This window comes from Cheilinus undulatus, linkage group 17 (assembly GCF_018320785.1).
Source record: "Cheilinus undulatus linkage group 17, ASM1832078v1, whole genome shotgun sequence".
In the NCBI taxonomy this organism is placed as follows: domain Eukaryota; kingdom Metazoa; phylum Chordata; class Actinopteri; order Labriformes; family Labridae; genus Cheilinus; species Cheilinus undulatus.
In genome coordinates, this window is record NC_054881.1 from 244,218 (window position 1) to 316,306 (window position 72,089).

Genomic DNA, 72,089 nt, shown 5'->3' on the forward strand with positions numbered 1-72,089 from the left:
TGTCTTTCTCCTCCTGGTGTCTTTCTCCTCCTGGTGTTTTTCTCCTCCTCGTGTCTTTCTCCTCCTGGTGTCTTTCTCCTCCTGGTGTTTTTCTCCTCCTCGTGTCTTTCTCCTCCTGGTGTTTTTCTCCTCCTCTCCTCCTGGTGTCTTTCTCCTCCTGGTGTTTTTCTCCTCCTCGTGTCTTTCTCCTCCTGGTGTTTTTCTCCTCCTCTCCTCCTGGTGTCTTTCTCCTCCTGGTGTTTTTCTCCTCCTCGTGTCTTTCTCCTCCTGGTGTTTTTCTCCTCCTCGTGTCTTTCTCCTCGTGTCTTTCTCCTCCTCGTGTCTTTCTCCTCCTGGTGTCTTTCTCCTCGTGTCTTTCTCCTCCTCGTGTCTTTCTCCTCCTGGTGTCTTTCTCCTCCTGGTGTCTTTCTCCTCCTCGTGTCTTTCTCCTCCTGGTGTCTTTCTCCTCCTGGTGTCTTTCTCCTCCTGGTGTCTTTTTCCTCCTCGTGTCTTTCTCGTCCTGGTGTCTTTCTCCTCCTGGTGTCTTTCTCCTCCTGGTGTCTTTCTCCTCCTGGTGTCTTTCTCCTCCTCGTGTTTTTCTCCTCCTGGTGTCTCTCTCCTCCTCGTGTCTTTCTCCTCCTCGTGTCTTTCTCCTCCTCGTGTCTTTCTCCTCCTGGTGTCTTTCTCCTCCTCGTGTCTTTCTCCTCCTGGTGTTTTTCTCCTCCTCGTGTCTTTCTCCTCCTGGTGTTTTTCTCCTCCTGGTGTCTTTCTCCTCCTCGTGTTTTTCTCCTCCTCGTGTCTTTCTCCTCCTGGTGTTTTTCTCCTCCTCTCCTCCTGGTGTCTTTCTCCTCCTGGTGTCTTTCTCCTCCTGGTGTCTTTCTCCTCCTCGTGTCTTTCTCCTCCTCGTGTCTTGCTCCTCCTGGTGTCTTTTTCCTCCTCGTGTCTTTCTCCTCCTGGTGTCTTTCTCCTCCTCGTGTCTTTCTCCTCCTGGTGTTTTTCTCCTCCTCTCCTCCTGGTGTCTTTCTCCTCCTCGTGTCTTTCTCCTCCTCGTGTTTTTCTCCTCCTCTCCTCCTGGTGTTTTTCTCTTCCTCTCCTCTCTTGCTGCTCTGTTGTTATGTTGCCATGGAGACACCTCTCCCTCTCTTGAATAGGTCAGCTGTTGTGCACATGCTCAGTGAGTTTCCTGGTCGGTTTATTTTGTTGTTTTTTACAGTGTAGTTTCAAACAACTGTCACTAGTTTTAAGTTTAATTATGTTACGTTTTTTTAGACTTAGAATATGTTTATTTTGTTATGTATTAAGTATTATGTTACATTATTAAGTTATGTAAAGGGTTCCGTATCTTTCTATCTTTCTTACTTTCTTTCTTTGTTCGTTTGTTTGTTTGTATGTGTACAAGATGACTCCAGAACGGAAAGTCGGATCTTCACCAAACTTTCAGGGAATGTTGGGATAGTGACAGGGAAGAATCAATTAGATTTTAGTGATGATCTGCGCACCCGTTCCATTTTTTTTGGACTTCAAAATTTTGAACACCATAGTGATCAATGGGAGCGTGAGTTCCTCGGTGGCGCTGCTTAGGCGTGGGTCTGCCGCCTCAGATGGCCATTCTAGTTTAACAATTATATCTATATCTTTAACATTAAAACTACGTCTATGTTTATATTTTGGACTTATAATATTCTTTTTTGATAAAATATTTATATCTTTGACATTACAATTACATCTATGTTTATATTTTAGACTTAAAATATTCATTTTTAATAATCATATTTATATCTTTATCATTAAAATTACAAATATGCTTGTAATTTTGTGGGTATAAATAATCATAGCCGAGGTTAAACAGTATTATTATGCTCAAATTAGTGCCGTCACTTGATTTAAAAAATTAATCAAGTTAATCACATCACTATGCCATGATTAATCATAATTAATCAGCATTTCTTTAGTTTTAGTAATTTTTAGATTTTTAATCATTCTCATTGTTAAGTGTTTATTATAATTGTTTTAACTTTATGTACAGCACTTTAAAAGTGCTTTTTACTTAAAAATGTGTCATCAGTATTATTATTGTTATTACTACTATAATCTATAAATTAACATTTAAAATACTACCATTTACTTGTACTCTTGTTTGAGATAAATTAGTACAAGCATGGTGTTTAAATGAAGAAATATTAAACAAACTAGAGTTTTTTTTTTTTACTTATTTGTGTTTTGTAAATCAGCGTGTCTTCATTCACCCGCAATAATATTTATAAACTGCAGTAGAGCCCAGCAGACGAGCTCATCAGGTAGAAAGTTAGTAGTGCTGTAGAGTGATCAGGTGTGCTGTTACCCTGAGGTAGCTGAAGTCTCTGACTGAGGTCCAGCGGTCTCTCCTCAGTCTAATAAAGGTAGCTCAGGCCAGCTGCTCCACTTTAGTTGTCTTTTTAGCTGTCATACAGTTCACGGATTCTTGTGACAGTAGTTCTCCTAGGTGTTCTGTGGTACGGGTCATCAGAGGAGACCAGGATGGTGTCTTGAAGCCCCTTGTCGTCAACGATGTGGATGGTCTGCAGTCTCTAGAGATCCATTAGTGATCACATTAGTTAGCTTAGATGTTGTCGTTTTGGGGACAAATCCAGGTCTGCTGGACTGCGCCGGTGTAGCTAGTCCCATGTTGTCGTTGGCGCCTTTGCAAACATGAGCAAAGACGCGTTTTGCCCGGAGGTGGTACTTCAGACTCGTTGTGCTTCGGTGTGAGACAGTTCATCACTGCGGTATGTTCACACAGCTTTTGTTTCAGACAGACTTCCATCAGGCAGCTCTTTAAATCTAAATTATCCATGAAGCAGACCTGGGTCTGTCTCCTCACTCATCACTGCTGGTTGGGTTTGACCCGCCTTTAACCTTTTCACCCCAGGGACGTCAACATCTGCGAAGGAAGACTACGGGAGGAAGCTGTGGTCAAACTCAGACATATGATTAAATGGCGTTATTTCTTTTTTACATGTTAAGATTTCCAGATTAATTACGAGCGTTAACACTTTTATATTAACAGGCCTAGTTCAAATTTTAATTTTTATGAACTTACATTTTTATAATAAAATTGAGAGGTTTATGGTAGAATAAATGTTTATCAGTTTTTCATTGGTTGAACCTTCTGACAGTGAAGGTGGATCATTAAACCATTTCACTTCCATGAGTGTCAGCTGGAGTCTTCCCATGATTACTGCTGATCCATCCTGACATTTAAGAACTTACAAATCCTGGCAAGAAAGATTCTTGATGATTTTACTAACTTCAAATTGATATATTTTACTAATGTTGGTTTCTTTCAAAAACTTAAACGATAAAATCATGCAAAAGAATTGAGATTAGAATTTCTCAAAATTAAAATGTCATTCTGTTCATTGTCTGTTCATTTACCTCAATCATCATTCCGCTTGACATTTTTAGGGTTTGAGTTTCTAATATATGAAATAAATACAAATATAAGCAAATATACATAGTATGTATTTTTGTTTATTTTTATATAGATACAGTTGCCAGAAAATGTATGTGAAACCCCTGGAATTGCCTGGATTTCTGCATAAATTGGTCATAAAATGTGATCTGGATCTAAGTCTCAACAAACAAACAATTACACAAACAGCTCTATATTTTCATGATTTTATTGAATACAACATGTAAATATTTACAGAGCAGTGTGGGAAATGTATGTGAACAACCCTAACCCTGGATTTAATACCTGGTAGCCATAACCTCAACCAAACATTTCCTGTAGTTTCAGATCAGACCTGCACAGCAGTCAGGACCGTTCCTCTTGACCAAACTGTTTCAGTTCAGCAGTATTCTTGGGATGTCTGGTGTGAATCGCTCTGTTGAGGTCATGCCACAGCCTCTCAGTTGGCTTGAGGTCAGGACTCTGGGCCGCTCCAGAAGGCGTGACTTCTTCTGTTGAAGCCGTTTGTTGTTGATTTACTTCTATGCTTTGGCTCGTTGTCCTGTTGTATCACCCATCCTCTGTTGAGCTTCAGTTGGCGGACAGATGGTCCTAAGTTTTCCTGTAAAATGTCTTGATAAACTTTAGAATTCATTTTTCTGTCGATGATAGCAATCCGTCCAGGCCCTGAGGCAGCAAAGCAGCCCCAAACCCTGATGCTCCCCCCCCATTCTTCAAAGCTTGGATGAGGTTGTGATGTTGGGGTGCTGTGCCTTTTTTCTCCACACATAGCGTTGTGTGTTTCTGCCAAACAAATCAATTTTGGTTTGTCTGTGCTGTGGAACATCCAGGCGCTCTTCTGCATCTTTACAGGACAGCCACTCCTAGGGAGAGCAGCAGCGCTGACCTTTCTCCCACTAGAAACCGTTTGTCTGACCGTGGACTGATGAACATGGAGGCTTTTAGAGGTAGCTCTGCAACTGTTTCTAGCTTTATGTGTCAACAAATCTTAAGATAAGCTCTTCCTTTATTAGTCCCACAAGGGGAAATTCCATTTTACAGCAGCAAAAGTATCATAGACAAAGCAGGCCTGGCGACAATAACACAATGAAAATAGAGGACAAATAAAAGTGTAACAAGAGCATTAATAAATACATAAAATGGAATATAAAACATCAATTTACAAATTATAAATACTATTTACTAGCTGTTATTTACAGGTTGGACTGGTTACAGACTGGGTGTGGTGGAGATATTTCTATGTACACCTATAAACACACATATACATACAAAAATATTTATGTGTGTGTATATATATATATATATATATATATACACACACACACACACAAACACGTGTACAGATTAAACATAAATATAGTTTATTGCACGATTACTTGGAGCAGTTTCTGTTGTGGAGCCTAACAGCTGCAGGAAGGAAAGACCTGCGATACCTCTCCTTCACACACTTCTGGTGGATCATCCTGTCACTAATGGAGCTCCTTAGTGCAGTGAGTGTGTGTTGGAGGGGGTGGGAGTCTTTGTCCATCATGGAGGACAGCTTGGCTGTCATCCTCCTCTCCCCCACCTCCTCCACAGGTTCCAGAGGGTATCCCAGGACAGAGCTGGCCTTCATTAGAAGTTTTTCCAGCCTCTTCCTGTCAGCTGCTGTGATGCTGCTCCCCCAGCAGACCACGCCGTCTTCATCGTAGGTCCTGTGAGAGCTCTTTAGTGCCAGGCATGGTTCACATCAGGCAAAGCTTCTTGAGAATAGCGAACTCAACACTGGTGTGTGTTTTATAGGGCAGAGCAGCTTTAACCAGCAGCTCTAGTATCGTTGACTGGACTCAGGTTGGCTGACTCCTGACTCCAGTTAGCTCTTGGGGAAGTCATTGGCCAAGGGGTTCACATACTTTTCCCACCCTGCACTGTGAATGTTCACATGTAATATTTAATAAAAACATGAAGACAGAATTCTTTGTTTGGTATTAGTTTAGGAAGACTGTCTATTGTTGCTGACATACAGTTCATGGATTCTCATGGCAATAATTATTCTCATAGTCGTTCTGTCGGATGGTCATCTGAGGCGATCTGGATGATGTCTCGTCAACGATGTCGATGGTCTGCAGTGTGACCCATTATTAGTTAGCTTAGATACTGTCATTTTGTGGACGAGTAGTCTGCTGGACTCCGCCAGTGTAGCTTGAGGACCATGGCTTGGTCCTGTGTTGTTGTTGGCGTCTTTGCTAACATTAGCAAAGACGTGCTTTGCCTGAAGGCGGAGCTTCAGACTTGTGCTTCAGTGTAAAGACAGTTCATCACTGCAGCATGTACCCACAGTTTAGGTCTTATCTTAACATTCTCCAGCTTTTTAAAAACAAAATCACCACTAAGCAGACCTGGTTCTGTCTCCTCACTCATAACTGCTGGCTGCGTCTGACCCTATCACTTCTTCACCCCCAGGCATGTAAACATCCCACCGGAGGCCTACGGGAGCAAGCTGTGGTCAAACTTAGTCATATGATTAAATACTTTTATTATCTTTTTAACGCGTGTTATATATATATATATACACTCCAGATCAAAATCTTATGGCCAGTTGAAATACCGCAATAATTCGCATTGTGCACTGTTGGATCTTAAGAAGGTTCTAAGTAGAGCGTCAACATGCAAAAAAAACAGAAATGGGAGTGGGACAAAAAATTGAGTAAGAAATTTATTGAAAACGAGTAAACTGAAATAGGCTGTTCATCAGCTGATCAAAAGTTTAAAACCACAGCTCAAAAAAAAAAAAAAAAAAAAAAAAAAAAAACCTCCCGCAAACAGATATAAAAGTTTCAAAAAAGGACTCAGTGATGAGAAGCTCCACTGTTCTTGTTGATCACTTCAAAAGTTGGTTTGGGCGTGCTTGACAGGAGCGTTTCCAGGAGGCTAGTGGGAACGTTGCTCCAAGTGGTGAAGATGGCTTCACAAAGGGCAGCCACTGTCTGGAACTGATGTCCATTTTTGTAAACTTCCCTTGCCATCCATTCCCAAATGTTCTCAGTTGGATCTAGATCAGGGGAACACCAGGATGGTCCAAGAGCAGGAGCCGACGAGGGCCCTCAGTCACTGCCACACGGACGAGGGCCCTCAGTCACTGCCACACGGACGAGGGCCCTCAGTCACTGCCACACAGACGAGGGCCCTCAGTCACTGCCACACGGACGAGGGCCCTCAGTCATTAAGGATGCCAGCTGCAACATCTCCACATAGCCAGCCGCTGTTTGACGCCCCTCCTAACCTGAAGCTCCTTTGTTCCACTGAGAGGCCTTTCTTATGCAGCTCAACAATCTGACCACGTTCAAAGACTGAAAGTTTTTTGCCTTTGCCATCAGGAGGTCATGACAGTGAGAATACCTGACAGAAAATCACATTGCATCCACATTTTTGTGCAGATTTTGGCTTTTAAAGGCTGCAGTCTTAAGCTTTTGATCAGCTGATGAACAGCCTATTTCACTTTAATTGTTGTTTCAATAAATTGCTTACTCAAAAGAAAAAAAATTCTCACTTCCATTTCTTCTTTTTGCATTTTGAAACCCTACTTAGAACCTTTTGAAGATCCAACAGTGCACAATGTGAATTCTTGCAATTTTTTAACTGGTCTTAAGATTTTGGTCAGGAGAGTATGTACCACTGTGCATTCTGTTTGAAATATTCAAAATAAATGTGTATCTATTTATATAAATTGATGGGACATGAAAGTTCTGAATATGGACTGTATTTGACAGATTCTTCTAAATATTCTGCAGAGTTAAAAAAAAATTCAAATGAGCTTTATAACAATAATTAATATAGTTAAATTCCAGTTACTATGAATTACAAAAGGCAGATTTCCTTTGGAATAAAACTAAACAAAGATTTTTTTGAGTGTTTTATTTTCTTTGTTTATCAACATATTGATTTGATATAAAACATTGAATTTAAGTTAAATACAGTCAAATAACATTTATTCATAAAAACAATAATAATTTAATTAAATTGCACCTCATATTTCACTTAAATATTTTCAAAATAAATTGATTTTACTTCACATGATGTTTGATAAAAAATTTTTTTTACAATTTTTAAACTTTCTGTCCTTTATCAAAGAGACAGAAAAATTTTGTCAACATAGCACGACAGTGATAATGTCATATTATCAGAATAAAGTTATCTTTAAAAATAACAAAAGTCTTCAAAATAAAATCAGAGAAATTAGGCAATAATACATTGATCGTCAAAATAAAAGTCTGTCATTTCAAATAAAATAAATTCCCATATGACAAAACAATGCTTGTCAAATTAAAAGCCCTCAAATTTAAGTCAAGAACTTGAAATTATGAACAGGCAATTATCATCACAGTAACCTCTTAAAATATCATTATATATATTATTGTTAGTTATTGATCAATTTTGTTAATGTTTAAAAACAAGATTGATTATATTTATATAATTTGGCTAAATTTGATCATTTCGATATCATTGTTTATAAAATAGATAATATTGATCATACTTATTACATTTTGTCAGTTTTATCAATTCTATATTATTGATATTTATCACAGAAACAATATTGATCATTTATACCATTACCTTTTATTTGATCATTTCTATTCTGTTATTATATATATTATATATCATTTAGTCAAATTTGATCATTTCTATATTTCTCAGTAATTTATCAGATAGACATATATTGATCTTCATTTTTCTCAATTATTTAATAAATAGAACTTTAAATAACCTCAGTGGCTTTTAAATTGAACTTTTTACAAAGGCTTAATTAGTAAAAAAAAAAAAAAAAAAAAGACATTGATAAGTCAACCAAATAAATTAGATAAATTACTAAATAATCAAATCAACAGATGGTATTACTGGGACAAGTTACTAAGGCTCCGATTGGCAGAGAGGAAATTACCCATGAAGCTTGGCACCTGCAGGCCAGTTGTTAAAGTGATACCACCACACCAGATCTGCAATACAGAAAAGACTACAGTTACTACTTCAAATACTGCTGTAAGGTCAACAAATGTTTCATTTATTTTATTGATTTATTTATTTGATTGGGACAGTGCACATCAACCAACATTTTCACATTAATACACATCAATGAAAATAAACCAGAATTAGCACAATAGTTAAATTTAATCCGCTGTCCTAAGGCGGGTAATTACAAAAAGGCTTAAAACAGAATAAAGAAAATGCACAAGTCACAAGACAGTGTCCACACTGTACTACAAATACTACTGTTAGCACTTCAAGTACTACTGTTAGTACTTCAAATACCACAGGAAGCACTACAAATACTGCTGTTAGTATTACAAATATTACTGTTGGCACTACACAAATACTACTGTTGTTACTACAAGAATACTTCTGTAAGTACTGTTGGAACCAGTCATAGGTGAAACAAAGACTTTCTGCTGTGTCCATTTATGTCCATCACAGTGCATTCACCGACAGACACTAGTGTGACTACTGTTTAATTAAAGCTCAAGGACTGGGTTTCTGTATGGTGAAGTCAACATACTGACTACCTTTGCTAAGCAGGGAGCTTTCTGGGTTCTCAGTCCACATCTTTAAAGTCAAGGCTCAGCCCCTTTGAGACGTCAGCCATTATTGTTCTGTCTCCTCCTCTGCTCTCACACACAGACTTGTTAGCAAAACTTTGCTTTGTAAATAGTTTGCTGTAGTTTACTTTTATAATCAGGGCTTGACATTAACTTTTTTGCTCACCAGCCATGGTGGTTAGTGGTTCTGCAAACTTACTAGCCACTCAGTATTTCCACTAGCCACAATTTTGGTGTTTTGAAACTATGATCTATATGCCAAATGTACAAAGGGTATGATCTGACACACCTGCTCATGTGATCAATATGATCAATATCAGCTCTCCTCTTAAAGGGATACTTCAACATTTTGGCAGACTTGCCCATTGCCATAATTCCTATAGTCTTAGTAATAGGTTCGTTACCTTCAGTTGTCGGTGCAAGCTATTTTTAGATCGCCGCTGCCAAGTTCGGACCTGCTGTGCCAACTCAGTGTAAGCAGACGGTATTCCGGCTTTCCCTCATCAAACTCATCAAATACACAATCCAACAACTCCAAAACGCTCTGGCGGACAAGTTGTGACCTGCACATTCACCACGCTATGAAATAATAACGTATAATTATTAGGGCTGTCAAAGATAACGTGTTAATATCGCGTTAACTCAAATTACCTTAAACGCCGCTAATTTTTTGTCGCACGATTAACGTATGCGCATTCTCGACCCATCCCGTAGTTTGCCAGACCAGGAAGTGGTGCCGTCGTGATGCGGTACAAGCGAGCAGAAATGGATGAAGGACAGAGACTACTGAATGACAGGTTCAGCTTTCAGATCATGTCAGATAAGACTAGAGTTATTTTCTCCTATTGTCGACATGAACGGAGTTACAGGAAGTTCGTAGAGTCTTATATAGCCCGCACCACTCACTAGCCATGCACACCGCTAATGCAGAGAGCCGCCCCCCTCGCCATGCTGGATTTGTTTACAATGGAGACACTCAGACAACTCTGCAGGGATGGACTCGCTGTCTCGCTGTTAGAATAATCAGTACTGCTGTTAGGACAATGGGTGCTAAAGTTAGTACTTCAAATACTTAAGAAAGTACTAAAACAGTACTGTAAGTACTATCAACACTACTGTTAGTACAATGTGTGCTTCAGTCAGAACCACAAATTCTGAAGAAAGTGTCACTGTAGTGTAGTGTCACTGGTGTATCACTATAGTGTCACTGTAGTGTACTGTCACTGGTGTATCACTATAGTGTCACTGTAGTGTACTGTCACTGGTGTATCACTATAGTGTCACTGTAGTGTAGTGTCACTGGTGTATCACTATAGTGTCACTGTAGTGTAGTGTCACTGGTGTATCACTATAGTGTCACTGTAGTGTACTGTCACTGGTGTATCACTATAGTGTCACTGTAGTGTAGTGTCACTGGTGTATCACTATAGTGTCACTGTAGTGTACTGTCACTGGTGTATCACTATAGTGTCACTGTAGTGTAGTGTCACTGGTGTATCACTATAGTGTCACTGTAGTGTACTGTCACTGGTGTATCACTATAGTGTCACTGTAGTGTAGTGTCACTGGTGTATCACTATAGTGTCACTGTAGTCTAGTGTCACTGGTGTATCACTATAGTGTCACTGTAGTGTAGTGTCACTGGTGTATCACTATAGTGTCACAGTAGTATCATTGTAGTGTCACTGTAGTGTACTGTCACTGGTGTATCACTATAGTGTCACTGTAGTGTAGTGTCACTGGTGTATCACTATAGTGTCACTGTAGTGTAGTGTCACTGGTGTATCACTATAGTGTCACTGTAGTATCATTGTAGTGTCACTGTAGTGTAACTGTAGGATCACTGTAGTATCACTGAAGGGTCACTGTTAAATCACTGTAGTGTCACTTTAGTGTCACTGTAGTATCACTATAGTGTCACTGTAGTATCACTGTAGTGTCACTGCAGTATCACTGTAGTGTCACTTTAGTGTCACTGTAGTATCACTATAGTGTCACTGAAGTGTCACTGTAGTGTCACTGCAGTATCAATATAGTGTCACTGTAGTATCACTATAGTGTCACTGTAGTGTCACTGTACTATCACTTTATCTTGCTGTAGTTTCACTGTAGTGTCACTGTAGTATCCCTATAGTGTCACTGAAGTATCACTGTAGTGTCACTGCAGTATCAATATAGTGTCACTGTAGTATCACTATAGTGTCACTGTAGTGTCACTTTATCTTGCTGTAGTTTCACTGTAGTGTCACTGTAGTATCACTTTATCTAGCTGTAGTTTCACTGTAGTGTCACTGTAGTATCACTATAGTGTCACTGAAGTGTCACTTTAGTGTCACTGTAGTATCACAGTAGTATCACTGTAGTGTCACTTTAGTGTCACTGTAGTATCACTAAAGTGTCACTGTAGTATCACAGTAGTATCACTGTAGTGTCACTTTAGTATCACTGTAGTGTCACTAAAGTGTCACTGTAGTATCACTGTAGTGTCACTGCAATATCCCTATAGTGTCACTGTAGTGTCACTGTAGTATCACTTTATCTTGCTGTAGTTTCACTGTAGTGTCACTGTAGTATCACTTTATCTTGCTGTAGTTTCACTGTAGTGTCACTGTAGTATCACTGTATCTTGCTGTAGTATCACTGAAGGGTCACTGTTAAATCACTGTAGTGTCACTTTAGTGTCACTGTAGTATCACTGTAGTATCACTAAAGTGTCACTGTAGTATCACTGTAGTGTCACTGAAGTGTCACTGTAGTATCACTATAGTGTCACTGTAGTATCACTGTAGTATCACTAAAGTGTCACTGTAGTATCACTGTAGTATCACTATAGTGTCACTTTAGTGTCACTGTAGTATCACTGTAGTGTCACTTTAGTGTCACTGTAGTATCACTAAAGTGTCACTGTAGTGTCACTGTAGTGTCACTATAGTGTCACTTAAGTGTCACTTTAGTGTCACTGTAGTATCACTGTAGTGTCACTTTAGTGTCACTGTAGTATCACTATAGTGTCACTGTAGTATCACTGTAGTATCACTATAGTGTCACTGTAGTGTCACTGTAGTGTCACTGTAGTAACACTTTATCTTGCTGTAGTTTCACTGTAGTGTCACTGTAGTATCACTTTATCTTGCTGTAGTGTCACTTTAGTATCACTATAGTGTCACTGTAGTGTCACTGTAGTATCACTGTAGTATCACTGAAGGGTCACTGTAGTGTCATTGTGGTATCACTGTAATATCACTATAGTGTCACTATAGTGGCACTGAAGTGTCAATGTAGTGTCACTGTAGTGTCACTGTAGTGTCACTGTAGTATCACTGTAGTATCACTATAGTGTCACTGTAGTGTCCCTGTACTATCACTGTAGTGTCACTGGTGTATCACTGTATCTTGCTGTAGTGTCACTGTAGTGTCACCGTAGTATCACTGTATCTTGCTGTAGTGTCATTGTAGGGTCACTGTAGTATCACTGTATCTTGCTGTAGGGTCATTGTAGTCACACTGTAGTATCATGGTATCTTGCTGTAGTGTCATTGTAGTGTCACTGAAGTATCACTATAGTTGTGTCACTGTAGTGTTACAAAAGTATCGCTGAAGTGTCACTGAAGTGTCACTATAGTGTCACTGTGGTGTCACTGAAGTGTCACTGTAGTGTCAGTGTAGTATCACTGTAGTATCACTATAGTGTCACTGTAGTGTCACTGTAGTATCACTGTAGTATCACTATAGTGTCACTGTAGTATCACTATAGTATCACTGAAGTGTCACTGTAGTATCACTGTAGTATCGCTGTAGCGTCATTGTATAATCACTGTAGTGTCACTGTAGTATCACTGTAGTATCGCTGTAGTGTCACTGTAGTACCACTGTAGTATCACTGTAGTATCACTATAGTGTCACTGTAGTATCACTGTAGTATTACTGAAGTGTCACTGTAGTATCACTGTAGTATCGCTGTAGCATCATTGTATAATCACTGTAGTGTCACTGTAGTATCACTGTAGTATTACTGAAGTGTCACTGTAGTATCACTGTAGTATCGCTGTAGCGTCATTGTATAATCACTGTAGTGTCACTGTACTATCACTGTAGTGTCACTGGTGTATCACTGTAGTATCACTAAAGTGTCACTGTAGTATCACTGTAGTATCACTGAAGTGTCACTGTAGTATCACTGTAGTATCGCTGTAGCGTCATTGTATAATCACTGTAGTGTCACTGTAGTATCACAGTAGTATCACTGTAGTGTCACTTTAGTATCACTGTAGTGTCACTAAAGTGTCACTGTAGTATCACTGTAGTGTCACTGCAATATCCCTATAGTGTCACTGTAGTGTCACTGTAGTGTCACTGTAGTATCACTTTATCTTGCTGTAGTTTCACTGTAGTGTCACTGTAGTATCACTTTATCTTGCTGTAGTTTCACTGTAGTGTCACTGTAGTATCACTGTATCTTGCTGTAGTATCACTGAAGGGTCACTGTTAAATCACTGTAGTGTCACTTTAGTGTCACTGTAGTATCACTGTAGTATCACTAAAGTGTCACTGTAGTATCACTGTAGTGTCACTGAAGTGTCACTGTAGTATCACTATAGTGTCACTGTAGTATCACTGTAGTATCACTAAAGTGTCACTGTAGTATCACTGTAGTATCACTATAGTGTCACTTTAGTGTCACTGTAGTATCACTGTAGTGTCACTTTAGTGTCACTGTAGTATCACCAAAGTGTCACTGTAGTGTCACTGTAGTGTCACTATAGTGTCACTTAAGTGTCACTTTAGTGTCACTGTAGTATCACTGTAGTGTCACTTTAGTGTCACTGTAGTATCACTATAGTGTCACTGTAGTATCACTGTAGTATCACTATAGTGTCACTGTAGTGTCACTGTAGTGTCACTGTAGTAACACTTTATCTTGCTGTAGTTTCACTGTAGTGTCACTGTAGTATCACTTTATCTTGCTGTAGTGTCACTGTAGTATCACTATAGTGTCACTGAAGTGTCACTGTAGTGTCACTGTAGTATCACTGTAGTATCACTGAAGGGTCACTGTAGTGTCATTGTGGTATCACTGTAATATCACTATAGTGTCACTATAGTGGCACTGAAGTGTCAATGTAGTGTCACTGTAGTGTCACTGTAGTGTCACTGTAGTATCACTGTAGTATCACTATAGTGTCACTGTAGTGTCCCTGTACTATCACTGTAGTGTCACTGGTGTATCACTGTATCTTGCTGTAGTGTCACTGTAGTGTCACCGTAGTATCACTGTATCTTGCTGTAGTGTCATTGTAGGGTCACTGTAGTATCACTGTATCTTGCTGTAGGGTCATTGTAGTCACACTGTAGTATCATGGTATCTTGCTGTAGTGTCATTGTAGTGTCACTGAAGTATCACTATAGTGTCACTGTAGTGTTACAAAAGTATCGCTGAAGTGTCACTGAAGTGTCACTATAGTGTCACTGTGGTGTCACTGAAGTGTCACTGTAGTGTCAGTGTAGTATCACTGTAGTATCACTATAGTGTCACTGTAGTGTCACTGTAGTATCACTGTAGTATCACTATAGTGTCACTGTATCACTATAGTATCACTGAAGTGTCACTGTAGTATCACTGTAGTATCGCTGTAGCGTCATTGTATAATCACTGTAGTGTCACTGTAGTATCACTGTAGTATCGCTGTAGTGTCACTGTAGTACCACTGTAGTATCACTGTAGTATCACTATAGTGTCACTGTAGTATCACTGTAGTATTACTGAAGTGTCACTGTAGTATCACTGTAGTATCGCTGTAGCATCATTGTATAATCACTGTAGTGTCACTGTAGTATCACTGTAGTATTACTGAAGTGTCACTGTAGTATCACTGTAGTATCGCTGTAGCGTCATTGTATAATCACTGTAGTGTCACTATACTATCACTGTAGTGTCACTGGTGTATCACTGTAGTATCACTAAAGTGTCACTGTAGTATCACTGTAGTATCACTGAAGTGTCACTGTAGTATCACTGTAGTATCGCTGTAGCGTCATTGTATAATCACTGTAGTGTCACTGTAGTATCACTGTAGTATCGCTGTAGTGTCACTGTAGTGTCACTGTAGTGTCACTGTAGTTACGCTGTAGTATCACTGTAGTGTCACTGTAGTATCACTGTAATATCACTATAGCATTATAATATTATCACTGAGGTATTAACATAGTATCACTCCTGTATTACTGTAGTATATCTGTAGTATTGCTGTAGCGTTACTGTAGCGTCATTGTAGTTTCACTGCAGTATCACTGTAATATCACTTTAGTATTATTGTAGTATCACTGAGGTCTTAACATAGTACCACTCTTGTATTACTTTAGTATATCTGTAGTATTACTGTAGTACCACAGAGGTACTAATGTAGTATCACTCTAGTATAAGCTAAGTATTACTGTAGTATTTATGTAGAATCACAGAAGTATTGATTTCTTATCACTCTAGTATAACTGTAGAATTACTGTATCACTACTGTAGTATCACAAAGGTTTTATTACAGTATCACAAAGGTTTTATTGTAGTATCACAGAGGTATTAATGTAGTATCACTGATACATCAATGAGGTATCACTTTTGTATTAATGTACTGTTACTGCAGTACTCACAGTGAAGGCAGGGACAAGCGGCTGGCTGAACTTTGTTTTGAAGGAGTGAAGAAGATGAAGTCTGTCAACGTCAACAAACACCAGCTCACCTGGGACAGGTACAAAGAGACAAAGTCACATGACCAACTATGAAAAACAAAGACATGAGAGAAAGAAAAATAAAGTAAAAATTAAAATTTTTGTTTTTACAGAACACAACAGAATTTTTTTTAGTACAGAAGTTTTTTTTAGTAAGTACAGAACAGTTGATTTAAATATTTAAATGTTGTTTTTTTTACAGTACAGAACAGTCGATTTAAATGTTAACGTTTTTACAGTACCATTGTCATAGTCACAGTAGAGTCCGATTCGCTGAGGCAGCGGCCAATCAAGCGTCTTAGCTCGGTTGTTGTGTTTTGCTGCGAGAGAGGTCTGCAGCCATTGGCTGGCGTGGAGACACCATGAACCAGAGCTTTTTCCCAACTGGTCGAAACGGCCCAGGCTCTGCCTATAGGTAACACCCACACTGAATGACTTCCAGTCAGCCAGGGGGCGGAGCTCCCAGTAGTGACAGCCGCCCATCATTTCGTGATCACCTAAGCATTAGAAATAGTCACATTGATGTCAAACTTTTTTATTTAAACCGAAAAATTAAGACAATAAAAGATGTATAAAAACAGTTTCCTGTTGTACCTTTCAAAATAAATTCTTGCTATTCAGATGGAACAATTTAACATTTCAAAATAAAAGCTCGCTACTTACAGTGTTCAGAATGAAAAAGATTTTTAAAAATAAATCAATAAATTTAAAAAAATTGTTGGAATGTTTCTTTGAATTAAAAAAATTAATCAATTAATTAATCTCAGTGATCATTAAATCAGGTAACATCGGCATAAAAAGTTCATTATAATTATCGATGAATAGACTAAATATACGATATCAGAGCCCATACAATTATCAATAATATTGAACCATCAGAATCAATGCCATCAGTAGTACTGTCAAAAAAAGTAATACTATCAGTTTCAGGACCATCAGTAGTTCTATACATATTATTAGCACCATCAGTAACAGTACCAGCAGTACTACGATCAATATCAGTATCATCAGTAGTACTATCAAAATAAGCTGGACTTTCAGTATCAGTAGTATCAGTGGTATCAGTGGTATCAGTAGTATCAGTTGTATTAGTAGTATCAGTAGTATTAGTAGTATCAGTAGTATTAGTAGTATCAATAGTATTAGTAGTATCAGTAGTATCAGTGGTATCAGTGGTATCAGTAGTATCAGTGGTATCAGTATGTAGTATCAGTAGTATCAGTAGTATTAGTAGTATCAGTAGTATAAGTAGTATCAGTAGTATTAGTAGTATCAATAGTATTAGTAGTATCAGTAGTATCAGTGGTATCAGTGGTATCAGTTGTATCAGTGGTATCAGTATGTAGTATTAGTAGTATCAGTAGTATTAGTAGTATCAGTTGTATTAGTAGTATCAGTAGTATCAGTGGTATCAGTGGTATCAGTAGTATCAGTGGTATCAGTATGTAGTATTAGTAGTATCAGTAGTATTAGTAGTATCAGTAGTATTAGTAGTATCAGTAGTATTAGAAGTATCAGTAGTATCAGTGGTATCAGTGGTATTAGAAGTATCAGTAGTATCAGTAGTATTAGTAGTATCAGTAGTATCAGTAGTATCAGTAGTATTAGTAGTATCAGTAGTATTAGTAGTATCAGTAGTATCAGTGGTATCAGTATGTAGTATTAGTAGTATCAGTAGTATTAGTAGTATCAAGAGTATCAGTCAAATCAGTAGTATCAGTAGTAGTATCAGTAGTAGTATCAGTAGTATCAGTAGTAGTATCAGTAGTATCAGTAGTAGTATCAGTAGTAGTATCAGTAGTATCAGTAGTAGTATCAGTAGTAGTATCAGTAGTAGTATCAGTAGTAGTATCAGTAGTATCAGTGGTATCAATAGTATCTGTGGTATCAGTGGTATCAGTAGTATCAATCGTATCAGTGGTATCAGTGGTATCAGTGGTTTCAGTAGTATCAGTATGTAGTATTAGTAGTATCAATAGTATCAGTAGTATCAGTATGTAGTATTAGTAGTATCAGTAGTATCAGTAGTATCAGTAGTATTAGTAGTATCAGTAGTATTAGTAGTATCAGTAGTATCAATCGTATCAGTTTTATCAGTAGTATCAGTATGTAGTATTAGTAGTATCAGTAGTATTAGTAGTATCAGTAGTATCAGTAGTATTAGTAGTATCAGTAGTATCAGTGGTATCAATAGTATCAGTGGTATCAGTGGTATCAGTAGTATCAATCGTATCAGTCATATCAGTGGTATCAGTGGTATCAGTATTATCAGTATGTAGTATTAGTAGTATCAATAGTATCAGTAGTATCAGTAGTATTAGTAGTATCAGTAGTATCAGTATGTAGTATTAGTAGTATCAATAGTATCAGTAGTATCAATAGTATCAGTAGTATCAGTAGTATTAGTAGTATCAGTAGTATCAGTAGTATCAGTATGTAGTATTAGTAGTATCAATAGTATCAGTAGTATCAATAGTATCAGTAGTACCAGTAGTATCAGTAGTATTAGTAGTATCAATAGTATCAGTAGTATCAATAGTATCAGTAGTATCAGTAGTATTAGTAGTATCAGTAGTATCAGTAGTATTAGTAGTATTAGTAGTATCAGTAGTATCAATAGTATCAATAGTATCGATAGTATCAGTGGTATCAGTAGTATCAGTGGTATGAATAGTATCAGTAGTATCAGTAGTATTAGTAGTATCAGTAGTATCAGTGGTATCAATAGTATCAGTAGTATTGGTAGTATCAATCGTGTCAGTCCTATCAGTAGTATCAGTGGTATCAGTAGTATTAGTAGTATCAGTAGTATCAATAGTATCAATAGTATCGATAGTATCAGTGGTATCAGTAGTATCAGTGGTATGAATAGTATCAGTAGTATCAGTATGTAGTATTAGTAGTAGCAGTAGTATAAGTAGTATCAGTAGTATCAGTGTTATCAATAGTATCAGTGGTAACAGTAGTATCAGTAGTATCAATAGTATCAGTAGTATCAATAGTATCAGTAGTATCAATAGTATCAGTGGTATTAGTGGTATCAGTAATATCAATAGTATCAGTCGTATCAATCGTACCCAGGACGGTATAGGACTCTCCAGCGAATCGGTCCCGCCCTCCTCTGCCTACTGCAGTCTTATTGGGTGAAGGTGTTGCACTCCTTCCAAAGAGAAGAAAGATTAGGTAATTAATTAATGGTAGAGGTGGAACAGTGAACAAGCCTTTCAAAATTAAAGGTGAAGCAGCCAATGAGCTCGTGAGAAAGCGATGATGCAACAGAGAAAAGAAATATGAATACAGGAGAAAACATAAATAATGCAGTACATTTAAGAGTGAACTGTTCTGTTGTGTCTGTGGTTTGTTTGGGTTAAGTTTAGCTTTGTTCTTGCTGTTACACATGTCAAAGCACTTTAGAAACCCTTGTTTTTAAAAATAATTTATAAATAAAGTTATTTTCATTATTATTATTATTGTCATTATTATTGTTATTATTATTATTATTATTATTATTATTATTACGCATCAGACGGTTGAGGCCTCCACGTTGTCCTTTAATCCCTGATACTTGGACACCTCTCGGGCATTAACCCTTACATATATGAATATATATATGTATATATATATATATATAAATATATATATACATACATATATACACAATGTGCCTGCGTTATGTGTGCAACAATAAATACAGTGGCCTTGAATTAAATTTAAGCTAAGGCGTCATTAACTTTGTCAGCCCTAATACACATATACTGTATGTCTATCTATTCAATATTACATGTTAGTTAGGTATGTTAATATACACATAAATATAAATCTGTATACATAAACATTAAGGTGGATGGCTTATTCCCTTAAATAAATGAAATATTTTAAAAACTGACTTTTGTATTTATTCAGGTTATCTTTGTCTGACATTAACACAGCAGAGGAATAATCTCCTAATTATCCTGTTTATTTTTTTAAACTGACGGTTAGCATATTACAATGGAAACCACAAGGCACTGAAAGTCACATCCAGAGTCCAGGCAAAGCATCATGGGAGCTGGGACGAAGGAGCTTAAAGATAACAAACCAAACTTTAACAATAACAAAGTGACTGAAATGGTTAACAACAACAAAAATTCTTAAAATCACTTTTATTTAAAAAAAAAAAAAAGGGGTGTTGGTGATGTCAGCAGTGATGTCAGCAGTCATGTGATTGGCTGAGAGAAATGGCTGGTGGACAAAGTGATTAGCGGCAAAGTTGTTGCTAGGCAACCAGTAATCAAAGACTACCTGAGGCTGTTGGAGAGGAGGCAGTACGGAGACTGCAGAGGGACAAAAAGATCAGAGGACAAAAATCAAAGATACAAAACTCAATTCATGTGAATTGATTGATTCAATCTAATTAATCAATACAAAAATCAATGATTTTATTATGTTTCTGTGGGTCCACCATAAATCTCCTAATAAGGACAGGAAGTGACCTCACAGTGAAACAGGAAGTTAATCACAGAAAATTATGGTTAAAAATATTCGAAAGTTTGTATGTGATTAAATTTTTTTTTGATTATAAAGAAGACAGAGGGCACGCCCAGATCTAAAATCACGATCAATCATTCAATCAATCAATCAATCAATCAGTCTGTCATCTATCTATCTATCTATCTATCTATCTATCTATCTATCTATCTATCTATCTATCTACCCCAGTCACCAGCAGCTCACCTGCTTTTATTGTCTTTTCCTCTCAGACGGGCATCATGACCTTTGACCCCCTGTGGCTCCCAAATCACTGAGTCACCAGTGACCTTCAGTTCGGCGTGAGCCGTCGCTGCATCAAAGCCAAAATTATATGCTGCAAAAAATAAATAAATAAATAAATAAATTATTGTGTAAATGTGCACAGACAGCACATTTAAAAATAATCCTTTGGAAACAGTCCTCAAATAATGCGTCATTTTTTTTTACTTCCAATGCAGAGGCAATCTTTAAATGTGGCAAACTCATATTAAAGCGAGGCCTTCAAATTAGGCAAACTTCTTTTATCAGAGACAGGCCTTTAAATCAGTCAAGCTTTTAAATGTGGCAAGCTTGTATTTAAGAGGGGCCTTTAAATGAGGCAAGCTTTTATTAAAGAGGGGTCTTTAAATGTGACAAGCTTTTAAATGTGGCAAGCTCATATTAAAAAAAGGCCTTCAAATTAGGAAAACTTCTTTTATCAGAGACAGGGCTTTAAATCAGACAAGCTTTTATATGTGTCAAGCTTATATTAAAGAGAGGCCTTCAAATCAGACAAGCTTTTAAATGTGGCAAGCTGGTATTAAAGAGAGGCCTTCAAATTAGGCAACCTTTTTTTTTCTATCAGAGACAGGCCTTTAAATCAGACAAGGTTTTAAACATGGCCAGCTTGTGTTAAAGAGGGGGCTTTAAATTAGGCAAGCTTTGTTTTAAGAGGCAGGCCTTTAAATGTGGCAAGCTTGTATTAAAGAGGAGCCTTTAAATGAGACAAGCTTTTAAATGAGGCAAGCTTGTATTAAAGAGGGGGCTTAAAATAAGGCAACCTTTTTTATCAGGGACAGGCCTTTAAATGAGACAAGCTTATAAATGTGGCAAGTGTGTATGAAAAAGAGGCCTTCAAATTAGGCAACCTGTTTTCAGCAAGCTTGTATTAAAGAGGGACCTTTAAATGAGGCAAGCTTTTTTATCACAGGCAGGCCTTCAAATTAGGCAAGTTTTTTTTTATCAACGGCAGGCCTTTCAACGTGGAAAGCTTGTGTTAAAGAGAGATCTTCAAATTAGGCAGGCTTTTGTTTTTATCAGAGACAAGCCTTTAAACGAGACAAGCTATTAAATGTGGCAAGCTTGTATTACATCGTGTTCCACATTATTATGCAAACGACATTTTTCTCTGATTTTCTAAATATCAATGCAGATGACAGTTATAATACTTTTGAAGTCATCAGCAGTTAGAGTATAATTCAAATGTTTTTGAACAAACTTCATAATGATAACTATTATTTTTTCTAAAAAAGAAAACCTCAAAATGCTCTTTTCCACATGTTCCACATTATTAAGCAGGCCACAGGTTTCAGCAGTCTGGGAAAGAAAAAGGATCTCTGCTGCCGAAAAGTGTCAAATAGCGTAATGCCTTGGACAAGGAATGAAAACATTCAATATTTCAGGAAAAATTAAGCATGATCATCATACTGTGAAGAAATTTGTGGCTGATTCAGAGCACAGACGGGTTCCTGCAGATAAAGGCATAATGAGGAAGGTTTCTGACAGATTCATCAGATTCAGAGAGCAGATGCTAAAATGCCATTACAAAGCAGCAAACAGGTATTTGAAGCTGCTGGTGCCTCTGGAGTCCCACCAACCTCAAGGTGTAGGATCCTCCAGAGGCTTGCAGTTGTGTATAAACCTACTATTCAGCCCCCCCTAACCAATGCTCACAAGCAGAAACGGTTGCAGTGGGCCCAGAAATACATGAAGACTCATTTTCAAACAGTCTTGTTGACTGATGAGTGCCGTGCAACCCTGGATGGTCCAGATGGAGGAGTAGTGGATGGTTGGTGGATGGCCACCATGTCCCAATGAGGCCGGGACGTCAGCAAGGAGGGGGCGGAGTCATGTTTGGGCTGGAATCATGAGGAGAGAGCTGATAGGCCCCTTTAAGGTCCCTGATGGTGTGAAAATGACCTCGGCAAAGTATGTAGAGTTTCTGACTGACCACTTTCTTCCATGGTACAAAAAGAAGAACCGTGCCTTCCGTAGCAAAATTTTCTTCAAGCATGACAATGCTCCATCTCATGCTGCAGAGAATCCCTCTGTGTCATTGGCTGCTATGGGCATAAAAGGACAGAAACTCATGGTGTGGCCCCCATCCTCCCCTGACCTTTAACCCTACTGAGAACCTTTGGAGCATCCTCAAGCTAAAGATCTATGAGGGTGGGAGGCAGTTCACATCAGAACAGCAGCTCTGGGAGGATATTCTGACATCCTGCAAAGAAATTCAAGCAGAAACTCTCCAAAAACTCACAAGTTCAATGGATGAAGAATAGTGAAGGTGATATCAGAGAAGGGCTCCTATGTTAACATGAACGTGGCCTGTTCAGATGTTTTTGATTGAAATAGCTTTGATTTCAGTAAATATGACCTCCTAATGCTGCAAATTCAATGAATAACCATTTTCAGTTCTTTACAACCTAGAAAATGTTTTAAAAAGCTGTTGTGCTTAATAATGTGGAACAGTGCATTTTTTTATATATATATTTTTTATATATAATTTTTGTTATTATGAAGTTTGTTCGAAAACATCTGAATTATGCTCTAATGGCTAATGACTTGAAAAATATTCCGACTGTCATTTACATTAATATTTAGGAAAATCAGAGAAAAATATCATTTGCATAATAATGTGGAACACGGTGTAAAGAGAGGCCTTTAAATGAGGCAAGCTTTTTTAATCACTGGCAGGCCTTTAAATGAAACAAGCTTTTAAATGTGGTGAGCTTGTATTAAAGAGGGGGCTTTAAATGAGGCAAGCTTTTTTTCATCACAGGCAGGCCTTTAAATTAGGCAAGCTTGTATTAAAGAGAGGCCTTCAAATTAGGCTGGCTTTTTTCTATCAGAGACAGGCCTTTCAACGTGGAAAGCTTGTATTAAAGAGACGTCTTCAAATTAGGCAGGGTTTTTTTTTAACTGAGACAAGCCTTTAAATGAGACAAGTTTTTAAATGTGGCAAGCTTGTATTAAAGAGAGGCCTTCAAATTAGGCAGGCTTTTTTTTTTATCAGAGACAAGCCTTAAATGAGACAAGCTATTAAATGTGGCAAGCTTGTATAAAAGAGAGGCCTTTAAATGAGGCAAGCTTTTATTAAAGAGAGACCTTCAAAATTAGGCAGGCCTTTTTATCAGGCAGGCCCTTAAATGAGGCAAGCTTGTATTAAAGAGGGGCCTTTAAATGAGACAAGCTTTTAAATGTGGCAAGCTTTTACTTAGGAGGGGCCTTTAAATGAGGCAAGCTTTTAAATGAGGCAAGCTTGTATTAAAGAGGGGGCTTAAAATAAGGCAACCTTTTTTATCAGGGACAGGCCTTTAAATGAGACAAGCTTATAAATGTGGCAAGTGTGTATGAAAAAGAGGCCTTCAAATTAGGCAACCTGTTTTCAGCAAGCTTGTATTAAAGAGGGACCTTTAAATGAGACAAGCTTTTAAATGTGGCAAGCTTTTACTTAGGAGGGGCCTTTAAATGAGGCAAGCTTTTCTATCAGAGGCAGGCCTTTAAATGTGGCAAGCTTTTATTTAGGAGGGGCCTTTAAATGAGGCAAGCTTTTCTATCAGAGGCAGGCATTTAAATGTGGCAAGCTTGTATTAAAGAGGAGCCTTTAAATGAGACAAGCTTTTAAATGAGGCAAGCTTGTGTTAAAGGGGGGCTTAAAATAAGGCAACCTTTTTATTATCAGGGACAGGCCTTTAAATTTAAATTTAAAAAGACACGCTTATAAAAGTGGCAAGCATGTATGAAAAAGAGGCCTTCAAATTAGGCAACCTGTTTTCAGCAAGCTTGTATTAAAGAGGGACCTTTAAATGAGGCAAGCTTTTTTTAATCACAGGCAGGCCTTTAAATGAGGCAAGCTTTTTTATCACAGGCAGGCCTTCAAATTAGGCAAGTTTTTTTTATCAAAGGCAGGCCTTTCAACGTGGAAAGCTTGTATTAAAGAGACGCCTTCAAATTAGGCAGGGTTTTTTTTTTAACTGAGACAAGCCTTTAAATGAGACAAATTTTTAAATGTGGCAAGCTTGTATTAAAGAGAGGCCTTCAAATTAGGCAGGCTTTTTTTTTATCAGAGACAAGCCTTAAATGAGACAAGCTATTAAATGTGGCAAGCTTGTATAAAAGAGAGGCCTTTAAATGAGGCAAGCTTTTATTAAAGAGAGACCTTCAAAATTAGGCAGGCCTTTTTATCAGGCAGGCCCTTAAATGAGGCAAGCATGTATTAAAGAGAGGCCTTTAAAAGAGGCAAGCTCATATTAAAGAGAGGCCTTCAAATTAGGCAGGCTTTTTTTTAATCAAAGACAGAGGCAGGCCTTTTTTTATCAGACAGGCCTTTAAATGAGGCAAGCTCCTATCAAAGAGTAGCCTTTAGATTAAGTAAGCTTAATAATCAGATGCATTTAAGTGATGCAGGTTTTTAATTCAAGCACATTTTTGATGATTGGTTGTTCATGCCTTTGTACATAACTGGTTTCCCCCCTTTACTGTGTTAAAGTTACAGCAGATATATCAAAGCTACTTCTACTAGGGTTAGCCTAGGGACCACCTGTCCTTGGGTTAGGGTTAGCCTAGGGGCTCGTGTTCTTTGGATAGGGGTTAGCCAGGGGCCAGTGGACTTAATATAAATCTCAACAAGTTCTGGTCTGTGAAAATGTCCTCAATCAAAGGTCTGGATCTTAATGCAAAGTTTTTATAACATTTATCACCAAATTTTTTTATGGAGCCTCAAAGCTGGTTTTTAGACCTGAGCTAAAACTAAGTATCATTCATGTTTACCTCTAGTTTCTATGGCAACTGGCTCAGAGAATTCCCCAGCAGCTGTCTTGTTTTTGGCTCGAACCCGAACAATGACAAATTGAGAATCAAATTTCAGACCTGAAACAGAAAAATCATCAAAAACTAAACAATAAATGGAGTCAATAATCTACAGAGCCTGTGGCTACTCTAGCAGATAACAGCTATCTGGTGAAAGCTAGATATGGAATAAAACCACATGCTAAAATGAAACTCCATGCTAACATGTAGCTACATGCTAATGAGTAGCCACATGATAATATGAGGCTACTTGCTAATAGTTAGCTACATGATAGCATGGAGCTATGGGCTAGCATGGAGCTCCACGCTAACATGTAGCACATGCTAAAATGTTAAATTGTATTGTGACTTCTGACCTGAGATGGTGACCCTTGTTTCTGTGATGTTACTGATTTTTTCCCAGCATGCCTCTGTTGCGGCTCTCACAGATGAGTCACGGTTCGTTTTGCGGTACTCAACCTCATAGCATTCGCTTCGTTTAGCATCACCATCACTATCATCAGCTGGTTGCCAGACAACAGAGATGTTGTTGTCACAGACGACACAGTTGGCCCCGTCGATCTCTGGCGCTCTGGGGACTGAAAATAAAAAAATAGAACAAATTCAGTCTGAGACTGATTTGTCATGTAATCTGTTGTCATGGAAACATACAAACCTATCATTATTACCTATGCTGTTATCATCAGCTGTTAGAGGTTAAACAGGTGTGAATCAGCTCTTACAGTTAGATAGGTGTGAATCAGCTGTTACAGTTAGACAGGTGTGAATCAGCTGTTACAGTTAGACAGGTGTGAATCAGCTGTTAGAGTTAAACAGGTGTGACTCACCTGTTACAGTTAGACAGGTGTGAATCAGCTGTTAGAGTTAAACAGGTGTGACTCACCTGTTACAGTTAGATAGGTGTGAATCAGCTGTTACAGTTAGACAGGTGTGACTAACCTGTTACAGTTAGACAGGTGTGAATCAGCTGTTACAGTTAGACAGGTGTGACTAACCTGTTACAGTTAGACAGGTGTGACTAACCTGTTACAGTTAGACAGGTGTGAATCAGCTGTTAAAGTTAGACAGGTGTGAATCAGCTGTTACAGTTAGACAGTAGTGAATCAGCTGTTACAGTTAGACAGGTGTGAATCAGCTGTTACAGTTAGACAGTAGTGAATCAGCTGTTACAGTTAGACAGGTGTGAATCAGCTGTTACAGTTAGACAGTAGTGAATCAGCTGTTACAGTTAGATAGGTGTGAATCAGCTGTTACAGTTAGACAGGTGTGACTAACCTGTTACAGTTAGACAGGTGTGAATCAGCTGTTACAGTTAGACAGGTGTGACTAACCTGTTACAGTTAGACAGGTGTGACTAACCTGTTACAGTTAGACAGGTGTGAATCAGCTGTTACAGTTAGACAGGTGTGACTAACCTGTTACAGTTAGACAGGTGTGACTAACCTGTTACAGTTAGACAGGTGTGAATCAGCTGTTACAGTTAGACAGGTGTGAATCAGCTGTTACAGTTAGACAGGTGTGAATCAGCTGTTACAGTTAGACAGGTGTGAATCAGCTGTTAGAGTTAAACAGGTGTGAATCAGCTGTTACAGTTAGACAGGTGTGAATCAGCTGTTACAGTTAGACAGGTGTGAATCAGCTGTTAGAGTTAAACAGGTGTAACTCACCTGTTACAGTTAGACAGGTGTGAATCAGCTGTTAGAGTTAAACAGGTGTGAATCAGCTGTTACAGTTAGACAGTAGTGAATCAGCTGTTACAGTTAGACAGGTGTGAATCAGCTGTTAGAGTTAAACAGGTGTAACTCACCTGTTACAGTTAGATAGGTGTGAATCAGCTGTTACAGTTAGACAGGTGTGACTAACCTGTTACAGTTAGACAGGTGTGAATCAGCTGTTACAGTTAGACAGGTGTGAATCAGCTGTTACAGTTACAGTTAGACAGGTGTGACTAAGCTGTTACAGTTAGACAGGTGTGAATCAGCTGTTACAGTTAGACAGGTGTGAATCAGCTGTTACAGTTAGACAGGTGTGAATCAGCTGTTACAGTTAGACAGTAGCGAATCAGCTGTTACAGTTAGACAGGTGTGAATCAGCTGTTACAGTTAGACAGGTGTGAATCAGCTGTTACAGTTAGACAGGTGTGAATCAGCTGTTACAGTTAGACAGGTGTGAATCAGCTGTTACAGTTAGACAGTAGCGAATCAGCTGTTACAGTTAGACAGGTGTGAATCAGCTGTTACAGTTAGACAGTAGCGAATCAGCTGTTACAGTTAGACAGGTGTGAATCAGCTGTTACAGTTAGACAGGTGTGACTAACCTGTTACAGTTAGACAGGTGTGACTAACCTGTTACAGTTAGACAGGTGTGAATCAGCTGTTACAGTTAGACAGGTGTGACTAACCTGTTACAGTTAGACAGGTGTGACTAACCTGTTACAGTTAGACAGGTGTGAATCAGCTGTTACAGTTAGACAGGTGTGAATCAGCTGTTACAGTTAGACAGGTGTGAATCAGCTGTTACAGTTAGACAGGTGTGAATCAGCTGTTAGAGTTAAACAGGTGTGAATCAGCTGTTACAGTTAGACAGGTGTGAATCAGCTGTTACAGTTAGACAGGTGTGAATCAGCTGTTAGAGTTAAACAGGTGTAACTCACCTGTTACAGTTAGACAGGTGTGAATCAGCTGTTAGAGTTAAACAGGTGTGAATCAGCTGTTACAGTTAGACAGTAGTGAATCAGCTGTTACAGTTAGACAGGTGTGAATCAGCTGTTAGAGTTAAACAGGTGTAACTCACCTGTTACAGTTAGATAGGTGTGAATCAGCTGTTACAGTTAGACAGGTGTGACTAACCTGTTACAGTTAGACAGGTGTGAATCAGCTGTTACAGTTAGACAGGTGTGAATCAGCTGTTACAGTTACAGTTAGACAGGTGTGACTAAGCTGTTACAGTTAGACAGGTGTGAATCAGCTGTTACAGTTAGACAGGTGTGAATCAGCTGTTACAGTTAGACAGGTGTGAATCAGCTGTTACAGTTAGACAGTAGCGAATCAGCTGTTACAGTTAGACAGGTGTGAATCAGCTGTTACAGTTAGACAGGTGTGAATCAGCTGTTACAGTTAGACAGGTGTGAATCAGCTGTTACAGTTAGACAGGTGTGAATCAGCTGTTACAGTTAGACAGTAGCGAATCAGCTGTTACAGTTAGACAGGTGTGAATCAGCTGTTACAGTTAGACAGTAGCGAATCAGCTGTTACAGTTAGACAGGTGTGAATCAGCTGTTAAAGTTAGACAGGTGTGAATCAGCTGTTACAGTTAGACAGGTGTGAATCAGCTGTTACAGTTAGACAGGTGTGAATCAGCTGTTACAGTTAGACAGTAGCGAATCAGCTGTTACAGTTAGACAGGTGTGAATCAGCTGTTACAGTTAGACAGTAGCGAATCAGCTGTTACAGTTAGACAGGTGTGAATCAGCTGTTACAGTTAGACAGGTGTGAATCAGCTGTTACAGTTAGACAGGTGTGAATCAGCTGTTACAGTTAGACAGGTGTGAATCAGCTGTTACAGTTAGACAGTAGCGAATCAGCTGTTACAGTTAGACAGGTGTGAATCAGCTGTTAAAGTTAGACAGGTGTGAATCAGCTGTTACAGTTAGACAGGTGTGAATCAGCTGTTACAGTTAGACAGGTGTGAATCAGCTGTTACAGTTAGACAGTAGCGAATCAGCTGTTACAGTTAGACATGTGTGAATCAGCTGTTACAGTTAGACAGGTGTGAATCAGCTGTTAAAGTTAGACAGGTGTGAATCAGCTGTTACAGTTAGACAGTAGCGAATCAGCTGTTACAGTTAGACAGGTGTGAATCAGCTGTTAAAGTTAGACAGGTGTGAATCAGCTGTTACAGTTAGACAGGTGTGAATCAGCTGTTACAGTTAGACAGGTGTGAATCAGCTGTTACAGTTAGACAGTAGCGAATCAGCTGTTACAGTTAGACAGGTGTGAATCAGCTGTTAAAGTTAGACAGGTGTGAATCAGCTGTTACAGTTAGACAGGTGTGAATCAGCTGTTACAGTTAGACAGTAGCGAATCAGCTGTTACAGTTAGACAGGTGTGAATCAGCTGTTAAAGTTAGACAGGTGTGAATCAGCTGTTACAGTTAGACAGGTGTGAATCAGCTGTTACAGTTAGACAGGTGTGAATCAGCTGTTACAGTTAGACAGTAGCGAATCAGCTGTTACAGTTAGACAGGTGTGAATCAGCTGTTAAAGTTAGACAGGTGTGAATCAGCTGTTACAGTTAGACAGGTGTGAATCAGCTGTTACAGTTAGACAGGTGTGAATCAGCTGTTAAAGTTAGACAGGTGTGAATCAGCTGTTAAAGTTAGACAGGTGTGAATCAGCTGTTACAGTTAGACAGGTGTGAATCAGCTGTTACAGTTAGACAGGTGTGAATCAGCTGTTAAAGTTAGACAGGTGTGAATCAGCTGTTAAAGTTAGACAGGTGTGAATCAGCTGTTACAGTTAGACAGGTGTGACTAACCTGTTACAGTTAGACAGGTGTGAATCAGCTGCTACAGTTAGACAGGTGTGAATCAGCTGCTACAGTTAGACAGGTGTGAATCAGCTGTTACAGTTAGACAGGTGTGAATCAGCTGTTACAGTTAGACAGGTGTGACTAACCTGTTACAGTTAGACAGGTGTGAATCAGCTGTTACAGTTAGACAGGTGTGAATCAGCTGTTACAGTTAGACAGGTGTGACTCACCTGGCAGGAAGTAGAGCTGTTGAAGACCAGCCCTCTCCACACTAAAATCGACAGTAAACTGAGACATGTTCTGGGACACGACTGGACGAGTTGTTAACCTGAAGGCTGGAGCCATGGTTACCCTGGCAACAGGAGGGGCCGGTCATGCAGGGCAGGGTTAGAGTGGGTGGTGTTAATAAGGTGTGGGTGTGGTTAGGGGGGATTAAGGCAGAGATAATTGGTTAGGGTGGAGTTAATGTTCAGATAACAGGCAGGTGATGAAATCAGAGCTGATGTTATTTTTGCTAAAAACTACTGTTAAATTTTGAGAAGAATTCAGAGACAAAGACAACAATAAAGACACAAAGACATTTTTTAAACAACCCAGAAGACTGAACTGATCAGTAATCAATAAAATGAATTAGTGTTTTTACAGTGTCCTCACCTGTCTTTGATCTCTTTGGCAGCCTGAAAAAAGAATAAATATTTTAGCTGATTTTGTTGTCTTTTTGTTTATTTTAACATTAAAATGTAAATAAAATCTGATTTTTTCGATCAGAGACATTCAAGGATTTTACACCTTCAGGAATTCCTCTTCATTGCTGATCGTCAGGCTCTGATTCGCAAACTCAAGAAGTTCTTCACATGAGAGCAGAGCTGACTTTCCTTCCATCAACTGATTCTACAAAAAAGCAAAAAAACACAATTTTGAAACAGAATATTTAGAGTTAATGAGGATTAAGACCATTAAACGAGATTTTTGTTTTAAGTTTATCACAATAAGAAATGTTTTACAGTGATCTAACCCTAACACAGAGAAGAAGTCATCTCTGAGCACAGCTTAATGTTTATCACCATTCATCATTTTTGAAAAATACCCCAAACTTTTCTCAAAAACTATATTCTCTTTGTTATTCTAGAATAAAATAAGAGAATAAAAAACAAGACAATACAACTATGTTTAAAATCAACTAAAAATCAGCTCTAGTATCAAAGAACATTTCTAATAAAAAATAAGGAAAACTTAAACTTTTACCTGAAGCTCCACCTCCTTCCTCTGTTTCTCCTCCTTAATGATGCCACGAAGCTCCGCCCCCTTTGTTTCAAGGGCAGAGCTAAGCTGCTCAAGCTCCGCCTCCAGCTCCATCATCACCTTACATGACTCATCCTGATGGATAAAAAATGTAACAGTAACATGCTGTATCCCTGATTTAAGACCCACCCTCTGCTCTCTCTCAACCAATCAGCTACTGACCTTCAGTCCTATTAGTGTGGCATCAAGTGTTTCCAAGAAGCTTTGAAGCTCTTCATTCTTATTGGCTAATGTATTTATGATCCTGATAAGAGCTTCCTGTTCAACAAAGAAATTAATGACATTAATCTAAACGAGTAAACCTAACTTTTCACAGTTTCACAGTCAGAAGATTTAAAAGTCAGTAGTTAAACAGTGTAGTAATGTCAGTCTAGAAGTTCTAACAGTCAGTAGTTTTACAGTGCAATGATGTCAGTCTAGTAGTTCTAACAGTCAGTAGTTTGACAGTGCAGTGATGTGAGTCTAGTAGTTCTAACAGTCAGTAGTTAAACAGTGTAGTAATGTCAGTCTAGTAGTTCTAACAGTCAGTAGTTTTACAGTGCAGTGATGTCACTCTAGTAGTTCTACCAGTCAGTAGTTTTACAGTGCAATGATGTCAGTCTAATAGTTTTAACAGTCAGTAGTTTGACAGTGCAGTAATGTCAGTCTAGTAGTTCTTACAGTCAGTAGTTAAACAGTGTAGTAATGCCAGTCTAGTAGTTCTAACAGTCAGTAGTTTTACAGTGCAGTGATGTCAGTCTAGTAGTTCTTACAGTCAGTAGTTAAACAGTGTAGTAATGTCAGTCTAGTACTTCTAACAGTCAGTAGTTTTACAGTGCAGTGATGTCAGTCTAGTAGTTCTTACAGTCAGTAGTTAAACAGTGTAGTAATGTCAGTCTAGTAGTTCTAACAGTCAGTAGTTTTACAGTGCAGTGATGTCAGTCTAATAGTTTTAACAGTCAGTAGTTTTACAGTGCAGTAATGCCAGTCTAGTAGTTCTAACAGTCAGTAGTTTTACAGTGCAGTGATGTCAGTCTAGTGGTTCTTACAGTCAGTAGTTAAACAGTGTAGTAATGTCAGTCTAGTACTTCTAACAGTCAGTAGTTTTACAGTGCAATGATGTCAGTTTAGTAGTTCTAACAGTCAGTAGTTAAACAGTGTAGTAATGTCAGTCTAGTAGTTCTACCAGTCAGTAGTTTTACAGTGCAGTGATGTCAGTCTAGTAGTTCTACCAGTCAGTAGTTTGACAGTGCAGTGATGTGAGTCTAGTAGTTCTAACAGTCAGTAGTTAAACAGTGTAGTAATGTCAGTCTAGTAGTTCTAACAGTCAGTAGTTTTACAGTGCAGTGATGTCACTCTAGTAGTTCTAACAGTCAGTAGTTTTACAGTGCAATGATGTCAGTCTAATAGTTTTAACAGTCAGTAGTTTGACAGTGCAGTAATGCCAGTCTAGTAGTTCTAACAGTCAGTAGTTTTACAGTGCAGTGATGTCAGTCTAGTAGTTCTAACAGTCAGTAGTTAAACAGTGTAGTAATGTCAGTCTAGTAGTTCTACCAGTCAGTAGTTTTACAGTGCAGTGATGTCAGTCTAGTAGTTCTAACAGTCAGTAGTTTTACAGTGCAGTAATGTCAGTCTAGTAGTTCTAACAGTTTGTAGTTTTGTAGTACAATAAAGTCAGTCTAGTAGTTCTAACATTCAGTAGTTTTACAGTGCAGTAATGTCAGTCTAGTAGTTCTAACAGTTTGTAGTTTTGTAGTACAATAATGCCAGTCTAGTAGTTCCAACAGTAAGTAGTTTTACAGTGCAGTAATGTCATAGTGGATCTAACAGTCAGTAGTTTTACAGTGCAATAATGCCAGTCTAGTAGTTTTAACAGTAAGTAGTTTGACAGTGCAGTAATGTCATAGTGGATCTAACAGTCAGTAGTTTTACAGTGCAATAATGCCAGTCTAGTAGTTCTAACAGTAAGTAGTTTGACAGTGCAGTAATGTCATAGTGGATCTAACAGTCAGTAGTTTTACAGTGCAGTGATGTCAGTCTAGTAGTTTTAACAGTCAGTAGTTTTACAGTGCAGTGATGTGAGTCTAGTAGTTCTAACAGTCAGTAGTTTTACAGTGCAGTGATGTCAGTCTAGTAGTTCTAACAGTCAGTAGTTTTACAGTGCAGTGACCTATCTCTCTACTGGAGCAGAATTAAGAGGATGGTCGAGTGACAGAAACACACATAGAGAGAGGCTAACAACTAACAGCTAGCTAATCCTCCCTCTCTCTCTCTCTCTCTCCTTTTCTCTGGTCATTTGAATGTCGCTCGCCCTCGGCAGGCTGATCAGTTTATTGATCATCATTGATCAGAGTCTTACCTTCTGAGAGTCCATGATCAGAGGGAGAGAGAGAAAGTGAGCTAGATAGAGAGAAAGAGAGAGAGAGGAGGGGGTCGGAGACTGACAGGAAGTGATTCCCTGAACTACTTCACAACCTCACTTCCGTTTTGGAGTTTCAAAATAAGAGTCTGTGTTTTTCTGTTTAATGACAATGAAAACAGATTTCTACGCAGTAATGTCAGTTAAATAAAAATATGTAGATTATAAATAAATAAATAAATGTATTCCTGGCTACCCTTTCACCAAAAGAACACTGAGCCACACAGATAAGAGGTTATTGAAGTTCTAAGTCAGGGGATGAAGACAGAAACATTCCCAAGTCTCTGAAGAAGGAGACTAGTGAGAGAGGACACCATGACACCTATGACTACTCTGAAGGAGCTCCAAGCTTCAGCAGCTGAGATGGAGAGACTCTGCAGACAACAACTGTTGGCCGGGTTCTTCAGCAGTCAGAGCTTTATTTATTTTATTTATTTGTTTGTTTATTTGTAAAGGGACCATGTACAATAAAAAACATAAATGTTTCCATTTGATGCATTGTACCAGAGTTAGCGTAAAGCTAATTTACATCTGCAGTCCCTTGGCAGGTCACAATTAAAACATCAGTAATAAAACATCACAGAGAAATGACAATAAAACATTAGCTCAAGCTGCAGAGTTAGATCACCCCCACAGGCATACACTCACATACACACAAACACATTCACACAGCCATATTTAAAATTATGTTATAGAATCAGTGTTTACAGAGTTGAGAGTCTTTCAGTAGATTTCTGAGTTTGTTCTTGAAGCTTCCGACAGAATCACAGTTCTTAATGCTGTCAGGGAGAGCGTTCCACTGAGTCGTGGCTTTTACAGAGAAAGCTGACTGACCAAAAGCAGTGCGACGGAAAGGCACAGAACAATCTCTAATAGAAGATATTCTGGTGGATTTTATGGACTGCTCAGAATGACGATTAACAAATTGACGCAATGGGGGAGGAGCCAAGCCATTTAAAATCTTAAAAACAAGACACAAATTAGAAAACAGTTTAAAATTCTCAAAGCTAAGCAGATGATGCTTTTCTAAAATCCTGCAGTGGTGATATTGCACAGATTTTTTATCTAGAGTTTTTAAGGTTTGTTTATACAGTGATTCCAGTGGTTTAATGGCTGTTTCTCCAGCTTGTCCCCAACATGTGATACAATATGACAAGTGAGAAAGGATCATAGCGTGCATAAAAGTCTTAGCATCCATCGAAAGACAACCTCTAATATGTCTAAAGTGTATCAGATTGTACCTGATGGTTTTGGTCATTTTTTTCACATGTGACTTAAAATTGAGATTTGAATCCACTATTACACCAAGATATTTAAACTCCCTCACAATTTCAATCCTCTCAGCTTTAATAAAAATGTCAGCACTGGCAGATTGGTTGGATTTAGAGACAAACATACCTTTAGTTTTGCTTACGTTAAGGCTGAGACATGACTGGTCAAGCCACTCTGTGATCCTCTCCATAGCAGCTGTCAGCTTCCTAGCTGCTAGTTCAGCTGTTTTTGCATGTGTATATAAATCAGTATCATCGGCATACATTTGCAGATCCATGCCCTGACACACCTGTGGCAGATTATTGATGTAGAGACTAAACAGAAGGGGTCCTAAAACAGAACTTTGTGGCACACCCATTGTACACTTAATATTATCAGAAAATACATCATTAACTTTGACACATTGCATCCTATCAGATAGATAAGAAGACATCCGTTGCAGTGTTTCAGATGAAAATTTGAATTTTGAAAGTTTTGAGATCAGAACTTTATGATTTACTGTGTCAAATGCTTTTCTCAAATCTAGAAATACGGCACCAACTACCCCTCCTTTGTCTAGTTTAGATTTTATCTGCTCGATCAGGTGTAAAGCAGCTGTTTCAGTGGAGTGATTGGGCCTAAAGCCAAACTGCAATGGATGTAAACCAAAGTTGCTATCTGCTAGATAATTAGTCAGTTGTTTGATTACAACCTTCTCAGCAACTTTTGAAAGCACAGGAAGAATACTTATTGGTCTGAAATTACTGGCTTCATGACGGTCTCCAGACTTAAAGATAGGGGTAACAATGGCTTGCTTCCAGGCACTTGGAAAAACATTGTGTTTAATTGATAAATTGATTAAATGAGTAATTGCGGCACTAACTTGTTTTGGTGTTTTTTAATAAACATGGTATCGAGCTGAAAAACATCCCTGCATTTTAAGTTCTTTAAGGATCCAATGATTTAATTCACTTCTGTGACATCTGTTTGAGCTAAGACAAAAGCTTCATCTGGAGAAGCAATGGGTGCACAGTCCAATTTCCTTTCAGTGAAGTTTCTCCCAAGCTCATTAACTGAATCAGTAAAATAACAGTTAAGAGTAGCAGCAATAGCAGCCTTGTCATCAGTCAAAATTCCATCAGTTTTCAGTTGAATATCTTCTGAGACAAGTGGCTCATTCCTTGTCAGATTATTAATGCCTTGCCATGTAAGTCTACTGTTACCTTTAGCATTATGTAGAATATTAAGAAAAATTGAGATTTAGCCTGCCTCAGTTCATGAATAACCTTATTCCTTAGGCCCTTAAAAATCAGCATGTCTGTGTTCCCTTTGGATTTAATGGTCTTTTTTAGCGCAGCGTCCCTTTCCTTCATGAGTTTCCACACATTTTCATTCAACCATGGTAGATTTTGTTTTCTTTTACATTTTTTCTGGACCTTAACAGTAAAACGTTCCCTTACAGTGTAATTTTATTAATAAATTTATTGCAACTGCTCTCCAGATCATCAGAGGCTATTACATCATCCCAACTTAGATCAGTGATTTCATTGTCAAACACAGCTTGCTTACTTTTGGGTATACAGAAAAAATTTGTTTGAGCTTTAGGGAGAAATTTAAACCTGTTTTTAGTTAGCTTCCTAGCCACCAGGGTCAGGTTATGATCAGATAAGCCAGTAATCAGGTTGTAACTTTTTGTTATTCTTTCTGGTTTATTGGAAAAGATCAGGTCCAGTTGTGTGCTAGATTTTTTGGAAATTCTAGTTGCACCTTTTATCAGCTGATCTAAATGATATTTATCTGCTAAGCCTTTCAGCTTTTTTCTCCTTATCCTGTCTCCCCAGTCTAAGTTGAAATCGCCCATAAGAATTAACTCTTTGTTGTGATTACATTCTCTGAGGATTTCTGTGAGCTGATCATAAAATGTGTCGTTTGCAGAGGGAGGTCTGTACACTCCAATAATAGTAAAACACATTTGCTGGGACAGAATAATTTTCAATCCTACATATTCCAGCGTATTAAGAACTTTAAAAACAACCCGTTCACATTTAATACCGTTTCTCACATATATCAACACCCCTCCTCCCCTACCCACAGGTCTGTCCTGTCTGAAACACTGATAACCAGGCACCATGAATACATGAGAGGGAGTGGAGGGTTGTAGCCACGTTTCAGAAATACAAAGAAAGTCCAGATTAGAGTCTGACAATAAATGAATTAACTGATCACTCTTTGCAACGATGCTGCTGATGTTTAAATGTCCACCCAAAAGTCCCCTTGGTTTTAACTTAGGATCCCAAAGGACCTTTGCGTGGTTGACGGTTTGGAAAGTTTTACACAGCCTCTGTTTCCTCACGGCGGGGTGCCGACACACTAAAGCGCTAGATGAGTTATTTCTATTGTCCACGGGTCTCCTTAGATTCCCAACGAATAGCTGCGGTATGTTATTAAGATGATCACTCCCAGCGTTAATCAGGTTCGGACGGATAACGGTGGAGCCAGACCAAACAGGAGTCCGATCACTCACCTCCTCAGGGGAATTGTTCAGGTGGAGCCGTGCGCTGTTTTCCTGTGCCTGCAGTTCGCCAACTCCGGGACCAGGATTTAAATGTACATCTCCAGAGAGCAGGAGCAACATAAGCAGGAAGCCAGGTAACCTGCGTGATGAAGTGGCTCGACGCTGACCCACGGTAATTCTGCCCACCGCAGCCCGTCCGTGTTGCAGGACAGAAGAATAAATCGTGTAATATCCAAGAAGGTTGTGATGAAAACTTTCAGAATGTCTACTTGGCGAGCATGGACCAATGTTAACCCCAGGTGTTCCAGCATTCGGAAACGATCTCTTTGTGTAGTGGTCGAGTTGGCGTTCATGACACAGGTGATTGACATTAACTGCTCCGTAAAGACAGATACGCACAGGTAAAGCAACAATGAGCAGCAATGTAACTGCAAAAAGCACACGTTGAAACTCAGCCCAGATCTTGTGATAAGCTTTGAGATTAAAAAAGTGGTTGTGGTTTAAAACCTGAGATGTTTTAACAACAGATGAACGGCCTCTCAGGTGTAATAAGAAACGTAGATTTGCAGGACCTGCCAAACTGTGTCTCCACGCTGCCGCCATGTTTTCCTATTGGGAGATAGGGCTAATGGCGGATGTCTGCCATTTTTGGCCGTCTTATGGGAGAGTGGCAAAGAGAAAGACACTGTTGAAGAAAACTCAGATTCAATCTGGACTAGAGTTCACCAGAAGGACTGTGGGAGACTCCATGGTCAAGAGGAAGAAAGTTCTTTGGTCTTATGAGACCAGAATGGAGCTTTGAGACCATCAGACAAGACGCCAAACACTGACATGTGGAGCACGCTGGTGGCAGCATCATGCTGTGGGGATGCTTCTCAAACCCTAACCCTGGAAGGCTTGTAAAGGTAGAGGGGAAAATGAATCCTGGAGGACGATCTTCGTCAGTCTGACAGAGAACTAGGGCTTACAGAAGATTTATTTTCCAGTCAGACGATGAGCCGAAGCATCCAGAGAAAGCTACACAGAAATGGTTTAAAGACAACAAGGAGAATGTTCTGGAGCGGCTGAGACAAAGCCCAGATCTCAGTCCAGTAGAGGATTAGTGTCTGGATTTGAAAAGGGCTGTTCAGTCCTGATCCCTGATCAACCTGACAGAGCTTGATCAGTTTATCAAAGAAGAATGGAGTAAAATTCCAGAGTCCAGATGTTTGATCCTGACTGAGACCTATCCACACAGACTCAGAGAGACTGAGACCTATCCACACAGACTCAGAGAGACTGAGACCTATCCACACAGACCCAGAGAGACTGAGACCTATCCACACAGACTCAGAGAGACTGAGACCTATCCACACAGACTCAGAGAGACTGAGACCTATCCACACAGACTCAGAGAGACTGAGACCTATCCACACAGACCCAGAGAGACTGAGACCTATCCACACAGACCCAGAGAGACTGAGACCTATCCACACAGACCCAGACTCAGAGAGACTGAGACCTATCCACACAGACTCAGAGAGACTGAGACCTATCCACACAGACTCAGAGAGACTGAGACCTATCCACACAGACTCAGGGCTGAGACCTATCCACACAGACTCAGAGAGACTGAGACCTATCCACACAGACTCAGAGAGACTGAGACCTATCCACACAGACTCAGGGCTGAGACCTATCCACACAGACTCAGAGACTGAGACCTATCCACACAGACTCAGAGAGACTGAGACCTATCCACACAGACTCAGAGAGACTGAGACCTATCCACACAGACTCAGAGAGACTGAGACCTATCCACACAGACTCAGAGAGACTGAGACCTATCCACACAGACTCAGAGAGACTGAGACCTATCCACACAGACTCAGAGACTGAGACCTATCCACACAGACTCAGAGAGACTGAGACCTATCCACACAGACTCAGAGAGACTGAGACCTATCCACACAGACTCAGAGAGACTGAGACCTATCCACACAGACTCAGAGACTGAGACCTATCCACACAGACTCAGAGAGACTGAGACCTATCCACACAGACTCAGAGAGACTGAGACCTATCCACACAGACTCAGAGAGACTGAGACCTATCCACACAGACCCAGAGAGACTGAGACCTATCCACAGACACAGAGAGACTGAGACCTATCCACACATACTCAGAGACTGAGACCTATCCACACAGACTCAGAGACTGAGACCTATCCACACAGACTCAGAGAGACTGAGACCTATCCACACAGACTCAGAGACTGAGACCTATCCACACAGACTCAGAGACTGAGACCTATCCACACAGACTCAGAGACTGAGACCTATCCACACAGACTCAGAGAGACTGAGACCTATCCACACAGACTCAGAGAGACTGAGACCTATCCACACAGACTCAGAGAGACTGAGACCTATCCACACAGACTCAGAGACTGAGACCTATCCACACAGACTCAGAGAGACTGAGACCTATCCACACAGACTCAGAGACTGAGACCTATCCACACAGACTCAGAGACTGAGACCTATCCACACAGACTCAGAGACTGAGACCTATCCACACAGACTCAGAGAGACTGAGACCTATCCACACAGACTCAGAGAGACTGAGACCTATCCACACAGACTCAGAGACTGAGACCTATCCACACAGACTCAGAGACTGAGACCTATCCACACAGACTCAGAGACTGAGACCTATCCACACAGACTCAGAGAGACTGAGACCTATCCACACAGACTCAGAGAGACTGAGACCTATCCACACAGACTCAGAGACTGAGACCTATCCACACAGACTCAGAGACTGAGACCTATCCACACAGACTCAGAGACTGAGACCTATCCACACAGACTCAGAGCTGAGACCTATCCACACAGACTCAGAGACTGAGACCTATCCACACATACTCAGAGAGACTGAGACCTATCCACACAGACTCAGAGACTGAGACCTATCCACACAGACTCAGAGAGACTGAGACCTATCCACACAGACTCAGAGACTGAGACCTATCCACACAGACTCAGAGAGACTGAGACCTATCCACACAGACTCAGAGAGACTGAGACCTATCCACACAGACTCAGAAACTGAGACCTATCCACACAGACTCAGAGAGACTGAGACCTATCCACACAGACTCAGAGAGACTGAGACCTATCCACACAGACTCAGAGACTGAGACCTATCCACACAGACTCAGAGCTGAGACCTATCCACACAGACTCAGAGAGACTGAGACCTATCCACACAGACTCAGAGAGACTGAGACCTATCCACACAGACTCAGAAACTGAGACCTATCCACACAGACTCAGAGACTGAGACCTATCCACACAGACTCAGGGCTGAGACCTATCCACACAGACTCAGAGACTGAGACCTATCCACACAGACTCAGAGAGACTGAGACCTATCCACACAGACTCAGGGCTGAGACCTATCCACACAGACTCAGGGCTGAGACCTATCCACACAGACTCAGAGAGACTGAGACCTATCCACACGGACTCAGGGCTGAGACCTATCCACACAGACTCAGAGAGACTGAGACCTATCCACACATACTCAGAGAGACTGAGACCTATCCACACATACTCAGGGCTGAGACCTATCCACACAGACTCAGAGAGACTGAGACCTATCCACACAGACTCAGAGAGACTGAGACCTATCCACACAGACTCAGAGAGACTGAGACCTATCCACACAGACTCAGAGAGACTGAGACCTATCCACACAGACTCAGAGAGACTGAGACCTATCCACACAGACTCAGAGAGACTGAGACCTATCCACACAGACTCAGAGAGACTGAGACCTATCCACACAGACTCAGAGAGACTGAGACCTATCCACACAGACTCAGAGACTGAGACCTATCCACACAGACTCAGAGAGACTGAGACCTATCCACACAGACTCAGAGAGACTGAGACCTATCCACACAGACTCAGAGAGACTGAGACCTATCCACACAGACTCAGAGAGACTGAGACCTATCCACACAGACTCAGAGACTGAGACCTATCCACACAGACTCAGAGAGACTGAGACCTATCCACACAGACTCAGAGAGACTGAGACCTATCCACACAGACTCAGAGAGACTGAGACCTATCCACACAGACTCAGAGACTGAGACCTATCCACACAGACTCAGAGAGACTGAGACCTATCCACACAGACTCAGAGACTGAGACCTATCCACACAGACTCAGAGAGACTGAGACCTATCCACACAGACTCAGAGACTGAGACCTATCCACACAGACTCAGAGCTGAGACCTATCCACACAGACTCAGAGAGACTGAGACCTATCCACACAGACTCAGAGAGACTGAGACCTATCCACACAGACTCAGAGACTGAGACCTATCCACACAGACTCAGGGCTGAGACCTATCCACACAGCCTCAGAGAGACTGAGACCTATCCACACAGACTCAGAGAGACTGAGACCTATCCACACAGACTCAGGGCTGAGACCTATCCACACAGACTCAGGGCTGAGACCTATCCACACAGACTCAGAGAGACTGAGACCTATCCACACAGACTCAGAGAGACTGAGACCTATCCACACAGCCTCAGAGAGACTGAGACCTATCCACACATACTCAGAGAGACTGAGACCTATCCACACATACTCAGAAAGACTGAGACCTATCCACACAGACTCAGGGCTGAGACCTATCCACACAGACTCAGAGAGACTGAGACCTATCCACACATACTCAGAGAGACTGAGACCTATCCACACAGACTCAGGGCCGAGACCTATCCACACAGACTCAGAGAGACTGAGACCTATCCACACAGACTCAGGGCTGAGACCTATCCACACAGACTCAGAGAGACTGAGACCTATCCACACATACTCAGAGAGACTGAGACCTATCCACACGGACTCAGGGCCGAGACCTATCCACACAGACTCAGAGAGACTGAGACCTATCCACACAGACTCAGAGACTGAGACCTATCCACACAGACTCAGAGAGACTGAGACCTATCCACACAGACTCAGAGACTGAGACCTATCCACACAGACTCAGAGAGACTGAGACCTATCCACACAGACTCAGAGAGACTGAGACCTATCCACACAGACTCAGAGACTGAGACCTATCCACACAGACTCAGAGACTGAGACCTATCCACACAGACTCAGAGAGACTGAGACCTATCCACACAGACTCAGAGACTGAGACCTATCCACACATACTCAGAGAGACTGAGACCTATCCACACATACTCAGAGAGACTGAGACCTATCCACACAGACTCAGAGACTGAGACCTATCCACACAGACTCAGAGAGACTGAGACCTATCCACACAGACTCAGAGAGACTGAGACCTATCCACACAGACTCAGAGACTGAGACCTATCCACACAGACTCAGAGAGACTGAGACCTATCCACACAGACTCAGAGAGACTGAGACCTATCCACACAGACTCAGAGACTGAGACCTATCCACACAGACTCAGAGAGACTGAGACCTATCCACACAGACTCAGAGAGACTGAGACCTATCCACACAGACTCAGAGAGACTGAGACCTATCCACACAGACTCAGAGAGACTGAGACCTATCCACACAGACTCAGAGACTGAGACCTATCCACACAGACTCAGAGAGACTGAGACCTATCCACACAGACTCAGAGAGACTGAGACCTATCCACACAGACTCAGAGACTGAGACCTATCCACACAGACTCAGAGAGACTGAGACCTATCCACACAGACTCAGAGACTGAGACCTATCCACACATACTCAGAGAGACTGAGACCTATCCACACAGACTCAGAGACTGAGACCTATCCACACAGACTCAGGGCTGAGACCTATCCACACAGACTCAGAGACTGAGACCTATCCACACAGACTCAGAGACTGAGACCTATCCACACAGACTCAGAGAGACTGAGACCTATCCACACAGACTCAGAGAGACTGAGACCTATCCACACAGACTCAGAGACTGAGACCTATCCACACAGACTCAGAGACTGAGACCTATCCACACAGACTCAGAGACTGAGACCTATCCACACAGACTCAGAGAGACTGAGACCTATCCACACAGACTCAGGGCTGAGACCTATCCACACAGACTCAGAGAGACTGAGACCTATCCACACAGACTCAGAGAGACTGAGACCTATCCACACAGACTCAGGGCTGAGACCTATCCACACAGACTCAGGGACTGAGACCTATCCACACAGACTCAGAGAGACTGAGACCTATCCACACAGACTCAGGGCTGAGACTGCAGACAGAGACTCTACTGAAGACTGACTAGAAGAAGGAATATTTATGCAGTCACTTATTTTACAGTAGAGATATAAAATTTAACCAACATTACTTTGTAGAAGTCTGTGTTTACTTTGACATTAAAGTGAAAAACATTTAAGAAGGTCAATACTTTCATAGGAACTAGTCAGGACTGGCTTAGTTCTGGACCGGCTCAAACCTGGACCAGTCCTTAGTCTGCTTTAGTCTTAGAACATTCCTCTTTTATAGGTTTCATGGTTATGTTCATAAATCTTTGAAATCTCAACCATATTTCAAGAACATTAAAAATTAAAAACCAACCAAATTCAAATAAATATTTGAAGCTGTTTGATGCCTGTCCACATGAGGGCGCCATAGTTCTACTGTTTGTTGGTGGTGTGTTCATGTGTTCCACATGTTCCATAGACTCTGAAATAATAGAACAGTTATATAATATCATAATAAAATAATAAATAACAATGATAATAACTATGATTACAAATAAAATTAAATAATACAATTCAATTAAATATAAACTATAGTAACTATAATTAACATTAAATAATAAAGTGATAGTTCATAAAAATAATAATTATAGAAAAAGAACAACAGAGCTTTATTACAGATTAACAATGACACCATAATTCTCCTCAAACCACAACACACTTCTGGGTCTGGTTCTGGTCCAGGTTCTATCAGTCTGGTTCTGGTCCAGGTCCTAACATTCAGGTTCTGGTCCAGGTCCTATCAGTCTAGTTCAGGTTCAGGTTTCTTTGGTCATTAATGTGGAGTCCATAAAAATGAAGTATTACATCTATGGTCTAGACCTGCCCTCATATGGAGGCTCAGAGTAGACAGGAAGTGTCTAATTGGACAAAGAAAGACTGAGACAGGAAGTGGCTTTCACCTAAACTGTTGAATTTTATTGTTTCATCTCAAACTCGTCCTCCAACATTAAATCAGTGATCGTTTCGGCCATTAGTAACACTGGGAAACTTTTTTGGCAAAACTCATTTTTGTTTAAATTATGTGCTTCAAAGATAAAAGGTTTTAAGGTTTTACAGCAATAACTTATGTTTTACAGTGTTATTTGTTGCCAAGGCGACAGAGCGGGAAGTTTTCAGCCAGCAGACCAAAATCTTAGAAATTCACCAGAAAAGACCGAAAACGTTTCCTCCAACAGAGAAGTTTGAAGTTTTAACAGCAGCAAACTTCCCTCTCTGAAAAATAAAAACTAAAAAAGTCTGAGGAAAAGTTCTGAAAAAGGAATTAACCTCCAAACTAGCAACAGAGGGACTCAATTAAAGACCAGTTGGCGAGGGCTCGTAAACGAGGCCAAGTTAACCTGACAGATGGCATTAGAACTCAAAGAGAAAAGTCATTAACGAGATCTAGTTAGCAAGGTGTAGTAAATGAGGACTAGTTAACGAGGTCTAGTTAACCAGGCCTAGTTAGCGAGGCCTAGTTAATGTGGCCTAGTTAACGAGGCCTAGTTAACGAGGCCTAGTAAGCAAGGTCTAGTTAACGATGTCTGTTCAATGAGGTCTAGCTAACGAGGTCTAGCTAACGAGGTCTAGTTAACCAGGCCTAGTTAGCGAGGCCTAGTTAATGTGGCCTAGTTAACGAGGTCTAGTTAACGAGGCCTAGTTAACGAGGCCTAGTTAGCGAGGTCTAGTTAACGATGTCTGTTCAATGAGGTCTAGCTAACGAGGTCTAGTTAGCAAGGTGTAGTACATGAGGACTAGTTAACGAGGCCTAGTTAATGAGATCTAGTTAACGATGTCTGGTCAATGAGGTCTAGCTAATGAGGTCTAGTTAGCAAGGTCTAGTTAACGAGGTCTGGTCAACGAGGCCTAGCTAATGAGGTCTAGTAAGCAAGGAGTAGATAAAGCAAGGGTCTGGAGGTCTAGTTACTGAGGCCTTGTTAGCAAGGTTTAGTTGACGAGGTCTGATTAACGAGGTCTAGCTAACAAGGTCTAGTTAACAAGGTCTAGTTAGCAAGGTCGAGTTGACGAGGTCTGGTTAACGAGGTCTAGCTAACAAGGTCTAGTTAACAAGGTCTAGTTAGCAAGGTCTAGTTGACGAGGTCTGGTTAACGAGGTCTAGTTAACGAGGGCTCAGATTAAACATTATGATAATGACAAATGATAACTTGATAAATAACTTCAAATGATGACTTTAATACTGATCAATAAAATAATCAATGATCAAGAGCCAATTATCAATTATCAATTATCTCCCGCTGATTTAAACTGTTTGGCATGATCAGACATGGAGGAAAAGTCGCCTTTTCAGAACCACTCCTGTAAAACCACGAGCTCGTCCAATCACGTTACAGCAGAAACAGCATCAATATATTCATCATTATGTCGCCATGGTTACCATCATTGTTAAGGGAGGGGGCAGGACCATGCAGGGGCACAGGCAGAGAGGGGCGGAGCTAAGCGCTACACGTTTGAGTGGTATAAAAACATAAAAAGTTTTTTTTAAGTCTCTCATCCAATAAGAAGCTTGACTGACAGGTGAGTGAAAGGAGGCAGGTAAGGGGGTGGGACTAGTTCAGTTTGCCATATTTACACTCGTCCACTGTGCCACTGTTTACACCGATGTCACGATGTAGGAGCCACGCTCGCCACTGCCACCACCCCCGCTGGTTCCACCGCCCTCGCCGCCTTTAGGCTCTCGTTTCTTGGTGACTGGTGTGGGAATGAGCGACGGCCGTGTGGCTGTGGTGGATGATGATGTGGTGGTGGTGGTGGTGGGCGTGGCTGTGGTGGTGGTGTCAACATTGCTCTTCCGGGGGCTGGGAGTGTAGTTAAACGGGCTGACCCGAGCCGCCACAGCGCCGCTGCGCTGCTGAGCGCGCTGCTGCTGCGATGGCGGTGGTTGATGGCGCTCAGGTGGTGGTTTGTCGTCAAGGCTCTCCAGGCTCCGCCTCAGGTTGAGGTTGGAGGAGGAGGAAGATGACGAGGAGGGAATCTTAGAGGGGGCGGGGCTGTCGATGACAGGTGGGGCATTGGCAGTAGGGGAGCGAGCTGAACAGGAAGAGGCGGAGCGTGGGTTATTGACAGGACAGTCCTCCAGTCGGACCCAAACGTCCTCTGATTTATCTGTGAAGCTCCGCCCCCCTTCCCCACTCTTAGTCTTCCTCCAGGTGCCCTTCGACCTGGCAGCTCCCTCCTCCTCGCTCCGTCCCTTCTCACTGGACTCTGATGATGCAGAAAGTACAGAGGAGGAGCTTCCCGTCCTCTTCCACGTCCCTACGCGTGGAAGAGACGTCGAATGTTTGCCACCCGCCCCACCTCCTCCTGCCCCGCCGTTTTCTCTTTTCCAGGTTCCTGTGCGGCTGAAGCGTGATGATGTCACTTCCTGTGGCCGTGATGGGCTCTCGGAGTGTGAGCGGTTGACGTCGTGTCTCCTGGTTGTCAGTGGTAACGGCGTCTCAGGGCTGGACAGCAGCTCGCTGGGCGGTGGCGCCGTCTCTTCCAGCTTCCTCTTCAGGGTGGGACTGGGCGTTTCTTTGATGAAGGTGGACTGACGGACCAGTGCCGGTTTCTCTGGCTCCGGCTTCTGCTTCTTAGTGGCTGAAGAACCCACTCGTGATGCAGACTCGCTCCGTGGAAGGCCGCTGCCCCTCGTTGCGGCGCTCTGTTTGTTGGTTTTGGAGGCTGATGACGACGAAGAGGCACTTCCTGGGGACGCAGTGCGTGGCAGAGCTGACAGCTTTCCTCCCTTCTGATTGGCTGCTACTGAGGAGCGAGATGGGGTAGAGTCCCGGGAGGACCCGCCCCCTTTGTCCATACCCTCGCTGCTTCCTGGAGCTTTCGCCACAGCAGCAGCCCTGGGCTTGCTCCGCCCTCTGGCTGCTGGCTCCGCCCTAGGTTTTCCTGTGATCAGACTTCTGTAGACCTTTTTTCCACCTCTCAGGGCCTTAGACTCCTCCTCCTCCTCCTCCTTCTTGGCGTCCAGTGTGGTGCGTTCTCCTGCCTTCAGGATCCTCGCCCCTCTCTTCACCTCCTTCCCCTCCTCCTCCGGCTCCTCTGTGCTCTGATTGGCTGTCGGCAGGCGGAACGGCGAGCCCACAGACTTCAGGGACAGGACTGAGTCAGAGTCTGATGATGGCTGGCGGGAGAGCGAGGAGGCGGCAGCAGCGGCGGCATTCAGACTGCTGACAATGGAGTTTGCACCTTCCTGGATGGCCTTCCAATCAAAGGACTCTGAGTCAGGGGAGGCAGGGCTTCTGGGCACCTCTGAGGGTTCCTCTGACGGTTCCTCAGATGGTGTCTCCGATGGTTCCTCTTCGGCTAGGATGCTGTCTTCGGCTTTGGGTTCAGGAAGTGGCGCTAGGGCGGTGGGGGCAGCAGGGATGGTGGGGGCGGCAGATGTGGTGGCTATAGCGGCCGCGGCAGCCTTCTTCTTCTTCTTGGGCATGGCTGAGCTGATGCATTCCTGCAGGAGGTCATCCTCTGAGTCGATGCTCAGCGAGCTGAGGGAGGAGTTCCTGGAGAAGCAGACGGGCGTATCCTCCACATGAAACGCTTTTGGAGCATAGCCAGTGGTAGCAGGGGGACGAGGCTTTAGCTCTGCCTGTGGAGGTGGGGCCTCTGTGGCTGTTTTGCTTCCTTCCTGCCTTGGCGGTGGGGGTGGCGCGGCAAACTCCTTGTTGTTGTTCTCCTGGTCAATGTCACTCAGTGAGCTCAGAGATGAGTTCCTGGAGAAGCAGACAGGTGTGTCCTCGATGGCGAACTTCTGCTTCTCATCAGACGCTATCGTGGTCGCCGCCGGTTTGGTTCGGGGGAAAACCGCAGCAGTCTGCTGCTTCCGTTTCCTGCTGTCTTCATCTTTAGTCTTTTTCTCATCTTCGTCCCGCTCTGCACCGTCATCCTCGTCAAAGTCGAGCGAGCTCAGTGAGTCATTGCGTGAGAAGCAGCATGGTGTACCTTCGATGGGCGTGTAGTGTCTAGGTGAGTCAAAGGCGAATCCTGGCTTGGCTTTGGCAGCTGTCACCGTGGCGACATAGGCAGCTCTTTGAGGCATTGGCTTCACTGGAGATGTTGGCTTCTTCTTCTGCTGCTGCTGCTGAGTAGGTGGGGCCAAGGGAGGGGGAGGTGGGGGGAGGGGCGGCGCCTGCAGGACGTCTGAGCTGGGTGGGGCTCTGACAGGTTTTCGGGGTTTGGCTTTGGGCATGGCTGCACTGATGCACTCGGCAAGGATGTCATCACCGTTTTCACCCTCAGGAAGTCCAGCACGCCTCCTCTGGGCAGAGGTGGGCGGAGCTAAGCTTGCCACTGTTACCGCCATTTCATTGGGCGGCGAGTCGATGGTGAGGTCACTGAGCGATGTGGCGGTGGAGAAGTTCAGTGGCGTTCCTTCCACACAATAAACCCGGGGGACCTCCTCCGGTGGTGGCAGCTCCTTCCTTGGCTGTGATTGGGCACGGCTTTGAGGTGGGAGGAGCTTGTAGACAGGAAGCTGGCTGGGTTTCCTTGGTGCCGCTTGTTGCTGTTTCTTTGGTTTCCGTGACGATTTGGGCATGGCCATGTTGATGCATGCTTCCAGAATCTCGTTGTCGTCATCGTCGTCTGATTCGTCCAGGATAGGCTTTGACACTTCCTCTTTCCTGTCCTCAGCGCTGCCTGCCTGCTCGTCCTTCTTCTTCATCTCTGCTGCAATGTAGGGTTCATCCACACTGAGCGCGCTCAGACTGGAGGCTCTGGAGAAGCCGTGTGGCGTGCTCTCGGTCGCAAAGTGCAGCAAGACGTCTGCGCTGCTCTCCTCTTCTTCCTTCTTTTGAGCTTTGTCTTCTTCTTTAGTCTTTTGCGGCGCTGGTGGTAACGGCGGCGTCTTGGCACGACTCGGAGGCATGGTCTGACCTGGGCTATCTGGGAGGTCGCTAGGGCTGACCACACCGCTTGGCATCCCGCTGCACGGTTCGCTGGAGCGCACTGAGCTGGCGATGGAGGAGGTGGAGAAGCTGTCCAGGGAGCTGACGGAGGTGCAGCGGCTGAACATTAACGGCGTCTCCTGAGCATACGGAAGCTCCGGAGGACTCTTGGGAGTCCTGGCGCCTGAGGAGGTCATATGATGGTGGTGATGGTGGTGGGCATGGCCATGGTGATGATGATGATGATGACCACGCCTCCCGCGTGTGGAGGGAGCCACAGCAGCGGTCTGGCTCTCCGCCTCTTTCTGCTGCCTCTGGTGCTGCTCATGAGCGTCCTTCTCGCTGACAGGAAGTGTGGGGTAGTCGTTACTCCCGCCGCCACCACCACTAACTACATTCCCGCCCCTCCTCTTTCTTCCTGTGACATCACCGTCCTCCTCCTCCTCCTCTGAAGACAGCGACGACAGTGAGCTGCCTCTGGAGAAGCAGATAGGCGTGTCCTCAACACAGTAGGTCTGTGTGGACTCCTGGTTACTTTTGGGGGCCGGACGACCCGAAGCTGGTGGAGGGGGGCGGAGCTTGTTGGCAGAAGATGAGGGAGGTGTGGCCACCGAGGGGGCTGCTGTTTCTTCAGGTTTGAATGCCGGTTTACGGGGAGCGTCTGAGACGTACTTCAGACTGTAGTCTATGGGCTGTTCTCCTGTCGGGTCGCCGCCATAGTTGGACTTGGCAGCAGCAGCGTAGCGTGGCGGGACAGAAACGATGCGACTGCTGGCTGCAGAGTCGGCACCATCGTTTCTTCTCCTCAGTCGGCCTTCCTGCTGGTCGTCCTCATCGCTCTCGATGGCACTACGATGACTGGGACTCTGTCTCCCAGAATTCAGCTGTTCATCTGAGTACTTCAGGCTGTAGTTGATGGGCGTGTCAAGCTCCGCCCCATCATCATCTGCCATGTGGTTGGCACTGCGGATTTTGTGGGCTAGGTCAGCAGGGTACTTCCTGTAGACACAGCACTTATTAGCTTCGCTCTCATCCGACGGGTAGAACGGCTCTGAAGACGGTTTGGTCTTCCCACGGTTCCCGTACCCATCAGCACTTGTCACGCTGTTGAGGCTGTCACTAGACGCTCGCACACTAGGTGGGAACACAGGCCGAGTGTAGCCTGAGTCCTCACCACTTCTCTTGGATCCATCTCCATTCTTGGGGCTGGAGAGCACCGGTGTGTTTGCATAGGAGCGTGTTGAGCTACCTGCTCCTCCGACGCCATTACAACCCCGCCCCTTTCTGTGTGCTGCCTTAGGGCTCAAGTTGTCAATGTTGTCGAAGGTTTCCGACAGCTGCTGGGCGTCGAGCTCCTCAAACAAAGCCTTCTGTTTACGGGCATGCAGTGAAGGGGCGCCGGCGCCTGGGGACAGCACGCTGGCATCTTTATAGCGAGCTGGCCGGTTGGCCATCAGGTTTCGGAGAGCAGCAGCACTTCCCATGGCAATCATCTTGTGCCTAGAGTGGATGAGGTTTCGCAGCATTCCCACAGCACCCAGCTCCCATAATGCCTCCTGGTCTTTGGCGTCTCTGGCAGACAGATTCCAGAGCGTCCCGCAGGCGTTGGACACAATTGTCAAACTGTGAGACTTCAGGTGCTGCAGAAGCGTTGGCAGGCAACCGTGTTCACGAAGGATCTGCCTGCAAGACAAGTAATAGAGAAAAGAAAGTCAGGGACAGGTACATAGAAAATAATGAAACTGACTGCAGCTCCCCACCAGATCAGATGTGGACATGTTAATTTCAGGTGTTTACTACAGGTGTGGACACGTTAACTTCGGGTGTTTACACAGGTGTGGACGTGTTTACACAGGTGTGGACATGTTAATTTCAGGTGTTTACTACAGGTGTGGATATATTTACACAGGTGTGGACATATTTACTACAGGTGTGGAAATATTTACTACAGGTGTTTACACAGGTATGGACATGTTTATTACAGGTGTGGACATATTTACTACAGGTGTGGACATGTTTATTTCAGGTGTTTACACAGGTGTGGACATGTTTACACAGGTGTGGACATATTTACTACAGGTGTGGACATGTTTACTACAGGTGTGGACATGTTTATTTCAGGTGTTTACACAAGTGTGGACGTGTTTACACAGGTGTGGCCATATTTACTACAGGTGTGGACATGTTTACTACAGGTGTGGACAATTTCAGGTGTTTACACAGGTGTGGTGATGTTTACTACAGGTGTGGACATGTTAACTTCAGGTGTGGACATGTTTACTACAGGTGTGGACATGGTAATTTCAGGTGTTTACTACAGGTGTGGACGTGTTTAGACAGGTGTGGACATATTTACTACAGGTGTGGACATGTTAATTTCAGGTGTTTACACAGGTGTGGACATGTTAATTTCAGGTGTTTACACAGATGTGGACGTGTTAACACAGGTGTGGACATATTTACTACAGGTGGGGACGTGTTTATAACGGGTGTGGACACGTTAATTTCAGGTGTTTACACAGGTGTGGACATGTTTTCTACAGGTGTGGACATATTTACTACAGGTGGGGACGTGTTTACTACAGGTGGGGACGTGTTTACTACAGGTGTGGACATGTTAATTTCAGGTGTTTACACAGGTGTGGACATGTTTTCTACAGGTGTGGACATATTTACTACAGGTGGGGACGTGTTTACTACAGGTGGGGACGTGTTTACTACAGGTGAGGACATGTTTACACAGGTGTGGACATGTTTACTACAGGTGTGGACATATTTACTACAGGTGTTTACACAGGTGTGGACATGTTTACTACAGGTGTGGACATATTTACTACAGGTGTGGACATATTAACTACAGGTGTGGACATGTTAATTTCAGGTGTTTACACAGGTATGGACATGTTTACACAGGTCTGGACATATTTACTACAGGTGTGGACATATTTACTACAGGTGTGGTGATGTTTACTACAGGTGTGGACATGTTAATTTCAGGTGTTTACACAGGTATGGACATGTTTACACAGGTGTGGACATATTTACTACAGGTGGGGACATATTTACTACAGGTGTGGACATGTTAATTTCAGGTGTTTACACAGGTGTGGACATGTTTACACAGGTGTGGACATGTCAATTTCAGGTGTTTACACAGGTGTGGACGTGTTTACACAGGTGTGGACATATTTACTACTGGTGGGGACATGTTAATTTCAGGTGTTTACACAGGTGTGGACATGTGAACGCAGGTGTGGACATATTTACTACAGGTGGGGACGTGTTTACTACAGGTGTGGACGTGTTTACACAGGTGTGGACATATTTACTACTGGTGGGGACATGTCAATTTCAGGTGTTTACACAGGTGTGGACATGTGAACGCAGGTGTGGACATATTTAATACAGGTGGGGACGTGTTTATTACAGGTGTGGTCATGTTTACTACAGGTGTGGAAATGTTTATTTTAGTCGTTTACACAGGTGTGGACATGTTAATTTCAGGTGTATACACAGGTGTGGACGTGTTTACACAGGTGTGGACATGTTTACTACAGCTGTGACCATGTCAATTTCAGGTGTTTACACAGGTGTGGACATGTTAACTACAGGTGTGGACATGTTAACTACAGGTGTTTACTACAGGATTGGACAATTTCAGGTGTTTTACACAGGGGTGGTGATGTTTACTACAGGTGTGGACGTGTTTACACAGGTGTGGACATGTTTACTACAAGTGTGGACATGTTAATTTCAGGTGTTTACTACAGGTGTGGACATGTTAACTACAGGTGTGGACATGTTTATTTCAGGTGTTTACTACAGGATTGGACAATTTCAGGTGTTTTACACAGGTGTGGTGATGTTTACTACAGGTGTGGACGTGTTTACACAGGTGTGGACATGTTTACTACAAGTGTGGACATGTTTATTTCAGGTGTTTACACAGGTATGGACATGTTTACACAGGTGTGGACATATTTACTACAGGTGTGGACATGTTTACTACAGGTGTGGACAATTTCAGGTGTTTACACAGGTGTGGTGATGTTTACTACAGGTGTGGACATGTTAACTTCAGGTGTGGACATGTTTACTACAGGTGTGGACATGGTAATTTCAGGTGTTTACTACAGGTGTGGACGTGTTTAGACAGGTGTGGACATATTTACTACAGGTGTGGACATGTTAATTTCAGGTGTTTACACAGGTGTGGACATGTTAATTTCAGGTGTTTACACAGATGTGGACGTGTTAACACAGGTGTGGACATATTTACTACAGGTGGGGACGTGTTTATAACGGGTGTGGACACGTTAATTTCAGGTGTTTACACAGGTGTGGACATGTTTTCTACAGGTGTGGACATATTTACTACAGGTGGGGACGTGTTTACTACAGGTGGGGACGTGTTTACTACAGGTGTGGACATGTTAATTTCAGGTGTTTACTACAGGTGAGGACATGTTTACACAGGTGTGGACATGTTTACTACAGGTGTGGACATATTTACGACAGGTGTTTACACAGGTGTGGACATGTTTACTACAGGTGTGGACATATTTACTACAGGTGTGGACATATTAACTACAGGTGTGGACATGTTAATTTCAGGTGTTTACACAGGTATGGACATGTTTACACAGGTCTGGACATATCTACTACAGGTGTGGACATATTTACTACAGGTGTGGACATATTAACTACAGGTGTGGACATATTAACTACAGGTGTGGACATGTTAATTTCAGGTGTTTACACAGGTATGGACATGTTTACACAGGTGTGGACATATTTACTACAGGTGGGGACATATTTACTACAGGTGTGGACATGTTAATTTCAGGTGTTTACACAGGTGTGGACATGTTTACACAGGTGTGGACATGTTAATTTCAGGTGTTTACAAAGGTGTGGACATGTTTACACAGGTGTGGACATATTTACTACAGGTGTGGAAATATTTACTACTGGTGGGGACCTGTTAATTTCAGGTGTTTACACAGGTGTGGACATGTGAACGCAGGTGTGGACATATTTACTACAGGTGGGGACGTGTTTACTACAGGTGTGGATGTGTTTACACAGGTGTGGTCATGTTTACTACAGGTGTGGAAATGTTTATTTTAGTCATTTACACAGGTGTGGACATGTTAATTTCAGGTGTATACACAGGTGTGGACGTGTTTACACAGGTGTGGACATGTTTACTACAGCTGTGACCATGTCAATTTCAGGTGTTTACACAGGTGTGGACATGTTAACTACAGGTGTGGACATGTTTATTTCAGGTGTTTACTACAGGATTGGACAATTTCAGGTGTTTCACACAGGTGTGGTGATGTTTACTACAGGTGTGGACGTGTTTACACAGGTGTGGACATGTTTACTACAAGTGTGGACATGTTAATTTCAGGTGTTTACTACAGGTGTGGACATGTTTACTACAAGTTTGGACATGTTAATTTCAGGTGTTTACACAGGTGTGGACATGTTTACTACAAGTTTGGACATGTTAATTTCAGGTGTTTACACAGGTGTGGACATGTTTACTACAGGTGTGGACATGTTTATTTTAGTCGTTTACACAGGTGTGGACATGTTAATTTCAGGTGTATACACAGGTGTGGACGTGTTTACTACAGCTGTGGACATGTCAATTTCAGGTGTTTACACAGGTGTGGACATGTTTACTACAGCTGTGGACATGTCAATTTCAGGTGTTTACTACAGGTGTGGACATGTTAACTACAGGTGTGGACATGTTTATTTCAGGTGTTTACTACAGGATTGGACAATTTCAGGTGTTTTACACAGGTGTGGTGATGTTTACTACTGGTGTGGACGTGTTTACACAGGTGTGGACATGTTAATTACAGGTGTGGACATGTTAATTTCACGTGTTTACACAGGTGTGGTGATGTTTACTACAGGTGTGGACATGTTAATTTCACGTGTTTACACAGGTGTGGACATGTTTACTACAAGTGTGGACATGTTAATTTCACGTGTTTACACAGGTGTGGACATGTTTACTACAAGTGTGGACATGTTAATTTCACGTGTTTACACAGGTGTGGACATGTTTACTACAGGTGTGGACATGTTAATTTCACGTGTTTACACAGGTGTGGACATGTTTACTACAAGTGTGGACATGTTTACTACAGGTGTGGACATGTCAATTTCAGGTGTTTAAAAAGGTGTGGACATGTTTACTACAGGTGTGGACATGTTAATTTCAGGTGTTTACTACAGGTGTGGACGTGTTTACAGGTGAAGACTACCTGTGTGCCTCATTGGTGGCAATGAGGCTTGACACGTTCCTTAGGATTCCTCCACCGCTCTCAATGATGGCGAGGGTGTTGGTGTGGCTACGGTGTGTCAGCGTTCCCACCAGGAAGGCGAGTGCTCCATCCACGGCGCAGATGTCCGCCTTGTTCTCGGTGCAGTGGGCGGAGAGGTTCCAGAGCGCGCTCAGTACTGACTTTAGAGTTGACTCCTGAAGGAGGAGAAGAAGAAGAGTCAGATCACCTGACCAGGAAGTTAAATACAAGGAACACAGGAAACAGTTTTGTTTTTTTTTTTTAATTACCTTTTGGACTTCAAGGGCGCAGCCCATCAGCGCTCGCACGCTGCCAACTTCCCGCAACGTTTTCTTACTGTTGACATCAGCACGCCATGACAAGTTCCTGAGCACGCTCGCAATCACCTGGATCACAGGTAGACGGACAGGAAGGTAGAAACATTCATCAAAAAAACAGAAGGTCAGTTGGACCAAATTACAAAATCACCTTCATGACACAAAACAGAACAAACTGAGTCTGAGTCAGACTCTTTGGTTTCTCTATTAACTGATTACTTCAACAGAAATGCAACAATTGTTCTATGAATCCTGGAAAACCACCAGAGGCGGGGCTTTCAGCTCTGGATAAGACATTATAAATGCACAGGTGGAGTAGCTAAACCGACAAGGTCAGGTGTGACGCCTGCTGACTCCAACAAGTCTTACTATTCAGGTGTCATCAGGAGATCTGTTCCTAAAGAATATCCTTGTGAGATCACCAGGATTCTGAGTGACAGTGGTTTGGCGGTAACCACGGTTACATACGTAACCTTCAATTCTTTTTCATCCTCTACAATGGCCAGAGGGGGGTGCTTTAAGCACTGGATGACCCAGACCATGGTCACAAAGAATCAAATACATACCAAACTTACTGCATCACAGCTGCAGAGTCTGGCAAGAGGATCATACCCAGAGGATTGGGGGGTGGGGAAGTTCACCATGTAGAACCTTGTGAAAGTGTTTGGAGTCACCCATCAGGCTGCAGCACACAATTGTAACCCAGGTGAAAAACCAGAGTACTAGTTGCATTCCTCTCCGTTCATATGAATACCTGTCTCCTGTGTGATTATGTCATCACCTGCGTTGTTGCGTCATTGCATCACGCCGTCATGTGACCAAGCGCAGCCAATCAGTTCTGCATAATAGAGACAGTCTACCGGGAGATGCGAGCGGGGCATGCTTGGGGAAAAAGACGCTACAGGTACATTCATTCTTCATTGTTTTAACTCATTATTTTACTTTGTCAACTTCTAAAACTAACACAACTAATGTTGAACTATAGGAGCCGGCGACTGGTACCGACAACGGAGCATTTAATCCGATTTAAACTACGGAACTGGTGAGTCGTGCTAACATAGCCTAGCATCACATTCAACTAGCAGGTTAGCCTAGCCTAGCCGTTTCCATTGGTTTACATGAAGCGGTTAGCATTGTCTTTTATGCCCGTTTTCTCTAAATGTATTTAACCAAATTAAGTGCCAACTCTGTCGAGTCATTGTTAAGATATATGCTATTTATCATTGTCATGTGGTAGCAATTTGAAGCACTTTAAGGCCCAAACTTAATGCTTGTTTGGAGCCATTGTTTGAATGCAGTTCAATGCACTTGTATGCACTTTACAGTTACATCTGGTGCTGCTATTTATTGAATGATGTCATGTATTTGTATTATACACTGTTAACTGACATTTGACTTGATATAATGAATAACTTAATATGCGTTTGTTATTTATTATATTATGAACTATTTAATATTGTACAATATGGGAATTCCAATGTATTTATGATGCAACCTGCATTATTTACTGTTGGTTATGAAATGTATTAATGTGTGCACATGGAGAGCTTATACTGGTCCTGTTCCTCTTCATTCAGGCCAGGTCCTGGATGGCGAGCTAAAAGTCTAGGAGCCTGTGAACCGAACCTATGAACTCTGAGCCTGTGAACCCTAAAGCAGCTATTCAACTCAACATTGAAGGACCGATCCTCCTGCTCTGGTTGGGCTAGTAGGAGGCTCCTTTGTAGCCGCTTCTTTCCTATTATCTCACCCCCTCGCTTACTCGCGCCCTTCGAGCGGCCATCACTCACTCACTCACTCACACATTCCTTCCCCACACACTGGACATTCTTCCCTCTGGACTCTAAGAGCCACTCAAGCTGTTATATCTTTGCGATTTTGGGCAGAAACAAACTATTACTTTGTGCTGCCGCACACTTTTGGACTTCATTGAACTCACTGAAATTTTATTCTGTTGTGAATGACCATTCGTTGTCTATGTTGTTTGTTATTTGTCTTCAATATATGGTACCATCAAACTGCAGCTCCTGTCTCAGTCTCTTTCTCCCTCCACTCCTAGAGTCGAACTAAGATCTTCTGACCTAGCCTGTTGATTGTGTTACTCTAGTACCCACATTATACTTAAGTATCGACGCACATACTACACAATACAGTGGGGCAAACGTTGCTTTGAGAGCGCAAATCTCCCATAGGACCACAATGACAAATGAACAGTTGGTCCGATCTATGTATGTTGGCTGTGCTGTTATGCTCTAAAAACACAAACCAGGCACAGAATGGCTGGCCTGTCAAGGTCCTTTCCTGGCAGGGGATTGTAACGTGCCAGTTGTATTGGCTGATTGAAGTTCGACGCCAACATCACCTTTGACAGAAATAATGCGTGGCCACAAGGTGACCCTTGAGTAATCTGGGTGACCCTCAGACGTGTAGGGCTGACAGACAAGGCGTGAAACAAAGCTGGCCCTCTAGGGACTCGTGGGGCAAGCAGTGCTCTGGGTCCACATGCCTGTCTGCACACCATGGCAAAAACAACCATGACTTGATCTAACACTCTAAGCGGGTAGATGGAGCTCTGGTATTCTGACCCTCCATCTGTGACAGGAGGTCCTGCCTGTCCGGGAGGTGCTACGGTGGGCTGCAACAGACTGTGGGCAGCAATGGAACCTATGACCTCCCTTGCCATGTGAACCCTCTGTAGCCCTGCCAGAATCAAATGGGGCAAAGGAAAAGGTTAGAGGAGACGCCCTGGCCACTCATGTGCCAGGGCACTCTGCCCCAGAGATCTGGACTCTTCCCTGCAAGAGACCCAGAGGTGGCAATGGTACCTGGCCTCTAAAACAAAAAGATCTACTTCTGCCCTGCTGAGGAGATTCCACATGGTGAACACCACCTGTGGGTGAAGATGCCACTTCCCTGGGGAGGGTTTACCCCGTGACAGGATATCTGCTAACTGGTTTCGCTCTCCAAGTAGGTACATCACCCTCAGACTGGCTAGGCGTCCCGGGTCACCTGCAGTAAATGTGCAGGACTGGTGCCCCATTTGTGGTTGATGTGAGACCCCGCCATGACATTGCTCAGGCGCACAAGGACATGGTTCCTCTGAGAAACAGGAGGAAACGTCTTAATGCCAGATGCACAGATGTGGCTCGAGCACATTGACGTGGTCCGGGTTAGGGTTAGGCACCAGATCCCTACCCTATCCTATCCTAACTCTAACTCATTGATATGGGCTCTCTCATATTTCTGAAACCAAGGGTTGTGTCTGTAGTCAGAGAAAACCTAATAGTCACCATTTTTGTGGATCAGCACCGCTGTTGGCTGTTTCTGTCTGACCAATTAAGATTTAGCTACCTCGTTTGATTATCAAGGCTTTGGGCCAGGTGTCAGATGGTTGCCATGGAGACAGGTGAGCTTACCTGTTGCAGGTCTTCACTGTCAGACTTGAGCTGGGCGACCATTGCTCTCATGCAGCCCTTCATGGAGCACAGCGTGGCCTGAGAAGAAAATACATTGCTGTATTCTGATTGGTTCCAGCAGAAGTGTATTTGACTGATGAACCTATCACTGCTTTTGCTCTCACCTTATTGGCTACGTCTCCAAAGGTGAGGTTAGTGAGCGCCATGCCCGCATACCGTCGCAGCGTGACGCTATAATGATCACTGCTTAGACCAAACATCTCACAGTCCACCTGCAGAAGCTCCGCCACCGCCTGAAGGCCACCTGCAGGGAACAAAAACCCACATAAATAAAACAGCCTGTCAGACCACCTGCAGGGCCTAAAAACCCACTTAAATAAAAACAGCCTGTCAGACCACCTGCAGGGCCTAAAAACCCACATAAATAAAAACAGCCTGTCAGACCACCTGCAGGGACTAAAAACCCATCCCTGTGGTGGTGACTCACCCAGCTCGTTCATGGCGTGCCGATGTTCCTCGTCAAAGGACAGCTTCATCAGGACGCAGACGGCAGGACAGATCTGGTGCTCCACAGGAGACGGCACTACAGACAAACGGAGTTTAGTCACATGGTCACAATCTGAGCTCTTGATTGGTCATTGTGTGTCAACACTCACTGGGATTGTCCTCCTGGTCGACGCCCCTCTCGTGGTTCTCCTGCCAACTCCAGCATGCCTCGCAGTAATGACGCACCTGTTCCAGCAGGTGGAGAACTCTGATCTCACGGCGCCCTCGCTTGTCATCCGGTTGACTGTGAACGATATTGTGAAGCGCTGCCGACGCCCGTGCACGCGCCTCTTTACTTCCCCGAGAGTTACCTGGACACCAGGTGAGACACAACTTATTACATCACAGCAAGGATCAACTGTTACTTAGCAACACAGAGCAACTTTTACCTAGCAACAGGGAGTCCTTGTCGTTCCCATGAAGCAGCTGGATAAGCAGTGGCAGACAACCTGACTGACGCATGGCAATGCATGAATCCTGAGAGCTTGACATGGCGAGGAGCGTCCGCGACATGTCGTCTTTATCATGAGTTCCCAGCATGGACAGAAGACTGTAAACCATCTCCACCTGTAGGGGGCAACATTACCATTACAGTGTAACAGTGTGACTGTCTCCAACTGTAGGGGCTGATTTATAAAATGAATTTTTACAGTGTTTACAGATGACTAAGTATTCATTTTGAGGGTTAGAAATGTTCACTGTAGTGTTATTGGGCAGATTACCAACCTTAGTTCCAAGGTGGCTAGTGATTCGTCGAGGCACAGAATAGCTCGCCTCATTAGCTGGTTCGGGGTCCAATCGACTGCTGGAGCTCTAAGCACATCATCAGATAAGATTTAAATTTAATCAAATTTCAACTTTAATACATTTATTATTAGATATTAGTACAAAGGCAAATGGTGAAACATAAAATATCTAACTGACAGTTCTCACCTGAGCTCCAGCCAATCCACTGCTGTCGCTCGCCCCCTGAGCATCCTCCACCTAAAAGAGAGACAAAGTAAACTACTGACATGCACCAAGATCATACAGAAACACCAGAAATATTTACACTAAAAAAACAGAAATAAGTTAAAGCTGTAAAGATCTAGATTTACACAGAAAAGCTTTTTAAAACCACCAGACACAATTAATATGTCCTCAAAAGTATATACTACCATAGTACATACTAAAATACACCACGTTCCACATTATTATGCAAATGACATTTTTCTCTTATTTTCCTAAATTTTAATGCAAATGACAGTCAGAATATTTTTCAAGTCATCGGCAGTTAGAGCATAATTCAAATGTTTTTGAACAAACTTGATAATGATAACCATTATTTTAAAAAAAATAAAAACCTCAAAATGTACTGTTCCATAATAATGTGGAATGCGGTGTAGTATGTACTTGAAAGGTATATACTAACATAGTACACACTAAAACAGTGTGTACTTGAAAGGTATATACTAACATAGTACATACTAAAATAGTGTGTACTTGAAAAGCATATACTAACATAGAACATACTAAAATAGTGTGTACTTAAATAATACATTCTAACATAGTACATTACAAAGACGATAGAAAGTTTCTGAATTAAACTTCAAAATAAAAGCCCCTGCAAACTCATGCCAGTAATCATAAAGGGGTTCTTAAATTCATCAGTTGTACTATTGGGTGAGCTCACCTGCAGTCGAGCTCCCAGCCGCAGGATGTCCTTTTCTATCTGCTGAATACGAGCCACACGAGCCTGCACACAGACACAATCATCATTCACATAACTGCAGAATGAGTCCAGACATTTAGGCTGGTTTAATATTATTAATGTAAATACAGAATCATTGAGGACGTCATCCAGCAGTTATCAGATGGCGCTGAGATCACCAACAGACTTCGACAGCTGGGGTGGTCACACTGTCATTGATTACTTTTTTGTTTTAGCCCGACCCCCTCTTACCTGGGCCCTCCTCTCCATCTCCTGACATGAACCCAGCTGTTCCTCCATGGCCGAGCGGATCTGACGAGCTTCAAACTCCAGCTGACGACGACTCATATCCGTCTGCAGAGTGAACTACAACCAACACAGAGCGTTTAAACTCCAAGAGAACAGACAGAACAGGGGGACCAAGTGAGACAAAGACCTACGTTCTCAGTGAGCGGCAGGCTGTCAATCCTCTTGGTCAGATTCTGGAGCTGAGCGTAGTACCAGTCCTTCTCCTTCTCCTCCTTCTCCAGCTCAGCCAATAGGAGAGACCTGTCAACACAACGGCAGCCAATCACAAAGGGGGAACATCTGTTACAACCATGGCCACGAAAACTATAACCATGGGAACTAAAACTATAACCATGGGAACTAAAACTACAACCATGGCCACAAAATCAACAACCATGGCTACAAAAACTATAACCATGGCCGAAAAGACTACAACCATGGCCACGAAAACTACAACCATGGCCACGAAAACTACAACCACGGCCACAAAAACTACACACACGGGCACAAAAACTACAACCATGGCTACGAAAACTACAACCATGGCCACAAAGACTAAAACCACGGCCACAAAGACTACAACCACGGCCATGAAAACTACAACCATGGCTATGAGAAACTACAACCATGGCTACGACAAACTTCAAGCATGGCCACGAAAACTATAAGAATGGTAAAAAAAACTACTACCACGGCCACAACAAACTACAACCATGGCTATGAGAAACTACAACCCCGGCCACAAGAAACTACAACCATGGCTAAGAGAAACTACAACCATGGCCACGAGAAACTACAACCATGGCTAAGAGAAACTACAACCATGGCCACGAGAAACTACAACCATGGCTAAGAGAAACTACAACCATGGCCACGAGAAACTACAACCACGGCCACAAGAAACTACATCCACTGCCATGAGAAACTACAACCATGGCCACGAGAAACTACAACTATGGCTAAGAGAAACTACAACCATGGCCACGAGAAACTACAACCACGGCCACAAGAAACTACAACCATGGCTATGAGAAACTACAACCCCGGCCACAAGAAACTATAACCACGGCTACGAGAAACTACAACCACGGCCACGAAAAACTACAATCATGGCCATGAAAAACTACAACCATGGCTAAGAGAAACTACAACCACGGCCACAAGAAACTAAAACGATGGCCACAAGAAACTTCAACCATGGCTACAAAAAATAAAACCATGGCTACGAAAAATACAACCATGGCTACGAGAAACTACAACCACAGCCATGAGAAACTACAACCATGGCTACGAGAAACTACAACCACGGCCATGAGAAACTACAACAATGGCTAAGAGAAATTACAACCACAGCCACAAGAAACTACAACCATGGCTTCGAAAAATACAACCATGGCCATGAGAAACTACAATCATGGCCATGAGAAACTAAAACCATGGCTAAGAGAAACTACAACCATGGCTACAAGAAACTACAACCACGGCCACGAGAAACTACAACCATGGCTAAGAGAAACTACAACCATGGCCACAAGAAACTACAACCATTGCCACGAAAAATACAACCAATGCTACAAGAAACTACAACCATGGCCATGAGAAACTACAACCACGGCCATGAGAAACTAAAACCATGGCTAAGTGAAACTATAACCACAGCCACAAGAAACTAAAACCATGGCTAGGAGAAACTACAACCACGGCCACAAGAAACTACAACCATGGCCACGAAAAATACAACCATGGCTACGAAAAATACAACCATGGCTACGAAAAATACAATCACGGCCACAAGAAACTTCAACTATGGCTACAAAAAATACAACCATGGCTACGAAAAAACTACAACCATGGCTACAAAAAATACGACCATGGCTATGAGAAACTACAACCATGGCCATGAGAAACTACAACCATGGCTAAGAGAAATTACAACCACAGCCACAAGTAACTACAACCATGGCCATGAGAAACTACAATCATGGCCATGAGAAACTACAACCATGGCTAAGAGAAACTACAACCACGGCCACAAGAAACCAAAACCATGGCCACAAAAAATACAACCATGGCTACGAAAAATACAACCACGGCCACAAGAAACTACAACCATGGCTACGAAAAAAACAACCATGGCTACGAAAAATACAACCATGGCTATGAGAAACTACAACCATGGCTAAGAGAAACTACAACCACGGCCATGAGAAACTACAACCATGGCTAATAGAAACTACAACCATGGCCACGAGAAACTAAAACCATGGCCACAAGAAACTACATCCATGGCCACAAGAAACTACAACCATGGCCACAAAAAATACAACCATGGCTACAAGAAACTACAACCATGGCCATGAGAAACTACAACCATGGCTAAGAGAAACTGCAACCACGGCCACAAGAAACTAAAACCATGGCCACGAGAAACTACAACCACGGCCACAAGAAACTACAACCATGGCCACGAAAAACACAACCATGGCTACGAAAAATACAACCATGGCTACGAGAAACTACAACCACGGCCATGAGAAACTACAACCATCGCTACAAAAAACATTGGTTGTAAATATCAGTCTACATTGGCTGTAAACATTGGCCTGCATCTGCTGTTAGCATTCTATCACCAGTAGCAGTTACTGTTTAGAAAGTAGTACCTCTCCTTTTCCAGCTCCTCCAGGCAGCGGTCGTGGCTGTCTCTGCCTGCAGACGGCAGCCCTCTCCTGGGGAATGTTGGGGGAATCTGTGGACCTGCAGCCCCTCCTACTGGAGCTCCAGATCCAGAAGAGGCTGAGCTGGAGGAGGATGAGGGGGGCAGAGGAGGTCTTGACCTGGGTTTAAAGCCTGCAGAGTCAAGGCTCATCTCTGGAGATCAGAACAAGCCAAATTAATCACCAAAATATTGTTCTATACATGTACTGGAAAAACCCTGAGGTTGAATCAAGTATGCACCAGTCTACCCATCTGTCTACCTGAATGTGAGTTTGGTCATATCAAACCAAAACATATCTAGATAGTTTAGCAAAAAATCGAGACACTAAAGACAGCACGTGGATTTTTAAGTAAAGAAACTAACCGTCATCCACTGTGGTATCACTGAGGTTTCTACTGTCACTGTGGCATCAGTGAGGTTTCTACTGTCACTGTGGCATCAATGAGGATTCTACTGTCACTGTGGCATCAATGAGGATTCTACTGTCACTGTGGCATCAGTGAGGTTTCTACTGTCACTGTGGCATCAATGAGGATTCTACTGTCACTGTAGTACCAATGAGGTTTCTACTGTCACTGTGGCATCAATGAGGATTCTACTGTCACTGTGGCATCAGTGAGGTTTCTACTGTCACTGTGGCATCAATGAGGATTCTACTGTCACTGTAGTATCAATGAGGATTCTACTGTCACTGTAGTATCAATGAGGTTTCTACTGTCACTGTGGCATCAATGAGGTTTCTACTGTCACTGTGGCATCAATGAGGATTCTACTGTCACTGTAGTATCAATGAGGTTTCTACTGTCACTGTAGTATCAATGAGGATTCTACTGTCACTGTAGTATCAATGAGGTTTCTAATGTCACTGTAGTATCAATGAGGTTTCTACTGTCACTGTAGTATCAATGGGGTTTCTAATGTCACTGTAGTATCAATGAGGTTTCTACTGTCACTGTGGTATCAATGAGGTTTCTAATGTCACTGTAGTATCAATGAGGTTTCTAATGTCACTGTGGTATCAATGAGGTTTCTACTGTCACTGTGGTATCAATGAGGTTTCTAATGTCACTGTGGCATCAATGAGGTTTCTAATGTCACTGTAGTATCAATGAGGTTTCTAATGTCACTGTAGTATCAATGAGGTTTCTACTGTCACTGTGGTATCACAGGTTTCTAATGTCACTGTAGTATCAATGAGGTTTCTAATGTCACTGTGGTATCAATGAGGTTTCTAATGTCACTGTGGTATCAATGAGGTTTCTAATGTCACTGTAGTATCAATGAGGTTTCTACTGTCACTGTGGTATCAGTGAGGTTTCTAATGTCACTGTGGTATCAATGAGGTTTCTAATGTCACTGTGGTATCAATGAGGTTTCTAATGTCACTGTAGTATCAATGAGGTTTCTACTGTCACTGTGGTATCAATGAGGTTTCTAATGTCACTGTGGCATCAATGAGGTTTCTAATGTCACTGTAGTATCAATGAGGTTACTAATGTCACTGTAGTATCAATGAGGTTTCTACTGTCACTGTGGTATCACAGGTTTCTAATGTCACTGTAGTATCAATGAGGTTTCTAATGTCACTGTGGTATCAATGAGGTTTCTAATGTCACTGTGGTATCACAGGTTTCTAATGTCACTGTAGTATCAATGAGGTTTCCAATGTCACTGTGGTATCACAGGTTTCTAATGTCACTGTAGTATCAATGAGGTTTCTAATGTCACTGTGGTATCACAGGTTTCTAATGTCACTATGGTATCAATGAGGTTTCTAATGTCACTGTGGTATCATAGGTTTCTAATGTCACTATGGTATCAATGAGGTTTCTAATGTCACTGTGGTATCACAGGTTTCTAATGTCACTATGGTATCAATGAGGTTTCTAATGTCACTGTGGTATCACAGGTTTCTAATGTCACTATGGTATCAATGAGGTTTCTAATGTCACTGTGGTATCACAGGTTTCCAATGTCACTGTAGTATCAATGAGGTTTCTACTGTCACTGTGGTATCAATGAGGTTTCTAATGTCACTGTGGTATCAATGAGGTTTCTAATGTCACTGTAGTATCAATGAGGTTTCTAATGTCACTGTGGTATCAATGAGGTTTCTAATGTCACTGTGGTATCAATGAGGTTTCTAATGTCACTGTGGTATCAATGAGGTTTCTAATGTCACTGTAGTATCAGTGAGGTTTCTAATGTCACTGTGGTATCAATGAGGTTTCTAATGTCACTGTAGTATCAATGAGGTTTCTAATGTCACTGTAGTATCAATGAGGTTTCTACTGTCACTGTGGCATCAATGAGGTTTCTAATGGCACTGTGGTATCAATGAGGTTTCTAATGTCACTGTGGTATCAATGAGGTTTCTAATGTCACTGTGGTATCAATGAGGTTTCTACTGTCACTGTAGTATCAATGAGGTTTCTACTGTCACTGTGGTATCAATGAGGTTTCTAATGTCACTGTGGTATCAATGAGGTTTCTAATGTCACTGTAGTATCAATGAGGTTTCTACTGTCACTGTGGCATCAATGAGGTTTCTACTGTCACTGTGGTATCAATGAGGTTTCTACTGTCACTGTGGTATCAATGAGGTTTCTAATGTCACTGTGGTATCAATGAGGTTTCTAATGTCACTGTAGTATCAATGAGGTTTCTAATGCCACTGTAGTATCAATGAGGTTTCTAATGTCACTGTAGTATCAATGAGGTTTCTAATGTCACTGTAATATCAATGAGGTTTCTAATGTCACTGTGGTATCACAGGTTTCTAATGTCACTGTAGTATCAATAAGGTTTCTACTGTCACTGTAGTATCAATGAGGTTTCTAATGTCACTGTAGTATCAGTGAGGTTTCTAATGTCACTATGGTATCAATGAGGTTTCTAATGTCACTGTGGTATCAATGAGGTTTCTAATGTCACTGTAGTATCAATGAGGTTTCTAATGTCACTGTGGTATCACAGGTTTCTAATGTCACTATGGTATCAATGAGGTTTCTAATGTCACTGTGGTATCACAGGTTTCTAATGTCACTATGGTATCAATGAGGTTTCTAATGTCACTGTGGTATCAATGAGGTTTCTAATGTCACTGTGGTATCAATGAGGTTTCCAATGTCACTGTAGTATCAATGAGGTTTCTACTGTCACTGTGGTATCAATGAGGTTTCTAATGTCACTGTAGTATCAATGAGGTTTCTAATGTCACTGTAGTATCAATGAGGTTTCTAATGTCACTGTAGTATCAATGAGGTTTCTAATGTCACTGTGGTATCAATGAGGTTTCTAATGTCACTGTAGTATCAATGAGGTTTCTAATGTCACTGTAGTATCAATGAGGTTTCTAATGTCACTGTGGTATCAATGAGGTTTCTAATGTCACTGTAGTATCAATGAGGTTTCTAATGTCACTGTAGTATCAATGAGGTTTCTAATGTCACTGTGGTATCAATGAGGTTTCTAATGTCACTGTGGTATCAATGAGGTTTCTAATGTCACTGTGGCATCAATGAGGTTTCTAATGTCACTGTGGTATCAATGAGGTTTCTACTGTCACTGTGGTATCAATGAGGTTTCTAATGTCACTGTGGCATCAATGAGGTTTTTACTGTCACTGTAGTATCAATGAGGTTTCTAATGTCACTGTGGTATCAATGAGGTTTCTAATGTCACTGTGGTATCAATGAGGTTTCTACCGTCACTGTAGTATCAATGAGGTTTCTAATGTCACTGTAGTATCAATGAGGTTTCTATTTGTTTGAATGTTTCCTGATCATATCAATGCTCCTAATTGACAGTTCTTTATTTAGACCCCTCAGACTGATGATCATTACTACTGTCTGTGGATATCTAACTATTTTACTGAGCATTTGAATTTGAAGTTTTAATCTACATCACCATAACCTCCAGACATCACTAAGATCATTGTGTAAGTATGTATTTACCCTTCAGCCTCTCAATGAGCTCCAGCTGAGATCCAGATGCTTCTCCAGACTCCTCTTCTATGGTGCCCTGCAGCTGCTTCAGCACTTCCTGTTTAGGGCATCAAAAGGCCATCAGAGTGACATCAGCAGTAATGTATGTATCAGTCAGGTGGTAATTCACATATATTGGTGGTTTTGTGCATGAGCGCCAAAAAAATGGTTCCACAGCTACCCCTAGGAGCCTTCATGGCTTGGTCTGTGCTACAAGGTTATTTTATCTGCTGGCACTGGTGCCATAAAAATTGGGAGAGAGAGGTGTGTGTACACGTATGTGCATGTGCTCGTGCACTTAAAACTGACCTTTAATACACCTCTCAAATCCTTCAGACTCAACGAAGTCCAGAGGGTTGAGGTTCATGTCCACTCTTCATATTTTTTATTTGTGTCACATTATTAAAGACAAGCTGACTGTCAATCCGCCATGCATGGCCCTCTGTGCGTGGAGCTCAGGTGACACGATGGCAAGGATGGGACCTGCTACCGGTGATAGATCGGACTGGCTTAAGGAGTCATGTTTCAGAGGAGGGCTGCCTTAAACAAACTCTGTGTTTCTAATAAAGCCTGTAGGCTTGACCATATTAAAAACAAGTACCAGTCAGCATAATTCTTCGTTCTCTACTGCCCCTCTCTTTCTCTTCGTCCCGCCTGAACTTTGTTGTTTAACGCATGGCCCATTACAGGTCAGGGTCAGTGAGATGGCCTGTCACAGGTCAGAGTTGGTGGGATGGCCCGTCACAGGTCAGAGTTGGTGGGATGGCCCGTCACAGGTCAGAGTTGATGGGATGGCCCGTCACAGGTCAGAGTTGGTGGGATGGCCCGTCACAGGTCAGAGTTGGTGGGATGGCCCGTCACAGGTCAGAGTTGGTGGGATGGCCTGTCACCGGTCAGACTTGCTGGGATGGCCCATCACCGGTCAGAGAGGTTGGTTTCTGCATTAAAGTCTGATTTAAGGCTTGTTCATAGAATAACCATAGTTCTCTCAGTTGCTATTACATTTGCTGTCATTGTTAACGAGACCATACTGCATTAACACAGCCATCCCATATGACATGGAGAATCAGACAGAGCAGTGTAAGATGGAGAGATGAAGAACAATATCACTCCTTTCTGCATGAACTGTCTAGTTAATACTACTAGTTAATACTACTACTAGAACTAGTTAATGTTCAGATAAATGTGGGATCAAAAATGTCATTTTCAGTGGTTTTCAATGGGACATTTTTGGTCCTTAGGAACAAATGTGTGGGTTTTTGTATAGCTTAGCCATTTTAGGATAATTTGAGGAACTGACACCACAATTCTAAAAACTGCATAAAAATGAATATCCTCTGTCAAATCTGAGCTATATTCAGTCCACACAACCACAATGGCTTGAAAAAAAAAACTGAATGGCACAAATAATCCACAGGAAAAAAAAACCCACAGGAGGATCCATCCTACCATCCAGACTAGCACTGTGGCTCTGCTAATGGACACAAACAGGAAACAGGAAGCAGGAAAGGAGACATGGGAAACAGGAAGGACAGGACAATAAGGAGTAGAAAGACTGAGGGTACAAAAACAAACAGGATCAGGATTAAACCACGAAACTACAGACTGTTAAAGAAGGAGCTTTAACATGAGGTACCTTCATGTGGGACCCCTCGTTAATGATGGACAGAGAAATTAAAGAAGCTCTGACAGGAAGTACCTTCATGTTGGACCCCTCGTTAATGATGGACAGAGAAATTAAAGAAGCTCTGACAGGAAGTACCTTCATGTTGGATGCCTCCGTCTCCAGCTTGGTCAGGTGGTTGGAGTTATCCTGCAGCTCCTGTCTGAGGTTGGAGTTCTCCATCTTCAACACCTCCACCTGCCTTAGCAGCTGGTCGTACGACGCTGCCGCCATGATGGACGCCCCACAGCTGACCTAAAGGGAATGAAACAAACAGTTCACTACTGTGGAGGGGAGGGGCTATGAGGTCATGGATGTGATGTCGTAGTGGGTGGAGACAATGGAGGTCAGAAGGATGTAGTGGTGACCACAATCGGTGAGAGAGAAGTGAGGCTTTAAACCAGCTGATTCTATCTGTTAACCAGCTGATTTTATCCATTAACCAGCTGATTCTATCTGTTAACCAGCTGATTTTATCCATTAACCAGCCGATTCTATCCATTAACCAGCTGATTCTATCTGTTAACCAGCTGATTCTATCTGTTAACCAGCTGATTCTATCTGTTAACCAGCTGATTTTATCCATTAACCAGCCGATTCTATCCATTAACCAGCTGATTCTATCTGTTAACCAGCTGATTCTATCTGTTAACCAGCTGATTTTATCTATTAACCAGCTGATTCTATCCATTAACCAGCTGATTCTATCCATTAACCAGCTGATTCTATCTGTTAACCAGCTGATTCTATCTGTTAACCAGCTGATTTTATCTATTAACCAGCTGATTCTATCCATTAACCAGCTGATTCTATCCATTAACCAGCTGATTCTATCCATTAACCAGCTGATTCTATCCATTAACCAGCTGATTCTATCCATTAACCAGCTGATTCTATCCGTTAACCAGTTGATTCTATCTGTTAACCAGCTGATTTTATCCATTAACCAGCCGATTCTATCCATTAACCAGCTGATTCTATCTGTTAACCAGCTGATTCTATCTGTTAACCAGCTGATTTTATCCATTAACCAGCCGATTCTATCTGTTAACCAGTTGATTCTATCTGTTAACCAGCTGATTTTATCCATTAACCAGCCGATTCTATCCATTAACCAGCTGATTCTATCTGTTAACCAGTTGATTCTATCTGTTAACCAGCTGATTTTATCCATTAACCAGCCGATTCTATCCATTAACCAGCCGATTCTATCTGTTAACCAGCTGATTCTATCTGTTAACCAGCTGATTCTATCTGTTAACCAGCTGATTTTATCCATTAACCAGCCGATTCTATCCGTTAACCAGCTGATTCTATCTGTTAACCAGCTGATTCTATCTGTTAACCAGCTGATTTTATCTATTAACCAGCTGATTCTATTCATTAACCAGCTGATTCTATTCATTAACCAGCTGATTCTATCCATTAACCAGTTGATTCTATCCATTAACCAGTTGATTCTATCCATTAACCAGTTGATTCTATCCATTAACCAGCTGATTCTATCCATTAACCAGCTGATTCAAATCATTAACCAGTTGATTCTATCCATTAACCAGCTGATTCTATCCATTAACCAGCTGATTCTATCCATTAACCAGCTGATTCTATCCATTAACCAGCTGATTCTATCCATTAACCAGTTGATTCTATTCATTAACCAGCTGATTCTA

At 42.1% G+C, this 72,089-nt stretch overlaps 2 protein-coding genes across 3 annotated transcripts; both read right to left on the reverse strand.

Moving 5' to 3' along the window:
* Positions 1 to 7,441: 7,441 nt before the first annotated feature.
* LOC121525713 (FSD1-like protein) lies at positions 7,442 to 33,523 on the reverse strand. Its single transcript, XM_041811833.1, has 13 exons — positions 33,469 to 33,523; positions 31,293 to 31,388; positions 31,074 to 31,205; positions 30,618 to 30,719; positions 30,483 to 30,505; positions 30,059 to 30,180; positions 25,656 to 25,877; positions 25,261 to 25,359; positions 20,434 to 20,563; positions 18,798 to 18,880; positions 15,963 to 16,217; positions 15,643 to 15,731; positions 7,442 to 8,403 (listed from the first exon to the last, which is right to left on the reverse strand). The coding sequence occupies exons 1-13, from the start codon at positions 33,481 to 33,483 to the stop codon at positions 8,302 to 8,304; spliced, it is 1,470 nt and encodes a 489-aa protein (XP_041667767.1). The 5' UTR covers positions 33,484 to 33,523; the 3' UTR covers positions 7,442 to 8,301.
* An 11,968-nt stretch (positions 33,524 to 45,491) lies between these two features.
* Positions 45,492 to 70,667, reverse strand: apc (APC regulator of WNT signaling pathway). Of its 2 annotated transcripts, none has more exons than XM_041810113.1 (16): positions 70,516 to 70,667; positions 68,724 to 68,811; positions 64,712 to 64,919; positions 62,204 to 62,312; positions 62,016 to 62,129; positions 61,746 to 61,808; positions 61,007 to 61,057; positions 60,800 to 60,886; positions 60,463 to 60,640; positions 60,184 to 60,384; positions 60,015 to 60,110; positions 59,692 to 59,831; positions 59,528 to 59,605; positions 56,064 to 56,180; positions 55,756 to 55,970; positions 45,492 to 51,151 (listed from the first exon to the last, which is right to left on the reverse strand). In XM_041810113.1, the coding sequence occupies exons 1-16, from the start codon at positions 70,648 to 70,650 to the stop codon at positions 46,183 to 46,185; spliced, it is 6,849 nt and encodes a 2,282-aa protein (XP_041666047.1). In that variant the 5' UTR covers positions 70,651 to 70,667; the 3' UTR covers positions 45,492 to 46,182. The 2 variants fall into 2 exon arrangements, with proteins under 2 accessions (XP_041666047.1, XP_041666048.1); XM_041810114.1 differs by lacking the exon at positions 70,516 to 70,667 and adding an exon at positions 69,063 to 69,985.
* Between the last annotated feature and the right edge of the window lie 1,422 nt (positions 70,668 to 72,089).

What these genes read in the sequence shown, in the direction of transcription:
- LOC121525713 (XM_041811833.1), bottom strand. An exon ending in ACAGCTCTACTTCCTGCCAG is followed by an intron (nt 25,878 to 30,058) that starts GTGAGTCACACC and finishes TTTTATTTTCAG; the next exon opens with TCCCCAGAGCGCCAGAGATC. An exon ending in GGAAAAGACAATAAAAGCAG is followed by an intron (nt 18,881 to 20,433) that starts GTGAGCTGCTGG and finishes TCTCTTTGGAAG; the next exon opens with GAGTGCAACACCTTCACCCA.
- apc (XM_041810113.1), bottom strand. Translation starts at nt 70,650, where the DNA reads ATGGCGGCAGCGTCGTACGACCAGCTGCTAAGGCAGGTGGAGGTGTTG. An exon ending in GCACGCCATGAACGAGCTGG is followed by an intron (nt 59,832 to 60,014) that starts GTGAGTCACCAC and finishes TGTTCCCTGCAG; the next exon opens with GTGGCCTTCAGGCGGTGGCG. An exon ending in TTGGAGACGTAGCCAATAAG is followed by an intron (nt 59,606 to 59,691) that starts GTGAGAGCAAAA and finishes TTTTCTTCTCAG; the next exon opens with GCCACGCTGTGCTCCATGAA.